At 43.7% G+C, this 72,089-nt stretch overlaps 1 protein-coding gene across 1 annotated transcript; it reads left to right on the plus strand.

Annotated features, from left to right (window-relative positions):
* Positions 1–4,907: 4,907 nt before the first annotated feature.
* On the plus strand, positions 4,908–43,931 carry LOC311138380 (myoD family inhibitor-like; the record flags this gene model as incomplete). Its single annotated transcript, XM_084173048.1, has 4 exons — positions 4,908–5,046; positions 33,310–33,447; positions 43,094–43,420; positions 43,675–43,931. 4 exons carry the CDS (start codon positions 4,908–4,910, stop codon positions 43,929–43,931), a joined length of 861 nt encoding a protein of 286 aa, XP_084029174.1.
* Positions 43,932–72,089: the final 28,158 nt, after the last annotated feature.

A 72,089-nucleotide genomic window follows, 5' to 3' on the forward strand; every position in this document is an offset into this window, starting at 1 on the left:
TCTGTGGACAGGTGTCTTTTATAGAGTGTGCTCCTAATCTCAGCTCGTTACCTGTATAAAAGACACCTGGGAGCCAGAAATCTTTCTGATTGAGAGGGGGTCAAATACTTATTTCCCTCATTAAAATGCAAATCAATTTAAAACATTTTTGACATGCGTTTTTCTCGATTTTTGTTTTGTTATTCTGTCTCTCACTGTTCAAATAAACCTACCATTAAAATTATAGACTGATCATTTCTTTGTCAGTGGGCAAACGTACAAAATCAGCAGGGGATCAAATACTTTTTTCCGTCACTGTACTACCTGGCCCTCACTACATATTCGTTGCCAAACCCACTGGCTCCAGGTCATCTATAAATCACTTCTAGGCAAATCCCTGCCTTATCTTATATCATTGGTCACCATAGCAACACCCACCCGTAGTATGCGTTCCAGCAGGGATATCTCACTGGTCATCCCCAAAGCCAACACCTCCTTTGGCCGCCATTCCTTCCAGTTCTCTGCTGCAAATGACTGGAACGAACTGCAAAGATCTCTGAAGCTGGAGACACTTATCTCCCTCACTAACTTTAAGCATCAGTTGTCAGAGCAGCTTACCGATCACTGCACCTATACACAGCCCATCTGTAATTAGCCCACCCAACTACCTCATCCCCATATTGTTATTTACATTGTTATTTATTTTGCTCATTTGCACCCCAGTATCTCTATTTGCACATCATCTTCTGCACATCTATCACTCCAGTGTTAATACTAAATTGTAATTATTTTGCACTATGGCCTATTTATTGCCTTAACTCCATAACTTACTACATTTGCACACACTGTTTATAGATTTTATATTGTGTTAGTGACTGTACTTTTTGTTTATTCCATATGCAACTCTGTGTTGTTGTTTTTATCGCACAGCTTTGCTTTATCTTGACCAGGTCGCAGTTGTAAATGAGAACTTGTTCTCAACTGGCTTACCTGGTTAAATAAAGGTTAAATAAAAAAATAAAAATAATTTCGTATGATATGTTATGAATTACAATTTGTATGGTATCTTACAAATTGCCATTTGTACAATATGCTACGAATTGCAATTCGTACAATAGCCTATGTTACAAATTCGTAAAACGTACAATAGGCTATGTTACGAATTCGTGGCTAATGCTAACATTAGTTAGCTGCTTAACGTTAGCAAGGCTAGAGGTTAGGGTTAGGGGTTAGGGTTATACTGGGCAAAAAGGGTCCATAACAGCGAATATCTCTACATTACACTTTTTTCACATGAAGGTGACTTAAAAAGATGATTTTCTGCACCTGAACAGGTACAATTATTTGGGTGCTGGACATTGATCATGAGTTGGATTTAGCCCATTTTCGATCAGACAAATAAGGATGAATATTACATATCTGGTAAGGATATCTATTGAAATTATGTATTTTTTTTAGAAATACGGATACATAAATGATCAGGTAATGAATACAGATATGATACATTTCTGAAAATGTGTGGATTCGTTCATGCCTAAGTATAAAGGCTTAGATATGTCAGCATGTTGACATATACCCTTTCCGGAGTTAGAATATTGTATAAATATGTAATCTCACCCTAGATATCTCCCTGGACTAATACAGTAGCCAACCAACTACCCTCCTTTCGTTTTAGTCTTAAGTAACCTTCTGCTTTATGTAACCATACCAAACATAACATATCATACTACTTTGAGTGTCCTGGATTTACATTTACCGTGTTATGTCTAGTCTATGAGACCATGCTACTACCACACAGCAATAATGTATAGCTTACCCATACTGTCAAACATTTAAAGTAAACTACTTGTCTATTTGCTTTCGAGCATGCTTGGCTATTGAATGAGGGATGGATAAATATATGGCTAATATTTGTTGTACAGTGGGAATAAACCAGTCATGTCTGAAAAGGAGAGACATCCTGCAATATATGATTATGATGTAGGCCTATATAATAAAAGTAAAAATAAACATATTAGGCTACATGCTGCTATGCAATTTCCTTACCAATAGCAAATGCAACTGTTTTATCATTAGGCACATTATAGTCTCCTGAGTGGCGCAGTGGTCTAAGGCACTGCATCGCAGTGCTAACTGTGCCACTAGAGATCCTGGTTCGAATCCAGGCTCTGTCGCAGCCGGCCGCGACCGGGAGACTCATGGGCGGCGCACAATTGGCCCAGGGTAGGGGAGGGAATGGCCGGCAGGGATGTAGCTCAGTTGATGGAGTATGGCGTTTGCAACGCCAGGGTTGTGGGTTCGATTCCCACGGGGGGCCAGTATAAAAAAATATATGTATTCACTAACTGTAAGTCGCTCTGGATAAGAGCGTCTGCTAAATGACGTAAATGTAAATAATTCCCCTGCATCAAACGCCACCATTTCCCCATAAGAACAATATTTGCTTGCAATACAATTGATCAACCGCTATAAGTTGTGTTTACGCATGGTCTGAGCTGTACTTGGAGATGCATAGACTTTCCTGCGAGTTCAAAACTGATAAATACGAACCTTTGCGGGAAAACTGTCGAAGATTAGAGTAGTTTTTGTGCATGTGGCCCATGCACTGTGCGCGAGGCAGCGCGCACAGTGCATGATAATGACGTTTGTGGCTACACAATTAATTGTTTGTGTAGCCTACCTAAACGCACTTTGAACATGAACCATTTGTTAACATGTGAGCATCTGACACAAATAAAGTAGACTATTCGTATAAAAATGACTTTAAAAAATGATTCTTTATTATTATTAGACCTATTATTAGGCTTGTTTTATACATCATAATATAGGCTACTATATTTATGCATAGGCTAGTCCCAACGATTTCAAATTGTTATAATTTATAATTATTGCTTAATACTAGGCCTAGCTATATTATCCTACTATGGTGATAATAAAAATTGTTATCATAATCCTAATTATCACATCGAGGTATGCGTCTATATAATAATGTAGCTCATCTGAGATCCCATGTTAGTCAATCCGTGGCTCTAGTTTAGGGGTAATTCTAAATGTGTGCCTGGAGGAAGCGCGGTAATCAGTGCTGACTGTAGTTTATTTTCTAACAGACTGGAGCTTTCTCCAGACAAGCGTTTGAGGGAAGGAGAGACAGACAGGAGTGCGTGAAGTACGGGCAAGGCTGATGACATCCAAAGTTTCAACACTGAATCATCTACAACAGCAGGCAACTCGTGAGTTTGGAAAGTTATAAATAGTTTTTTTAGACTTTGTAAAGAGAGCGTTGTTGCCTAACTGTCAAACCTCTGTAATGGCTGGGAAAGTTGAACACGAGACAACGACTGTTCTGGGGACTGCCCATAGAGCTCGAACCCACATCTACACTGACCGGCTGAGGAACTGCACAGTCAGAAATAGAGTCCCCGAGGGGGTTTGAAATTAGAGAAACTTGTCGAACAAAATCCTAACAGTCCACTTCTGCATCAATAAATGTCCTAAAATTACGCATGAATGAGTTTATGGAGACGAGAAGAAGAGTTGTGGTGACAACGAGAGGGGAAATTTGAGGAGAGTAGAGCAGAAGAGTGGAGAGCACGGGAAAGTCAGAGGAGAGGAGAATCTAGTCTACCTGTGAAAGGGGTCAGAGAATGAATTAGCGAACAACGAGTGCCCTGTGTCGCAACCAACAGTAAGGTAAGTGGTTTTGAGGAGTTCTACCTATGTTGTTGTCTAACTCCTCGCCTTTTGCTTCAATATAAATCGAGTTTGAACAGGACCCACAGGATTGAGTCGGGCTGGCTCGGGGTGAGCGTGCATGGACTCGTTAGGAGAAAGAAACCAGGGCAGGCATGTAATACAAGGTAAATATAATGAGATGGGGAAAACCTATATGGACACTCCTGACCTGGAACCTATATTTAATTTCAGAATTGGTTAAAATTAGGTTAAGGTTAGGGTCAGGGTTGAACCAGTACCTCTTCTCCTCAAGCCCAGGTACTGGTTCAGGTCAGGGTTAAGGTACTGGTTCAGGTCAGGGTTAAGGTAAGGATCAGATGCTTTTAGTTGTGATGAAGGATCAACACAGCTGTTTAGTTGAGGACTTTGCCAACTTCATAAAGTTTTCTAACATCATTAAATGTTTTAAAATAAGTCATTCAAAGTTTGATACCATTTAGATTTTATTATCATCTTTGTATAGAGAAAGCACATATTTCAGACACAATATTGTGACATTGAGATACTAGGCTACTGTAAGTGTTTAGTGTAGGCTACAGTCAGTTTAGATGACTAAAAGTGCCAAAAGTGTAGAAGCCCATTTAATAAAAGGTTAGCCAATTATCTCGACCAGAGCGAAATAGATTCTAGCCCAGAAGGTTCTAGAATGCGTCCAGGCAGTCATGAGAAGGAAGAAGTGGAGATTTGTTTTCTGAAATAAATGTAATGTCCCATGTGAGCACAATACATGAAATATGAACATGTCAATGGCTGGCTGGTTGTGCTACATACTGAGCTGTGACAGAGGCCTTGCAGTGTGTGTTGCGTGAGGAGCATAAGCAGGCCAGAGCACAGCTGTCCCTCAGAGGTGGTCACGCACATGCTCTCTAATCCCTCCATGTTGGCCAATTTCGGCGTACTCTGTTAGGATTATGAAACTTTTCTGAAACATTCTGAGGAAAGGGTCAAGATACAAACACTGTATGGTAGTTTGATTTTATTGTTTGTTTGGTAGATTTTCTCCTTTTTCTGTTTCCATGCTGGGGTGCTCTGCTGATTGGTGTTATAAGCATGATCAAATCTCTCTCTCTCTCTCGTAACATTTGAGAGAGACAAAAAGTACCATGTGAGAGTGGATGAGTGTTGCCTGACAGGGTTCTCTGTGTCTCTATCTCAGGCTTGACACCTGTTCCCCCACCCCCTAGTGAGCCACACCCATGGATGAGGAGAAGAGCCCCCCTGTCAGCTCATCTGAGCCCCCTGATGATGGGGACCCACGTCCCCCCACTCCGCACCCCAATCCCCCCACAGACACCCCAGCCTCCACCCCTAGTCCAACCCCCACACCCACCACAGGTGAGTGAACTGTTGTGGCATTGACAGTACTGAAGGTCTAGGGCACATGTGTCAAACTCATTTCACAGAGGGCCGAGTGAGAGCAAGTTTTCGCTCCACCCTTGTACTTGATTGGTGAATTAAGGTCACTAATTAGTAAGGAACTGTCTAAGTCTTAACTGAAAGGAAAAACCAAAAACCTGCAGAAACTCAGCCCTCCTTGGAATGAGTTTGACACCCTGGTCTAGGGGAAGGTAATGTCACTACATGACAAGTGCCATCCTGTACATAAAGAGAGGACAGAAAGGAAGGAGGCCCTATTCAAATACTATAAACATGTATCCTTCCCCTCCATCCCATCCTTGGAGTCTGAAAGAGGAGGAGAGGAGGACGACACATCAGATAACTCTGATGCATTGTCAATTGTGTTAATGTGTGCAGGTGCAGTGTGTGTTTGTGATGGGTTGGAACATGCCTGTCTCAGTGAATGGGGGAAGTGATTACCATCAACAGGGATTGTCTGGATGTTTTTGGAGTGTGTTTGTGTATGAGCGTAACTAAGTTAGGGAGATGAGCAGTGTGTGAGTGTATGGTTATGTTTTCGTGTGCACATGTGTATGTGTGCGTGTATGCTTGTGCATGTGTGCATACATGCATACATTCAGGAGAGAGAGAGAGAGAGAGACTGTACACACATGGACAGTGGCTGAGTGTTGAAAGGGACCGGTGTGTGTATACTGTGTGTGTATGTCTGTATTACGTGTGTGTGTGTTACCCTAAACAAGCCCTGAACAATGTGTTTGTGCTCCCAGTGGAGTAGACATAGTGGGAGTCTGTACAGTCCAGTAGGTCATAATGAAGACCAGATCTGTCTCTGTACTCTCTTCCTACCAGGACACCTAACTCAGCTCACTGTCAAAGCAACAGTATGAAGTATAGTAAGGAGACTGTGTGTGTGTGCAGTGTAACAAAGAGCCTGAATGAATGACGACCTTTGGTGCTTGTAGGGACAGCTCAGGGCTTCGTGCCCTCTTCTATCCCTCTTTTTGGTTTCCGGTTGAGGTTTGGAATTGGGCAACAAAGAGTCAACATAAAGCCTGATTGGTCATGGTGAGATTTATTGGTGGAGAGATTTATTGGAAGTCCAGGAAGTCCTGGTAAGAGTACAGCGCTGTTTAAGATAGAATAGAGGGAGCCGGGGTTAGGGAAGTCTGGTTCCCATGTCAAGCGATTTGTTGCCATGGGAACCAGCCACAAAAATCCTCCATGGTGGGAGGAGTCTTCTATAGGGCAAGTCTCAACCCAGAACACTAGGATCTATATTATAGAAGAAAAAAAGTAGAAAAATGTATGCACTCTAACTCTAAGTCGCTCTGGATTAGAGCGTCTGCTAAATGACTAAAATGTAAATGTAAACACAATAACATAGGAACATGTGGATGCATGTGTGTCTATTGCCTACCACACATATACCCCCCTCAACACACACATACACACACACCTTTGAGGCTAACCATCAGAAATGTAAGTAGGCCATCAGATAATGAGTCATATATTATTTAAGGTCATTAAGTTGTGTTGTTTTTAGTTTCAGTCTTCACAGAGGTTGTTGTCCAAATATGCAGTTCTCCTTAAAAGTTACCCTTAACCATCTAAGAAGGGGTGATAAGGGGGTGAGTTGATTTGGGAGGACAGATATGAGTTTATGTGGGTGAAGAAAAGGAGGGGATGGGGGGGAGGAATGAGGACTGGCTTCACTTCCATAGAGGGCAACAAGGACCTGCTTTCATCACTTACCAGCTCCCCACACCACACCACCACCCCTAACTTCACCATCCCAGACCAGCACTGGGCCCCACATGCATCAGACGAGGAGAAAACACACACACACACACACACACACAGAAGGCCCATTGATTTCTGCTAGCTGGGCTGGTACCACAGGGATGTGTGTGGAAAGTGGTCCTGACTTATTTGGTCTATCTGTGCTGTGCTCTGCCCAGAAAGTCTGCTACTACCCTGGTTTCATATGGCAATGTAACTGTCTTCTCTTTCCGTCTACGGCATCTGCCTAGAGGTCTTATAGCACAGGTGCTTTCCCTGTACAGTTAACTGCAGGACTGCTGATTCAAGCCTTGCTGCCCAGGTGTTGCCCTCTATAACTACATTATCTCTCTCTCTCTCTCTCTCTCTCTCTCTCTCTCTCTCTCTCTCTCTCTCTCTCTCTCTCTCTCTCTCTCTCTCTCTCTCTCTCTCTCTCTCTCTCTCTCTCTCTCTCTCTCTCTCTCTCTCTCTCTCTCTCTCTCTCTCTCTCTCTCTCTCTCTCAAAATTCAATTTCAATGTAAGGGCTTTATAGGCATGGGAAACGTATGTTAACATTGCCAAAGCAAGTGAAGTAGATAGTAAACAGAAGTGAAATAAACAATAAATATTAACAGTAAACATTACACTCAGAAGTTCCAAAAGAATAAAGACTTTTCAAATGTCATATTATGTATATATACAGTGTTGTAACAATGTGCAAATAGTTAAAGTACAAATGGGAAAATAAATAAACATAAATATGGGTTGTATTTACAATGGTGTTTGTTCTTCACTGGTTGCCCTTTTCTTGTGGCAACAGGTCACAAATCTTGCAGCTGTGATGGCACACTATGGTTTTTCACCCAGTAGATAAGGGAGTTTATCAAAATTGGGTTTGTTTTCACATTCTTTGTGGATCGCTGTAATCTGAGGGAAATATGTGTCTCTAATATGGTCATTCATTTGGCAGGAGGTTAGGAAGTGCAGCTCAGTTTCCACTTCATTTTGTGGGCAGTGTGCACATAGCCTGTCTTCTCTTGTGAGCCAGGTCTGCCTACGGCGGCCTTTCTCAATAGCAAGGCTATGCTCACTGAGTCTGTACATAGTCAAAGCTTTCCTTAAGTTTGGGTCTCTCTCTCTCTCTCTGTATCTTCATGGCTGAGAGAGAGAGAAGGGATAAACTTGCTGGTATTTAGAATGATAGAAAGACTCCTATGTAAACAAGTTCACTGATTGCATCTTCATGGCCGAGAGAGAGAGAAAATCAGTGAACTTGTTTACATAGGAGTCTTTCTACCATTCTAAATACCACCAAGTTTATCCCTTCTCTCCCCCCATCTATATCTCTCTCACTCTCTCTTTTTCTCCTCTCTGTACCTCTTAAAACCCGGTGGGAGGCTGTGTGTTAGTGTGTGTTTTCTCTTCACATGTGTTAGTCTGTGTATGTTAGAGGCTGTGTGTTAGTGTGTGTGTGTTAGAGGCTGTGTGTTACTGTGTGTGTGTTAGAGGCTGTGTGTTAGTGTGTGTGTGTTAGAGACTGTGTGTTAGTGTGTGTGTGTTAGAGGCTGTGTGTTAGTGTGTGTGTGTTAGAGACTGTGTGTTAGTGTGTGTGTGTTAGAGGCTGTGTGTTAGTGTGTGTTAGTGTGTGTGTGTTAGAGGCTGTGTGTTAGAGGCTGTGTGTTAGTGTGTGTGTGTTAGAGGCTGTGTGTGTAATTTGCTTTCTCTCACTGATGGAAATAAACCTGGTGCAGTTTGAGGCATTTTTACGACATAGTTGAACTATGAAAAAGCATGAGAGTTTGTTTTCCCAACCTCTCCAACTCTGACACACATTTGGCCCTCGCTGAACTGGCCTACTGTAGCTGCTGCTCTAGAGAATGCAGGAAAGCAGTGATGCAGAGGCTGTACTGCTCCTCAACCATAACGGGTCCTTGGAGTGGAGAGAATCTAGACATAGTTCTCCCCCTACTGAAGGCACAGAGCAGCCCTGAGATGGTGTTTCACATGGTTGCATAGGAAAGGTGGCTATAAAGAAGATGAGGAAGGATAGCCAGTCAATGCCGTAGCAATGATGACCTTTAAACCCTCGTTAGCAAAGATTTGCTGTTGATTTCGTTGACCAAACAAAGATGTGTGATCTCTCAAACGTGTTTTTTGTTTCTACACATCAAAGAGAACCCGACCTGTCATGACCTCTGTGTGTGTTTAGATGCATGCTACAAAAAGAGACGCTAACTAAACACTAGCTTGAGTTTTTCCCAGAAGAAGAGTCTTTGAGACAAAGTAACACAATTAAATTCCTCTTAGGCCTGTTAAACAGCAGACAGTTTCAGTCTTTAATGAGCTTACACTGCTTCATTCTCTCTAAGCAACAATAATCTGGCTTTCTGGATTCCATCCAGCACTCCTCTCAGAAAGCGCTTTTCTCTCAAGTGTGTCTTTGACTCCTGGCTGGGTTTCAGGGCAGATTAGGCTATGCTGTGTGTGTGTGTGTGCGTGTGTATGTGTGGGTTCATTGAGGAGATGCCACAGAGGACATGAGTGTATCTCCATGACTAATTGTTTTCCTTTTTTGTTTTATTAATTTCTTAATTACCACACACACACACACACCGTTAAAGATTCCTGAGGAATTTTTGTGGGAAATCTTGCTGTATTGTTTGACAGGGTGTGGGGTTGCGTGTGTGTGTGTGTGTGTTTGGTTTTACTATCCTTGTGGGGACTAGAAGTCCTCACAAGGATAGTAAAACAAGGAAAATGTTGACAAGTGGGAACATTTCACCGGTCCCCACTAGGAAAAATACTATTTTAGGCTTACGGGTTAGGTTTTGGGTTAGGGTTACAATTAGGGTTAGGGTTAGGGAAAATAGGATTTTGAATGGGAATCAATTGTTTGGTCCCCACAAGGATAGTAAAACAAACTGTGTGTGTGTGATGAATATAAACTCAGCAAAAAAAGAAACGTCCTTTTTCAGGACCATGTCTTTCAAAGATAATTCGTAAAAATCCAAATAACTTCACAGATCTTCATTGTAAAGGGTTTAAACACTGTTGCTTGTTCAATGAACCATAAACAATTAATGAACATGCACCTGTGGAACAGTCATTAAGACACTAACAGCTTACAGAAGGTAGGCAATTAAGGTCACATTTATGAAAACTTAGGACACTAAAGAGGCATTTCTACTGACTCTGAAAAACACCAAAAGAAAGATGCCCAGGGTCCCTGCTCATCTGCGTGAACGTGGCTTAGGCATGCTGCAAGGAGGCATGAGGACTGCAGATGTGGCCAGGGCAATAAATTGCAATGTCCGTACTGTGAGACGCCTAAGACAGCGCTACAGGGAGACAGGACGGACAGCTGATCGTCCTCGCAGTGGAAGACCACGTGTAACAACACCTGCACAGGATCAGTACATCCGAACATCACACCTGCGGGACAGGTACAGGATGGCAACAACAACTGCCCGAGTTACACCAGGAACGCACAATCCCTCCATCAGTGCTCAGACTGTCCGCAATAGGCTGAGAGAGGCTGGACTCAGGGCTTGTAGGCCTGTTGTAAGGCAGGTCCTCACCAGACATCACCCGCAACAACGTCGCCTATGGGCACAAACTCACCGTCGCTGGACCAGACAGGACTGGCAAAAAGTGCTCTTCACTGATGAGTCGCGGTTTTGTCTCACCAGGGGTGATGGTCTGATTCGTGTTTATCGTCGAAGGAATGAGCATTACACTGAGGCCTGTACTCTGGAGCGGGATCGATTTGGAGGTGGAGGGTCCGTCATGGTCTGGGGCGGTGTGTCACAGCATCATCGGACTGAGCTTGTTGTCATTGCAGCCAATCTCAACACTGTGCGTTACAGGGAAGACATCCTCCTCCCTCGTGGTACCCTTCCTGCAGGCTCATCCTGACATGACCCTCCAGCATGACAATGCCACCAGCCATACTGCTCGTTCTGTGCGTGTGTCAGTGTTCTGCCATGGCCAGCGACGAGCCCGGATCACGTCTGGGACCGGTTGGATCGGAGGGTGAGGGCTACGGCCGTTCCCCCCAGAAATGTCCGGGAACTTGCAGGTGCCTTGGTGGAAGAGTGGGTTAACATCTCACAGCAAGAACTGGCAAATCTGGTGCAGTCCATGAGGAGGAGATGCACTGCAGTACTTAATACAGCTGGTGGCCACACCAGAGACTGACTGTTACTTTTGATTTTGACCCCCCTTTTGTTCAGGGACACATTATTCAATTTCTGTTAGTCACATGTCTGTGGAACTTGTTCAGTTGTTGAATCTTGTTATGTTCATACAAATATTTACACATGTTAAGTTTGCTGAAAATAAACGCAGTTGACAGTGAAAGGACGTTTCTTTTTTTGCTGAGTTTATTTGCTGGTGGTGTCTTTAATCCATGAGATGTGTTTGGCTAAGCAACACCACCTGTTTACCATCCCACATGCCGTGACCAACAACATTAGAGACATACAGCTACGGTCTGTGTGTCTGAGTGTGTGTCTCTTTGTGTGTGTGTGTGTGTGTGTGTGCACTGTTTGTGTGTGTGTGTGTGTGTGTGTGTGTGTGTGTGTGTGTGTGTGTGTGTGTGTGTGTGTGTGTATGCTTGCATGCGTTTGTGTGTGTAATTATTATGGGAGCGTATTGTTTTTCAGGGATGGATGTAACGTTATATGACAAAGCTTAATTGACTGGAGGCATTTGGATTGATCATTGAATGTATGGATGGGTTGAGAGGCCATATGTGTGAGTGATCTCTGCTCTGCGTGTCTATGGTATGGATGGCTGCTGGCTCGGGAACAGAGTAGGGCTGCACGATATATCGTTTCAGCATCGACATTGCGATGTATGCATCCGCAATAGTCACATCGCAGAACCTGCGATTTAGTAAGGTAACATATATCAGTCTACAATATATATATATTTTTTATGTTAAACTAGCATTATATCTGTCTGATATAACATAATTTACTCAGATGTATGGGTTATTGGATACACAGTTTATTATTATTATTATTATTATTTTTATTATTTTAAACACTTAGTTCGTTGCTGCATGTGGTTGACATGCAGGCTTTGCTTGCGCGTGATGAAATGATGAGCGAGGAACAGGCAAAAAAGACCGAAATTTAGAATTTGGTTGCAAAAAGAAATGCATCGTCAATTATATGGAAATATTTCGGCTACAGACAGGATGATGTTGACCAAAAACAGGTACTTTGTCGAGAGTGCCTTGCAATTGTTGCCACAACACGAGGCAACACGACCAATTTGTTCGATCATTTAAGGCGGCACCACAAATCTTTGTATGACGAGTGCAAAGCATCTCAATGCCCTCCAAAGCAAAAATCTATTTCGGATGCCTTTGCCAGTATTACACCATACGAGAAAGGATCCAAACGGCAGAGAGAAATCACAGATTCAATAACATTTCACGTCGCCAAAGACATGGTACCAATTAACACGGTTACCAAAGAGGGTTTTAAAAACATGTTCCGGTCGCTTGACGAGCGGTATGTAATGCCATCACGCAACTATTTTTCTCAAGTTGCAATCCCAGAGTTGTACGAGAAATGCAAGGCACAAGTTGAAACAGAGCTGTCACAAGTGGAATATTATACAGCAACAACGGACTTGTGGTCCAGCCGGACAACGGAGCCCTACATAAGTCTGACGTACACTTTATTAATGAGGACTTCCACCTGAAAAGTCGCAGTTTGCAAACTGCATTTTTCCCAGAGGATCATACATACATCCTGTATTTTTTCATATCACAATATATATCGCAGAAAAACAAAATATCACAATGTCAGTTATTTCCAATATCGTGCAACCCTAGAACAGAGATACAGATGTTTGGATAATGATCTGTGCTCACTCACTCCCTGAGCTTGAATGATGACAGGACTTATCATGGGCACTGGCTATAGTGTAGAGCCACTTCAGAGGTGCATTAGTAAAGGCTGTATGACAGGGACAGAGGATTTAGGGAGTTTTAAAGACTCCAGGTAAAGCCTCAGTGACTCTTTTCTCTTACCACACTCTCTCTCTCTGTCAAGTGCTAATACCAGGCTCCAATCCCAGTCTCTTTCATGCTGTGCTCTCTGTCTTCCAGTAAATATAGAACACTCAGATTACGAGAGAGAGAGAGAGATGTGAGGAGAGGAAAGCTGTGGCTAAGATGGCCCGCCAAGGTGAAAGAGTTTAGCCCACTGTAGACTTTAGCTAATGCAAAATACAACTAAACAGTCTCCAGTCTCTTTCTATAGACGGGTTGGTTGACAACGTCACGTAAATTATGTGCGTGCATTGATGGGGCCGGAAGCCGTGTATTGTAATGTTCTGAACGGTCTGTTAACTAGCAACAATGACAAGAAGCTGCGATGTGGGGAATCGTAGGTGGTTCGTTTCAGCTAATTGTATCTTGTTCTTAAAACCATGTCTTATTTTGAGGTGTTTTGACTGATTTCATGTCAATGCTAATATGGCAAAACATTTGCTAGCTAGCTAACCAACAACTGTAATGATGTATTTGAGAGACAACAAGTACTCATTGTGCGAATGTATTTATGTTTTCAATAAACATTTGGAGACAAAATATAGTTTACATGTTGTCAACAATCTAAGCCAACCCCGTCTGTATTGCCCCATAGTTGCGCACACGTCGGTTTTGTTGCTAAACAACCAACCGGTCTAATTTATTTTACCTTTATTTAACTAGGCAAGTCAGTTAAGAACAAATTCTTATTTACAATGACGCCTACACCGGCCAAACCCGGACGACGCTGGGCCAATTGTACGCCGCCCTATGGGACTCCCAATCACGGCCGGTTGTGATGCAGCCTGGAAACGAAGCAGGGGGTCTGTAGTGACGCCGCAAGCACTGAGATGCAGTGCCTTAGACCGCTGTGCCACTCGGGAGCCCACTCGGGAGTGACGTGTTACATTTGGCCGAAGGGGAGAGAGCCGCTATTACTCTGACACCATGAGGGGTCTATAGATCCCTCATGGTGTCAGAATAATAGTGTCACTCTCCCCTTCGGCCAAATGTAACATGTCACAGAGTTTGCTAGCTCATTATAACAGCTCATATGCTGATGTTTCTATCATCCGTATCTTCCAGCTGTATTGTGATAAGGTGACCTTCCTGTGTATAGCCCCTCATAGGTGTAGTTTATAACGCCGTTTTGGGGGGAGAGCTTTAACCTTCAGACGACACAGCAGGAACTTACAGTTGACGTCGGAAGTTTACATGCACTTAGGTTGCAGTCATTTTTCAACCACTCCACAAATTTCTTGTTAACAAACTATAGTTTTGGCAAGTCGGTTAGGACATCTACCACGTTCATCTGTACAAACAATAATACGCAAGTATAAACACCACAGGACCACGCAGCCGTCATACCGCTCAGGAAGGAGACGCGTTCTGTCTCCTAGAGATGAACGCACTTTGGTGCGAAAAGTGCAAATCAATCCCAGAACCACAGCAAAGGACCTTGTGAAGATTCTGTCGGAAACCAGTACAAAAGTATCTATATCCACAGTAAAATGAGTCCTATATCGACATAACCTGAAAGGCCGCTCAGCAAGGAAGAAGCCACTGCTCCAAAACCGCCATAAAAAAGCCAGACTACGGTTTGCAACTGCACATGGGGACAAAGGTTGTACTTTTTGGAGAAATGTCCTCTGGTCTGATGAAACAAAAATAGAACTGTTTGGCCATAATGAACATCGTTATGTTTGGAGGAAAAAGGGTGTCGCTTGGAAGCCGAATAACACCATCCCAAACGTGAAGCATGGGGTGGCAGCATCATGCTGTGGGGGTGCTTTGCTGCAGAAGGGACTGGTGCCCTTCACAAAATAGATGGCATCATGAGGAAGGAAAATTATGTGTATATATTGAAGCAACATCTCAAGACATCAGTCAGGAAGTTAAAGCTTGGTCGCAAAGCGGTTTCCAAATGGACAATGACCCCAAGCATACTTCCAAAGTTGTGTCAAAATGGCTTAAGGACAACAAAGCCCTGACCTCAATCCTATAGAAAATTAGTGGGCAGAACTGAAAAAGCGTGTGTGAGCAAGTAGGCCTAAAAACCTGACTCAGTTACACCAGCTCTGTCAGGAGGAATGGGCCAAAATTCACCCAACTTATTGTGGGAAGCTTGTGGAAGGCTACCCGAAATGTTTGACCCAAGTTAAACAATGTAAAGGAAATGCTACCAAATACTAATTGAGTGTATGTAAACTTCTGACCCACTGGGAATGTGATGAAAGAAATAAAAGCTGAAATAAATAATTATCTCTACTATTATTCTGACATTTCACATTCTTAAAATAAAGTGGTGATCCTAACTGACCTAAAACAGGGAATTTTTACTAGGATTAAATGTCAGGAATTGTGAAAAACTGAGTTTAAATGTATTTGGCTAAGGTGTATGTAAACTTCCGACTTCAACTGTATAGATAGGCATTGTCTTTCCTTATTGGAATGCAGCCTTAGAGGAACTCCATATATGGGCACAGACTGTCAAATTGGAATGTGGTGCTGAAGCAGGAACTCCATATATGGGCCCAGACACCCATATTGGAATGCGGCCTATTAGCAAGGAACTCCATACAGTATATGGACATAGAGCCATGACCATGCCAATTTGCTTTAGAGAACGACCAATATGGATTTTTTAGGGCTGATGTGGATACAGATTTTTGGGGGTCCATATTTTGGATGGCCAATATTTTATGCCGTTATTCAATATCATTAAATTTGAAAATGTTGATGACAAAATTTCCCGCCATGTATGCATAAATGAATATATTTTAAAATCAAACAATAAATCTGACTTTGTTTTTACCAATCTAACAACATAAGTTTCTAAGTTTATTCGCCACGTGCACAGGATACAACAGGTGTAAAACAGTACAGGGAAATTCTTACCTTGAGAGCTCTTTCGCAGCAATGCATTAATAATTAAGATAATAATAGAAAATATAATAAAATAAAAGCACACAATAATTACGATGTAAGTTAAAACATAACAACATAATGGTAATGATTGTATTTGAATGGTAAATCTCTGCATAAATAAAGCAGCCAGGTCACCCGTGATACAAGTCAGTATTCGACTCCATCCATGTCTGAGGATGTCGGGAGATGATGTGGAAACTGGCCACTAGGGGCAACAGTGGGCGCTGTTACGGTTTTGCTAGGGCGTTGCGGACAGGGATGGTGGATTGCAAGTTCGAATCCAGCGATAGAAAGTTATTTTTTATATTTTTGTTTTAAGCCTATCCCAAACCTTAACCGTTACCTTAACCATTCGGAGTTAATGCCTAACCTTAAGAATTTTGAGTTAATACCTGAACTTAACCCTAACCTAAAAAATTCAGAGTTAATGCCTAAACTTAACCTTAAAAACTTCAACATTTTACGTTTCGAACAACTTGACGTTTGAGAAACATGGCTGAACTAATTTTGACATGAGACTGTAAGAGCTGGTAGAAATCAAGATGGCATAGACCTACTCACAATACAGGGGAATGCATATTCAATAGGAGTGTGTGCATGCATTGAGGTATTGAGCTTGTTTTGGTTGATTTCAGTGGAATCTATGGTGCTACAGATAACAATCTGTTTCCCTTCCATTTGGGACTTATATTAGCCTATTATATTTGCCTATATTTGCCTCAACAACATTTGCATAGAAGCAGCCTAATCTACATTTTCATAAAAAGCTGTGCTGTCATTTTAAGTCTGTCTCAGACCAGTCACTCTCAAGACACTCCTCTCTTACATGCAACAGTTCGTCAAGAAAGAGAAAGCTAGTAATTTAACCCTGTGAACGTTTTTGGAGACAATCGGCTTGCTATGCGTTATGGTTTGCATATTATAACAAATAAAGTTAGGGTAGTTGAACTGACCTTAGCTTCAGCTGTAAGCTAGCTAGCAAAGTTAGCGTTCTGTGACTGAATGTAACCTATTTTGCAAGCTACCTGGCTAGCTAGCTAGCAAGCTACCGGTATCTTGTTTTATAATGTGCTGTAGCCTGTATATGGACTTCAGGGGTTGGAACCGCAATCATTTTTTCAATAGTTTAGTTCTGAACAGAACCACAATTTTTTTGTTTCGTTCCACTATTCCGACCAGCAAAATAAAGTTCTGAACCGGTTCTAACCCCCAAAAAGTACTGGTTTCTATTGTTCCTTTCTATTTCTTTTTTAACCTGTGAAATCAACTGTTCTTTACATTTTAGCTCATTTAATTACTTCACCAATCAGTGCGACTAGAGCAGGCAAGCTAGTTGTTTACATGCGTGATGGACAGACAAGTGTAGCCTATGTTGTGACTGAAATTTTGCACGTGGCGAGAGAGCGAGAGAGGGTTTAAGAGGAGGATTGAGGCACTGGGCATCTAGTTATGACACGTATTATATGAATTAGTTACACAGAATTATACCTAGGATGAGTGGCTTCTATGGAGGATCTTTGAATGTCCTTTGAGCTAGCTAGCTAACAAGCAGAGTGGCACCAAAATTGAAAATACATCTTACCTTTTTGTAGTTAATATATCCTACGTGAAACGTGATTTTTATTTATTTATTTAACCTTTATTTAACTAGGTAAGTCAGTTAAGAACAAATTCGGCACAGGCAAAGATTTTCAGCTTGCAGGCAGACACTGTAATACGTTTCTGAGTGACAGAGTGAGGGCTTTGCATAGGCGTTTTGTTGTTGGACTAGAAAAAAATGCCTGGAATGTAAAATAACATTACTAACCGGTTCCCATGCTTTTAAAATAACGGTTCTGAGGCCTCCCGAGTGGTGCAGGGGTCTAAGGCACTGCATCGCAGTGCTTGAGGTGTCACTACAGCCCAGGGTTCGATCCCAGGCTGTGTCACAGCCGGCTGTGACCGTGAGACCCATGAGGCGGCGCACAATTGGCCCAGCATCGTCCGGGTTAGGGGAGGGTTTGGCCGTCTGGGATTTCCTTGTCCCATGGCGCTCTAGCGACTCCTTGTGGCGGGCCGGGCACCTGCAAGCTGACCTCGGTCGCCAGTATGGTATTTCCTTCGACACATTGGTGCGGCTGGCTTCTAGGTGAAGCGAACAGTGTATCAAGAAGCAGTGTGGCTTGGCAGGGTCATGTTTCAGAGGACGCATGGCTCTTGACCTTCGCCTCTCCCGAGTCCGTACGGGAGTTGCAGCAAATACCAATTGGATATCACGAAATTGGGGAGAAAAAGGGGTAAAAAAAATTAAATAAACTATTCTGTTCCAGAACAGTAGGGATCACTGGTCCTTGAAAAATGTTATTCTATTACAGTTTTCGGTTCTGTTCCTTGAACCGGTTCCAACCCCTGATGTACATTGTTTTGCCAAACAGTAAAATAATGAACTCTTTCAATATGTCTACATGCCGTGTGTCATCAATCAAGTGTGCTTAACCTCAAATACAATGGGGAGAACAAGTATTTGATACACTGCCGAATTTGCAGGTTTTCCTACTTACAAAGCATGTAGAGGTCTGTAATTTTTATCATAGGTACACTTCAACTGTGAGAGACGGAATCTAAATCCAGAAAATCACATTGTATGATTTTTAAGTAAATAATTTGCATTTTATTGCATGACATACAGTGGGGAAAAAATGTATTTAGTCAGCCACCAATTGTGCAAGTTCTCCCACTTAAAAAGATGAGAGAGGCCTGTAATTTTCATCATAGGTACACGTCAACTATGACAGACAAAATGAGAAAAAAAAATCCAGAAAATCACATTGTAGGATTTTTAATTAATTTATTTGCAAATTATGGTGGAAAATAAGTATTTGGTCAATAACAAAAGTTTCTCAATACTTTGTTATATACCCTTTGTTGGCAATGACACAGGTCAAACGTTTTCTGTAAGTCTTCACAAGGTTTTCACACACTGTTGCTGGTATTTTGGCCCATTCCTCCATGCAGATCTCCTCTAGAGCAGTGATTTTTTGGGGCTCTCGCTGGGCAACACAGACTTTCAACTCCCTCCAAAGATTTTCTATGGGGTTGAGATCTGGAGACTGGCTAGGCCACTCCAGGACCTTGAAATGCTTATTACGAAGCCACTCCTTCGTTGCCCGGGTGGTGTGTTTGGGATCATTGTCATGCTGAAAGACCCAGCCACGTTTCATCTTCAATGCCCTTGCTGATGGAAGGAGGTTTTCACTCAAAATCTCACGATACATGGCCCCATTCATTCTTTCCTTTACACGGATCAGTCGTCCTGGTCCCTTTGCAGAAAAACAGCCCCAAAGCATGATGTTTCCACCCCCATGCTTCACAGTAAGTATGGTGTTCTTTGGATGCAACTCAGCATTCTTTGTCCTCCAAACACGACGAGTTGAGTTTTTACCAAAAAGTTCTATTTTGGTTTCATCTGACCATATGACATTCTCCCAATCCTCTTCTGGATCATCCAAATGCACTCTAGCAAACTTCAGACGGGCCTGGACATGTACTGGCTTAAGCAGGGGGACATGTCTTGCACTGCAGGATTTGAGTCCCTGGCGGCGTAGTGTGTTACTGATGGTAGGCTTTGTTACTTTGGTCCCAGCTCTCTGCAGGTCATTCACTAGGTCCCACCGTATGGTTCTGGGATTTTTGCTCACCGTTCTTGTGATCATTTTGACCCCACGGGGTGAGATCTTGCGTGGAGCCCCAGATCGAGGGAGATTATCAGTGGTCTTGTATGTCTTCCATTTCCTAATAATTGCTCCCACAGTTGATTTCTTCAAACCAAGCTGCTTACCTATTGCAGATTCAGTCTTCCCAGCCTGGTGCAGGTCTACAATTTTGTTTCTGGTGTCCTTTGACAGCTCTTTGGTCTTGGCCATAGTGGAGTTTGGAGTGTGACTGTTTGAGGTTGTGGACAGGTGTCTTTTATACTGATAACAAGTTCAAACAGGTGCCATTAATACAGGTAACGAGTGGAGGACAGAGGAGCCTCTTAAAGAAGAAGTTACAGGTCTGTGAGAGCCAGAAATCTTGCTTGTTTGTAGGTGACCAAATACTTATTTTCCACCCTAATTTGCAAATAAATTCATAAAAAATCCTACAATGTGATTTTCTGGATTTTTTTTCCACAATTTGTCTGTCATAGTTGACGTGTACCTATGATGAAAATGACAGGCCTCTCTCATCTTTTAAGTGGGAGAACTTGCACAATTGGTGGCTGACTAAATACTTTTTTCCCCCACTGTAAGTATTTGATCACCTACCAACCAGTAAGAATTCCGGCTCTCACAGACCTGTTAGTTTTTCTTTAAGAAGCCCTCCTGTTCTCCACTCATTACCTGTATTAACTGCACCTGTTTGAACTTGTTACCTGTATAAAAGACACCTGTCCACACACTCAATCAAACAGACACCAACCTTTCCACAATGGCCAACACCAGAGAGCTGTGTAAGGACATCAGGGATAAAATTGTAGACCTGTACAACGCTGGGATGGGCTACAGGACAATAGGCAAGCAGCTTGGTGAGAAGGCAACAACTGTTGGCGCAATTATTAGAAAATGGAAGAAGTTCAAGATGACGGTCAATCACCCTCGGTCTGGGGCTCCATGCAAGATCTCACCTCGTGGGGCATCAATGATCATGAGGAAGGTGAGGGATCAGCCCAGAACTACATGGCAGGATCTGGTCAATGACCTGAATAGAGCTGGGACCACAGTCTCAAAGAAAACCATTAGTAACACACTACGCCGTCATGGATTAAAATCCTGCAGCGCACGCAAGTTCCCCCTGCTCAAACCAGCGCATGTCCAGGCCCGTCTGAAGTTTGCCAATGACCATCTGGATAATCCAGAGGAGGAATGGGAGAAGGTCATGTGGTCTGATGAGACAAAAATTGAGCTTTTTGGTCTAAACTCCACTCGCCGTGTTTGGAGGAAGAAGAAGGATGAGTACAACCACCCCAAGAACACCATCCCAACCGTGAAGCATGGAGGTGGAAACATCATTCTTTGGGGATGCTTTTCTGCAAAGGGGACAGGACCGTATTGAGGGGAGGATGGATGGGGCCATGTATCGCGAGATCTTGGCCAACAACCTCCTTCCCTCAGTAAGAGCATTGAAGATGGGTCGTGGCTGGGTCTTCCAGCATGACAACGACCCAAAACACACAGCCAGGGCAACTAAGGAGTGGCTCCGTAAGAAGCATCTCAAGGTCCTGGAGTGGCCTAGCCAGTCTCCAGACCTGAACCCAATAGAAAATCTTTGGAGGGAGCTGAAAGTCTGTATTGCCCAGAGACAGCCCCGAAACCTGAAGGATCTGGAGAAGATCTGTATGGAGGAGTGGGCCAAAATCCCTGCTGCAGTGTGTGCAAACCTGGTCAAGACCTACAGGAAACGTATGATCTCTGTAATTGCAAACAAAGGTTTCTGTACCAAATATTAAGTTCTGCTTTTCCGATGTATCAAATACTTATGTCATGCAATAAAATGCAAATGAATTACTTAAAAATCATACAATGTGATTTTCTGGATTTTTGTTTTAGATTCCGTCTCTCACAGTTGAAGTGTACCTATGATGAAATTACAGACCTCTACATGCTTTGTAAGTAGTAAAACATGCAAAATCGGCAGTGTATCAAATACTTGTTCTCCCCACTGTATATCCAGCATGAGTGGGTAGCTAACAAGATGCAGTCCAGACATATTTTCCTCACTGGTTTGCAACAGTTTGACACAAGGGACAAGTGTGCTCGTGCTACATAGGGGACATCGGCAGGTAACCGAGTGGCGCAGTGGTCTAAGGCACTGCATCGCAGTGCTAGCTGTGCCACTAGAGATCCTGGTTCAAGTCCAGGCTCTGTCGCAGCCGGCCACGACCGGGAGACCCATGGGCAGCGCACAATTGGTCCAGCGTCGTCCAAGGTAGGGGAGGGTTTGGCCGGCAGGGATGTGGGTTCGTTTCCCACGGGGGGCCAGTATGAAAAAAACGTTTTTAAAAATTGGTATGCATTCACTAACTGTAAGTCGCTCTGGATAAGAGCGTCTGCTAAATGACTAAAATGTAATGTAAATCGGCTGCGCCGATAGTCAAGGAAAGGCTAATATCGGCAAAATATATCGGCCCAACCGATTTTATAGGTCATTCTCTAATTTGCTCACCTGCATCCAATCACTCTTGATTAATCAACCACCCTCATAGTATTTAAATGGCATCAATCTTCAGTCCTTTGCTTAACAAACAGTCCGTACTTCAAGTTTGTCCTGATGCAATGACCCATCACCAGCCTGTCCTCCTACCCATCGAGTCAAAAATAATATCCCGATATGTACACTACCAGTCAAAAGTTTGGACACACCAACTCATTCAAGGGTTTTGATTTATTTTTACTATTTTCTACATTGTAGAATAATAGTGAAGACATCAAAACTATGAAATAACACATCGAATCATGTAGTAACCAAAAAAGTGTTAAACTAATCAAAATATATTTTATATTTGAGATTCTTCCAATAGCCACCCTTTGCCTTGATGACAGCTTTGCACACTCTTGGCATTCTCTCAACCAGCTTCATGAGGTAGTCACCTGGAATGCATTTCAATTAACAGGTGTGCCTTCTTAAAAGTTAATTTGTGGAATTTCTTTCCTTCTTAATGCGTTTGAGCCAATCAGTTGTGTTGTGACAAGGTAGGGGGGTATACAGAAGATAGCCCTATTTGGTAAAAAACCAAGTCCATATTATGGCAAGAACAGCTCAAATAAGCAAAGAGAAACGACAGTCCATCATTACTTTAAGACATGAAGGTCAGTCAAGAACTTTGAAAGTTTCTTGAAGTGCAGTCGCAAAAACTATCATGCACTATGATGAAACTGGCTCTCATGAGGACCGCCACAGGAATGGAAGATTAAGTTCATTAGAGTTACCAGCCACAGAAATTGCAGTTTGTGTTCAAGTCACAGACACATCTCAACATCAACTGTTCAGAGGGGACTGTGTGAATCGGGCCTTCATGGTCAAATTGCTGCAAAGAAACCACTACTAAAGGACACCAATAAGAAGAAGAGAGCTGCTTGGGCCAAGAAACACGAGCAATGGACATTAGACCGGTGGAAATTTGAGAGTCCAAATTTGAGATTTTTGGTTCCAACCGCCTTGTCTTTGTGAGACGCGGTGTGGGTGAACGGATGATCTCCACATGTGTATTTCCCACCGTAAGCATGGAGGAGGTGTTATGGTGTGGGGGTGCTTTGCTGGTGATTTATTTTGAATTCAAGGCACACTTAACCAGCATGGCTACCACAGCATTTTGCAGCGATACGCCATCCCATCTGGTTTGGGCTTAGTGGGACTATCATTTTTTTTTTCAACAGGACAATGACCCAACACACCTCCAGGCTGTGTAAGGGCTATTTGACCAAGAAGGAGAGTGCTGGAGTGCTGCATCAGATGACCTGGCCTCCACAATCCCCCGACCTCAAACCAATTGAGATAGTTTGGGATGAGTAGGACGGCAGAGTGAAGGAAAAGCAGCCAACAAGTGCTCAGCATATGTGGGAACTCCTTCAAGACTTTTGGAAAAGCATTCCAGGTGAAGCTGGTTGAGAGAATGCCAAGAGTGTGCAAAGCTGTCCTCAAGGCAAAGGGTGGCTATTTGAAGAATCTCAAATATATTTTGATTTGTTTAACACTTTTTTGGTTACTAAATGATTCCATGTGTTATTTCCTAGTTTTGATGTCTTCACTATTATTCTACAATGAATACAATTTTAAAAATAAAGCTAAACCCTTGAATGCGTAGGTGTCCAAACATTTGACTGGTACTGTATCTGTATAGATAATTTTTCCCCATCACTAATGCACGCACTCACACTCACACAGACACACACACACACACACACAGACAGACAAAGACACACACACACACATACACATTCACACACCAACAAACTCACCAACATGTGTGTATACACAGCCAGCTCCAGCATTGCTTGATTACTTTGGTCTGATTTGAATTAGAGACTCATCATTCTTAGATCTCGGAAATCGCTCCACAGTTTGGTGGTTTGGGGGTTTGGCATGAGTGCCGGCATAGAATTGGCTCTAGTCACATTTGATATTGGGTTCAGATTTATTTTGGTCCAATGGTGGTTGTTTACTAAGGGCAGACAAGGGTTTGGCGGCACAATCCTCTTGGTTTGGTGTTTAACCCTCACATGTCTATTACAAACCATAAGAACTGTGCAAGTTACAGGATAGATAGAAAGAACGATAGAACAAGAGATTGAACGATAGATAGAATGATAGATATACTGAACAAACATATAAATGCAACATGCAACAATTTCAACGATTTTACTGAGATACAGTTCATATAAGGAAATCAGTCAATTGAAATAAAATCATTAGGCCCTAATCTTTGGATTTCACATGACTGGGCAGGGGCGCAGCCATGGGGGGCCTGGGAGGGCATAGGCCTACCCACTTGGAAGCCAGGCCAACCCACTGGGGAGCCAGGCCCAGCCAATCAGAATGATTTATTACAGACAGAAATACACCTCAATTTCATCAGCTGTTCGGGTGGGAGGTCCTGGGCTGGCGTGGTTACACGTTGTCTGTGGTTGTGAGGCCGGTTGGACGTACTGCCAAATCCTCTAAAATGACGTTGGATGTGGCTTATGCTAGAGAAATGAACATTACATTCTCTGGCAACAGCTCTGGGGGACATTCCTGCAGTCAGCATGCCAATTGCACGCTCCCTCACAACTTGAGACATCTGTGGCATTGTGTTGTGAGACAAAACTGCATATTTTAGAGTGGCCTTTATTGTCACCAGCACAAGGTGCACCTGTATAATGATCATGCTGTTTAATCAGCTTCTTGATATTCCACACCTGTCAGGTGGATGGATTATCTTGGCAAAAGAGAAATGCTTACTAACAGAGATGTAAACAAATGTGTGTGCAAAATTTGAGCGAAATACGCTTTTTGTGCATATGGAACATTTCTGGCATCTTTTATTTCAGCTCATGAACCGTGGGACCAACACTTTACATGTTGCGTTTATATTTTTGTTCAGTATAGATTGACTGATTGATAGGTAGTAAGACAGAAAGAATGATACAACAATAGATTGAGCAATAGATGCCCGTGATTTTCACACACACATACCTCAGAACCACACACACACAGAGAACAGTCGGTGTATTGACGGCGGCTCCTCTGGCTAGTGCTTTTATATCTGGTTCAGGCTCTGATTGACTATAATGGAAGCAACATGGCGGCCACTGCCTTTGAAATGTCTTCCACGTGGGGAGGAGAGACACAGGGAGTGTGTGTGTGTGTGTGTGTGTGTGTATGAGGCAGTGTGTGAGCGGGGGGAGTAGAGGAAGCATTTCCCCTCTTCTATGATCCTGCTTACATCCAGGTCAACACTCGCAGTGAGAACACACACACACACACAGACAGACAGAGTTTATTCATCAGAGCAAGACCGCTTTTCCTGTTTACCCTAGCATGTTGTTTTGATGGCTTTGATATTTTCCATTAGAGATGAAGAGTATGTTAATATTAATAATAATGATGATCATACGTTTTTCTGTGTAAACATCTATACTTCTACAATGTTGTTTGATGGTTTTTGATGTCTCAACAGTCAAATATGGATTTTAGATGAGTGTGTTGGATTTTGCTCACTAAAATAAAGAGGAAAGAACAGTGCAGGCATTCTCACCTTGAAAATGGCTACGGTGTTTTAGTTCACGTGTACTGTTTGTAAGAAGCTTTTTTTAGCAAAGTTAACACACAACGGGAGTGTCGTGATACGTTTGTTTTTGCAACAACACAGTTGAAGAATATACTGCAACCTGTGGTTATGGACAAAGGCACCAATCTTTTCCGTAAAAGAAGACGTTTACAGTAGTTTTAAAGATGGCTTTTAAAGTTCTCTCAACAGCAGTTTAAGGGAGTTTTAAATAAGCTGTTAAAGTTTAAAATACAAGCGAGCGCGGCACCTTGGGTTTTTATAAACCACTGAGAAACAACATGCCGTCTGTAGTAGAGCGTCTGCTCAGAACTCTCTCCTGGACCTTCTGGCTGTTTAAAGATACAGCTCTCTGTCCGCTCTACCAACAAACACTTACTCTGAATACCTGTTTTAACAGGATCTGTCTCACTCTATAATGTAGTCCAATGTGTTTTCACCTTCCCTGTGTGTTTCTGATGAGAGTAGGAGTCTTAGGGTCCAGATGGGAGGGAGAGAGAGAGAAAGCAAGAGAAGGGGGGGGGGGGAATCTAAAGACGGAATCTAAAACAAAAATCCAGAATATCACATTGTATGATTTTTAAGTAATTCATTTGCATTTTAATGCATGACATAAGTATTTCATCACCTACCAACCAGTAAGAATTCCGGCTCTCACAGACCTGTTAGTTTTTCTTTAAGAAGCCCCCCTGTTCTCCACTCATTACCTGTATTAACTGCACCTGTTTGAACTCGTTACCTGTATAAAAGACACCTGTCCACACACTCAATCAAACAGACTCCAACCTCTCCACAATAGCCAAGACCAGAGAGCTGTGTAAGGACATCAGGGATAAAATTGTAGACCTGCACAAGGCTGGGATGGGCTACAGGACAATAGGCAAGCAGCTTGGTGAGAAGGCAACAACTGTTGGCGCAATTATTAGAAAATGGAAGAAGTTCAAGATGACGGTCAATCATCCTCGGTCTGGGGCTCCATGCAAGATCTCACCTCATGGGGCATCAATGATCATGAGGAAGGTGAGGGATCAGCCCAGAACTACACGGCAGGACCTGGTCAATGACCTGAAGAGAGCTGGGACCACAGTCTCAAAGAAAACCATTAGTAACACACTACGCCGTCATGGATTAAAATCCTGCAGCGCACACAAGGTCCCCCTGCTCAAGCCAGCGCATGTCCAGGCCCATCTGAAGTTTGCCCATGACCATCTGGATGATCCAGAGGAGGAATGGGAGAAGGTCATGTGGTCTGATGAGACAGAAATAGAGCTTTTTGGTCTAAACTCCACTCGCCGTGTTTGGAGGAAGGAGAAGGATGAGTACAACCCCAAGAACACCATCCCAACCGGAAGCATGGAGGTGGAAACATCATTCTTTGGGGATGCTTTTCTGCAAAGGGGACAGGACGACTGCACTGTATTGAGGGGAGGATGGATGGGGCCATGTATCGCGAGATCTTGGCCAATAACCTCCTTCCCTCAGTAAGAGCATTGAAGATGGGTCGTGGCTGGGTCTTCCAGCATGACAATGACCCGAAACACACAGCCAGGGCAACTAAGGAGTTGCTCCGTAAGAAGCATCTCAAGGTCCTGGAGTGGCCTAGCCAGTCTCCAGACCTGAACCCAATAGAAAATCTTTGGAGGGAGCTGAAAGTCTGTATTGCCCAGCGACAGCCCCGAAACCTGAAGTATCTGGAGAAGATCTGTATGGAGGAGTGGGCCAAAATCCCTGCTGCAGTGTGTGCAAACCTGGTCAAGACCTACAGGAAACATATGATCTCTGTAATTGCAAACAAAGGTTTCCTTCCAAATATTAAGTTCTGCTTTTCTGATGTATCAAATACTTATGTCATGCAATAAAATGCAAATTAATTACTTACAAATCATACAATGTGATTTTCTGGATTTTTGTTTTAGATTCCGTCTCTCACAGTTTAAGTGTACCTATGATAAAAATTACAGACCTCTACATGCTTTGTAAGTAGGAAAACCTGCAAAATCGGCAGTGTATCAAATACTTGTTCTCCCCACTGTATGACAGACAAAATGAGAAAAAAAATCCAGAAAATTACATTGTAGGATTTTTAAGTAATTCATTTGCATTTTAATGCATGACATAAGTATTTCATCACCTACCAACCAGTAAGAATTCCGGCTCTCACAGACCTGTTAGTTTTTTTTTAAGAAGCCCCCCTGTTCTCCACTCATGACACAGGTCAAACGTTTTCTGTAAGTCTTCACAAGGTTTTCACACACTGTTGCTGGTATTTTGGCCCATTCCTCCATGCAGATCTCCTCTAGAGCAGTGATGTTTTGGGGCTGTCACTGGGCAACACGGACTTTCAACTCCCTCCAAAGATTTTCTATGGGGTTGAGATCTGGAGACTGGCTAGGCCACTCCAGGACCTTGAAATGCTTCTTACGAAGCCACTCCTTCGTTGCCCGGGCGGTGTGTTTGGGATCATTGTCATGCTGAAAGACCCAGCCACGTTTCATCTTCAATGCCCTTGCTGATGGAAGGAGGTTTTCGCTCAAAATCTCACGATACATGGCCCCATTCATTCTTTCCTTTACACGGATCAGTCGTCCTGGTCCCTTTGCAGAAAAACAGCCCCAAAGCATGATGTTTCCACCCCCATGCTTCACAGTAGGTATGGTGTTCTTTGGATGCAACTCAGCATTCTTTGTCCTCCAAACACGACGAGTTGAGTTTTTACCAAAAAGTTCTATTTTGGTTTCATCTGACCATATGACATTCTCCCAATCCTCTTCTGGATCATCCAAATGCACTCTAGCAAACTTCAGACGGGCCTGGACATGTACTGGCTTAAGCAGGGGGACACGTCTGGCACTGCAGGATTTGAGTCCCTAGCAGGGTAGTGTGTTACTGATGGTAGGCTTTGTTACTTTGGTCCCTGCTCTCTGCAGGTCATTCACTAGGTCCCCCTGTGTGGTTCTGGGATTTTTGCTCACCGTTCTTGTGATCATTTTGACCCCACGGGGTGAGATCTTGCGTGGAGCCCCAGATCGAGGGAGATTATCAGTGGTCTTGTATGTCTTCCATTTCCTAATAATTGCTCCCACAGTTGATTTCTTCAAACCAAGCTGCTTACCTATTGCAGATTCAGTCTACCCAGCTTGGTGCAGGTCTACAATTTTGTTTCTGGTGTCCTTTGACAGCTCTTTGGTCTTGGCCATAGTGGAGTTTGGAGTGTGACTGTTTGAGGTTGTGGACAGGTGTCTTTTATACTGATAACAAGTTCAAACAGGTGCCATTAATACAGGTAACAAGTGGAGGACAGAGGAGCCTCTTAAAGAAGTTACAGGTCTGTGAGAGGCAGAAATCTTGCTTGTTTGTAGGTGACCAAATACTTATTTTCCACCATAATTTGCAAATAAATTCATTAAAAATCCTACAATGTGATTTTCTGGATTTTTTTTTTTCAATTTGTCTGTCATAGTTGACGTGTACCTATGATGAAAATTACAGGCCTCTCTCATCTTTTTAAGTGGGAGAACTTGCACAATTGGTGGCTGACTAAATACTTTTTTTCCCCACTGTATGTGAGCACTAACAGTGTATGGGGGTGATGAATAGTGAATAGAGCTACATTGGATCAGTTCTGCTGCTGTGTTGTGTTCACTGTTAGCAGGCAGCGTCTGACTGGTTAGGAAAGTCAATGTATACCTACTGGACCACGATGGGAGAGAGAGTGGGAAGGGAGAAGAAGAAAGATAGGGGAAAGATGGAGTGGTAAGATGGAGGGAATAGAGGGAAAGGCGTTGAGGACAGAAGAGTGAGAGAGTGAGAAACAGAAGGGAGAAGGAGGGGAGGAAGAGACAGAAGAGAAGAGGGGGAGAGAGTAGAGTAAATAAACAGGGCTGGGGTGGTTGAGGCCTTCCGCAGGAGGTGTGTGTCTCTGTCTGTCTGTCTGTCTGTCTGTCTCTCTCTCCCCTCTCTCTGATGGCAGATCAAACCCAGCTGGCTCCCATTTGCCCAGGAATGAGTCTGCACCTCTGAGGCCCTCAACCTGTGTGTGTGTAGCCCTGCATAATTACAGCTTCATTATGGACCGCCTGGCTCCAGAAGGCACAAATAAAACATGTATACTCACATGCATTTAATGTAGTACAGTGAGGGAAAAAAGTATTTGATCCCCTTCTGATTTTGTACGTTTGCCCACTGACAAAGACATGATCAGTCTATAATGTTAATGGTAGGTTTATTTTAACAGTGAGAGACAGAATAACAACAACAAAATCCAGAAAGACGCATGTCAAAAATGTTATAAATTGATTTGCATTTTAATGAGGGAAATAAGTATTTGACCCCTCTGCAAAACATGACTTAGTACTTGGTGGCAAAACCCTTGTTGGCAATCACAGAGGTCAGACATTTCTTGTAGTTGGCCACCAGGTTTGCACACATCTCAGGAGGGATTTTGTTCCACTCCTCTTTGCAGATCTTCTCCAAGTCATTAAGGTTTCGAGGCTGATGTTTGGCAACTCGAACCTTCAGCTCCCTCCACAGAGGTTCTATGGGATTAAGGTCTGGAGACTGGCTAGGCCACTCCAGGACCTTAATGTGCTTCTTCTTGAGCCACTCCTTTGTTGCCTTGGCCGTGTGTTTTGGGTCATTGTCATGCTGGAATACCCATCCACGACCCATTTTCAATGCCCTGGCTGAGGGAAGGAGATTCTCACCCAAGATTTGACGGTACATGGCCCCGTCCATCGTCCCTTTGATGCTGTGAAGTTGTCCTGTCCCCTTAGCAGAAAAAGACCCCCAAAGCGTAATGTTTCCACCTCCATGTTTGATGGTGGGGATGGTGTTTTTGGGGTCATAGGCAGCATTCCTCCTCCTCCAAACACGGCGAGTTCAGTTGATGCAAAGGAGCTCGATTTTGGTCTCATCTGACCACACCACTTTCTCCCAGTTCTCCTCTGAATCATTCAGATGTTCATTGGAAAACTTCAGACGGGCCTGTATATGTGCTTTCTTGAGCAGGGGGACCTTGCGGGCGCTGCAGGATTTCAGTCCTTCACGGCGTAGTGTGTTACCAATTGTTTTCTTGGTGACTATGGTCCCAGCTGCCTTGAGATCATTGATAAGATCCTCCCGTGTAGTTCTGGGCTGATTCCTCACCGTTCTCATGATCATTGCAACTCCACGAGGTGAGATCTTGCATGGAGCCCCAGGCCGAGGGAGATTGACAGTTATTTTGTGTTTCTTCCATTTGCGAATAATCGCACCAACTGTTGTCACCTTCTCACCAAGCTGCTTGGCTATGGTCTTGTAGCCCATTCCAGCCTTGTGTAGGTCTACAATCTTGTCCCTGACATCCTTGGAGAGCTTTTTGGTCTTGGCCATGGTGGAGAGTTTGGAATCTGATTGATTGATTGCTTCTGTGGACAGGTGTCTTTTATACAGGTAACAAACTGAGATTAGGAGCACTCCCTTTAAGAGTATGCTCCTAATCTCAGCTCGTTACCTGTATAAAAGACACCCGGGAGCCAGAAATCTTTCTGATTGAGAGGGGGTCAAATACTTATTTCCCTCATTAAAATGCGAATCAATTTATAACATTTTTGACATGCGTTTTTCTGGATTTTGATGTTGTTATTCTGTCTCTCACTGTTCAAATAAACCTACCATTAAAATTATAGACTGATCATTTCTTTGTCAGTGGGCAAACGTACAAAATCAGCAGGGGATGAAATACTTTTTTCCCTCACTGTATATATGTTCTCACATACACAAACACACTGAAGGTTTCACAGGCATACACATACACCCCTAAACAGTCACAAGGGGTTGGATTTTACTGTCTCCAGATGCACACACACACACAAACATCACACACACTCATACACTCCCTCACACAATTATGCTCTCACTCACTCTCTCTTTGAGCCAGCTGAGTAATTCTACAGTCTGTGTTCCATCCAGTGAAAGGCTTGTAGGTTGGAAATGACTAGAAGTAGACGTTCACTGGCAGAAGGGATATGTTCTGTTAGTGGAAACTACAATATGAAAGGGAGTGTATGTGTGTGTGTTTTCGGTCCATGTGTATGTGTGTTATGTGGTAGTCTTAGAGTACATTGGCAACTCTATCAAAGACAAAACAAAGCAGCTACAGTGATAAAATATTGCTGTTTCAGTTGTTCTCAGCAACTTGTCTGAAGGAAGAGGAGACATTCAATAACTTCAGAAGAATTCAAGTGTCACGCTCCTTGATTGAAGGCTCGGACCAAGGTGCAGCGTGGTAGGCGAACATATTAATTTATTAATTGAACACAGACAAAACAACAAAATACACACGAACGTAAAGTTCTGCAGGCTACAAAGAAACCATACAAAAACAAGATCCCACAAACTAAGGTGGGAAAAAGGCTGCCTAAGTATGGTCCCCAATCAGAGACAATGATAGACAGCTGCCTCTGATTGGAAACCATACCCAGCCAACAAAGAAATAGAAAAACTAGAATGCCCACCCAAATCACACCCTGACCTAACCAAATAGAGAATAAAAGGGATATCTAAGGTCAGGGCTTGACATCAAGTTTAACAGTTTATAGCTTTTTTAAGTAGCCTACATAAAGGCTTTGTGAATGTGTATTTCTCTCCTCTCGCTCTCTCTCTCTGTTACCTCCAGATGAATGTGTGTCCTGTCCCAGTCTCTTTTCTCTCGCTCTCTCTCTCTGTTACCTTCAGATGAATGTGTGTGTCCTGTCTAATGTTCCCTCAAATGTTTTTCATCACTGAGCAAATTTCAGGTCTGCTGAGCACAAACTTGAACATTGTGAAAATTCTGTGCAACTTCCAGCACGTGTTTACTGTGAACACTGAGGCTGTAGCCGCTTTAAATGAGTTTTAACAGTGGTCAAGTAGGCTACTGTGGCTATTTGATCATAATGTAGGCCTACCAGAGTGGCCTACCATCAAAAACAATGGAGAAAATGCATCCCATAACATTTTAACATGGAAATAGCTGTTCCATCGTTCAACCTACAGTAGCAGCCAATGTGTGGTGTTCAATGTAGGCCTACATTCCATGAGACTTTTTAAAAAAACATGCAGGGCTTGACATTAACCTGTTTATCCACTTGTCCTTCAGACAAGGAGGTGACTGAAAATGTTGTTGTGTTGTTTGATGGTTTGACGCAAGAAACCACTTTACAAAATAAAATGCATTATTATTCCCATACCGTTATTACAGAGAATCAGACTAATTATGCTACCCTCTGCCTATTGGCTACTTAGCTTATTCAAGCCTGTCTCAAAATACAACACTGCCCCCTTTAAGACAAAAAAAAAGCTATTTAACTGACTGGCTGTTCAAAGATGTCGAGAAATGCACACGTTTTGTGCTCTTGTAGGAAGCAATCACTCCCCCATTGCTGACTACAAATTATCTATAACTGGGCTAATAACTCACTAACTAGCAACGGATATTAACAAATGTACGGTATGTTGCATTAAAAGTGGCTAATATTGCATTGATTTGATCACAATTCCCACAGTAAAGGGAAATGTTGATAGTGTTAACTAACGGGGAAAAGTCTAGAAAGTTGAGTGATGTTCAATCTCGTGCTTCTCTGCGCGCTGATATTTCTTCTGTGTGGCAGTCTGAGGAGAGCTGCGCGCCCGTGCAGCTTAGAGGGAACATTGGTCCTGTCCCTCTGTCTCAGTCTCTCCTCGCTCTCTCTCTGTTACCTCCAGATTTGGACAGGAGCATGGAGCCCCTCATCGAGAGGCCAAAGGTCAAACCAGATGGGTTGCTAGGAGACACGGAGAACGGCAACAACAACAACAGTCTCTCACAGCCGGACCTGACGGCACCTAGCAAGAGCATTACCTGTGAGTCACACACACACACCATATGCACACACACACACACACACACACACACCACACGCACCTACCTACACAAGCATACGCACACAAATGTACACACACACGTCTGTCTGCACGTATACACATGAGTACACACTCACACATACACACACACACAAACGTATGTCCGCACATAGGCACATGCGTACACACTGTTTCACACACACACACCATAAATGGCTCTGAATGTTTGGTTTCCATTACTGAGCCTCGGTGTTGTGAGTCACACCGTCTTGACCCTGAATGAACAGAAATAGGTCAGATACACACTCACGCCTCTGAATTGAATTGTCAACAGAGGGAATTAAGTGGGATAGTTTCCGAATTGCTAAAGCACACGTCTACACGCACCACGTCACATGCTACGGCCAAATGAAACACCTCTCCTCTCCTCCATTTGACTATTTTCTCTCTGTTTGGTGGTAACTGTGATTGTTGGGAGTTGCTATGACTACTGTATCTAGGTGACTCTGGCTGTATAGTTTTTGGCCATGTCCGTCTCTCCCCCTTATTCTCTTGGGCATCTTTATGATGTATGAAACAGAATTATCGTCATAGTTAATGTGAAATATAGACCATTACCTGGGCTTACAGTTTATTGTCAGACCTTTTGGATTATGGGGGTCACAATTCAAGGCCTGGTTCTGGCAAGAAACACTGGTTTGTTTCATTGATGGATCACAAGAAGTCCAACCGGTAAAGGTGGATCACAGAGCTGAACAAATGTTCTTCACTGACCCCTTGACACCATATGGTCCCCAATACAGTACTGCCTTCACTTCCTGCTGGAAAAGCAGCCCTGGCATCAACAACATACACATACTGTACACAAACATACTGACACACACATACATTCCTGTCTCCCCCCTAAATCCCTAACCACACACACATAATCCCACTGTAGTCCGGCCAGGGGTCCTCTGCTCCATCTCAGTGCGTAAGGGAAAAGCAACGTGAGCCACTTCCTGACGGTTACTGAGTTACCGCAAAGTAATTCCAGGAGCTGTAATGATGGTGTGTTTGAGAGGCTGTGTCAGAGAGAGAGATTGGGTAATACTAGGAGAGGGACTGGGTTTAGGGTTATGGGGGAATTGGGCCAGGTAATGTTGAAATATTTATGAAACAGGTTTCTGTGGGATTGTAGTGTGTGTGTGTGTGTGTGTGTGTGTGTGTGTGTGTGTGTGTGTGTATCCGACATTCTTCTCTCTTTTATTTTATGTCCTCCATAAAACCAGCTCCATACCCTGTGCTGCTGCTGCAAGAGTTACGCAACTATGGACAAAGCCCCATCTCACACCTCCCTCCATCCCGCTAAACCTCCCTCCTTCCATCCCCCTATACCTCCCCCTATATCTCCCTCCTTCCATCCCCCTATACCTCCCCCTATATCTCCCTCCTTCCATCCCCCTATACCTCCCCCTATACCTCCGTCCTTCCATCCCCCTATATCTCCCTCCCTCCATCCCCCTATATCTCCCTCCCTACATCCCCCTATACCTCCCTCCGTCCATCCCCTATACCTCCCTCATCTCCCTATACCTCCCTCCATTCCACTATATCTCCTTCCTTCCATCCCCCTATACCACCCCTATACCTCCCCTATACCCCCCCATCCCTTATACCCTATACCTCCCTCCTTCCATCCCCCTATACCTCCCTCCATCCCCATAGACCTCCCTGCTTCCATTCCCCTATACCTCCCTCTCCCCACCTATATCGATCTCCATCCCCCATACCTCCCTCCCTCCCTCTATACCTCCCTCATCCCCCTAAACCTCCCTCCATTCCACTATACCTCCCCCATCCCCTATAACTCCCCTATACCCCCCCATCCCTAGTACCTCCCTCCTTCCATCCCCTGTACCTCCCTCCCTCATTCCCCTATACCTCCTTCCCTCCATCCCCCTATACCTCCCTCCTTCCATCCCCTATACATCCTTCTTTCCATCCTCTACACCTCCTTTCAAACCCTCCCCCCACTCTAGTTAGTTTCCTGTATGTACATATCTAGGATCAGCTTTCCCTTCCCCAAGCCTAACCTTAACCATTAGGGGAAGAAAACTGACCTTAGATCAGCATCTACAAGCAACGTCATCTCTGTTACATCTGGTTTTCTCTGCTGATGCAGATAGCTTGTGTGTGTCATTCTGGGGGCTCGTATTGTGTGTTCATGTGTGTGTGTGACTGTGTTCATGTGTGTGTGTGACTGTGTTCATGTGTGTGTGTGACTGTGTTCATGTGTGTGTTTGTGCGTGCGTGCGTGCGTGTGTGTGAGTCTGGAAGTCGTAAAGTTGAACACTATTGTATCATCAGCAACACTGTGACTAACTTTATAGATCCTCTTACTCTGCTACAACCACAGCCATAAAGAGAGGGAGAGAGAGAGTTTGGCCTGTATACTGATTATATGAACTATGAACTAGTGGCTCCTGCTGCTACTAGATGTCTAGATGTCTATGGTCTGTGTGTGCGTGCGGCAATGTCATCATGTAAATGACGTGTGTGTGGAGGAAAACAGAAGCGAGATTGCATTCTGCAATCTGTCTCGCAGTGATGACATCATGGGTGTAGCATGTATCTGGCGCTAGGCCTCTGACAAGCTGTCTGAGACTAATGTGCAGAGAGAGCTGTTAACAGGTGTGTGTTAATGTGGCGTGTGTGTGCGTGCACGAGTGCGTAGGTGCGTGCACGTGTTTGTGTGTGCTGTGCCTGCGTGTGTGTGTGTGTGTGTGTGTATGCTGGTCTCTTTAGTAGTTGAGTAGTGTGTTTCTGTGTCTCTAGCACATTGATTCAATACAGCATCATTAAAGCTCATACGTCATTGTCACTGTCAGTGGCCTAAGCCTATGGCACAGTCCTATACAGACTGCCAGTAAGTAGCTCTGAGTAAGTGAGTGTTGCTTACACTTCTGACTCATGATCGATCTCTCTTTTGGGCTCTCCTATTTTTCTGGGAGTCTTAAAATAACCTGGGTTAGTAATGTGTCTGTTCTGAGTAAGAGAAGGATGCTAGAGAGAGATGGGGGAGAGGGGGTGTGTTTTGGGGGGTTGGTGACTGGGTGAAAAGCTGTCTGACTCATGACTGAGCTCTGCTTTGGGGGTACTCTTGTATGTTTTGAACTGTTTTCATCCAAACCTCAGGTCTGCTCCTACTGCTACACTGACCACCACCACCACTGCTCTGTCAGACCCCTCACTCACACTCCCTCTCTCACTCACTTTCTCTGTCTGGCACTACAATGGAACACAGAGAGTTAAGGACCCACTGGGATTCATCAGTCCTCATGACTCATTTGTACAACTTAAGTCAGAAAACACTCTATACAGACAAGTTAATAACAGCTGAAATTGAGCAATATTTAGTTAACTTTTTAGTTTTTAGCTTTGTAAGGCGTAAAATCACACACATAACAGTGAAGTGGAAAGGCTGAGTTGACATCTTGGTGAGGTCAGTATGATGATGGGCTCATTAAACGGGATGTGGACTAGGTTAGTGTCGCCGGTGTAAAATGGAACAGGATCGTGACACAGTACCTTTAATTACACACCAGTCTGTGATGAATCTCTCCTCTTCCTCTTTCTTCTCACACAAACACAAACACAAACACAAACACGCACACACAAACACAGCCTGGAAAGAGTGACACTGAACTCCAACTTGACCTCTGACCCATTCTTTCCCTTCCCCTTCCCCCTCTCCTCTGTCTTATCTTTCCCCTTTCCTCTCTCCTCCTTCCTTCTCTCCCTATTTCCACCCCATTCTCCCAGTTAAGTAGAGCTTTTATCCTACATCAGTGTTAATCCTGCCTCCCTCAGCCCCCATTACCCACTCTGCATAGGGAAATAAGATACACTTCCATTGGAATACCACCCTTTAGAAATACCACACTCTGCTATTCTGAGATTAGATTCCCCATCCCTGTGGATTGTTATTGAAATGAGCTGAAGCAGCCAGGGGCTTATGAGGTCACAGTGTTTTTGAGGGGTCATCCATTTTAACACCCTCCACCTCCCAGTCCTCATCAAGTCCCATTGGTGGTGAATGAGGTGACAGTGGAAGGAAAAGGTGACAGTACTTACCATGTAAAGCACTTTGTTCTGATTAGCTGTGATCTCTGGTAACGGTGCTGGGTGTCACTCAGGTGTTTCTGTTCTATATGTAGGGAGGGAAAACAGTGGTCCAGCAGGTCCCACACAGCTCTGACCTAGTTCAGCTGGCCTGGTCTGAGCAGATGAGCTGCCATAAACAGCACTCTGTTTACTGTCTACTGGTCAGACAGCTGAGTCACTGGGGGAGGGAGGGAGGGAGGAAAAGGGGAAAGAGAGAGGTAGGAGAAGAGGAGGGAGGTTGGAAAGGTAGAGAGGTGCAGTGATCAGTAGTAATCATAGCCTCAAGTCTAGAGTGGTGGGAGCGGGGTAAACAAAGGGGAGGTGGTGGGAGGAGAGGGATTTGGAGAGAGAGAGGGGGGAGGAGGTGAGGAGGAGGGAGGTTGGCTGTCTAGAGGGTAATGGGAGGTGAGTGGATGGAGGGATTTGGGGAGAGAGGGAAGGGTTAGGGGATGCTGAGGGGAGGTAGAGGTGAGCAGTCAGCCGACTGTGATTCACACTCTCTCAAGCCAGACATACCACACCCCTATTGCTGCAGGCAACAGGCTGGGCCTAGCTGGGCCTCTCTCTCTCTCTCGCTCTCTCTCTCTGTCTGTCTGTCTTTTGCACATATTCTTGCATTCTCAGGCCAAGGCTACACTATTGCACAGACTCTCCCCCTCCTTCCCTCTCTGTGTTTCTCCCCTCCTCTCCTTCAGTCTGTGGTGGGCCAGTCTCATCATGTTAAGCCCACAGTCATTAGGCTTTTATTTGTTCTTATGTGTAACTATGTGCTGCTGAATCCTTGTGTTTATGTGTGGCCTGCCCATACATCGCTCCTGACCCAAAATAGACAAGACAGCCAAAGCTTATGGGTGTATATCTGCAGAACGGATCTTTCACACACACACTGACGTCTGTTTCTCTATCTCACAAACACACACACACACACACACACACACACACACTCTATCGCAGTCTGTGTTGCACAAAGAGCTCTTTCTCTCTCTGTGCCTGTGCGTTCGAGTGTGTGTGTGTGTGTGTGTGTGTGTGTGTGTGTGTGTGTGTGTGTGTGTGTGCCAGCCTTGTTGTTTGTCCTCAGGCTTTGTATGGAGACAGTCATGACTCCTCTGAAACCTAGTCAGTCTGTCTGTCTGGCTGCTAGATGCCCAAGAGACCCGCCTGTTTACTGCACACACACACAACCACCCCCACCGACACCCACACGCAGGGGGAGAGGGGTGAATGAACTCTCATACCACTCGAAATAATATCCAGACACCATTTTAACTCTCTCTGTCCAGTTAGAAGGAAGTTACCCCTCGCTCCATTTCCAGCAGTCCTTTTTTAAAGACTCCAATGGCATTTACTAAACAAACAATATTGTATTCCTGCTGATGTTGTCTTTACCAACCATAGGAATGTACTGTTAACCAGACATGGACTTAATTTCACTATGCCACATAGAGAATGACTAGCAGAGAGATGTGGGGTAAAGGCATCGCTCTGTGTGGTTTCACTAAAACTGACTCTGATTAGGGTTGGTGGCTGCAATTATGTCTCTGTGTGTGTGTGTGTGTGTGTGTGCATGCATGCGTGTATGTGTGTGCATGTGTGTGTGCATGTTTTCTAGTGATGTGAAAAGCTGAGACAGGGTTTTTAGGGTAGATCCTCTCTCTCTGGGGTCCAGGGTTTGGATGGGTCTGACTGTTCTTCCTTACCAATCATATGGAGAACATCTACCCACCATCCCTCGCTCTCTCTTCTCCTCCTCTCGACAGAACCAAACCCTTATGCTGTAATGTACTACACAGCATTGTACTGTCTTTGAAAATGTGAGAATGGTTAAAGTGAAAGACCGGATGATAGAGAGAGGGTGAGACAAAGAGAGAGGGGGGGGGGAGAGAGAAAGAGAGAGGGGGAGAGAGAAAGAGAGAGGGGGAGAGACAAAGAGAGAGGGGGAGAGAGAAAGGGAGAGACCAAGAGAGAGGGGGAGAGAGAAAGGGAGAGATAAAGAGAGAGGGGGAGAGATAAAGAGAGAGGGGGAGAGAGAAAGAGAGAGGGGGAGAGAGAAAGGGAGAGACCAAGAGAGAGGGGGAGAGAGAAAGAGAGAGGGGGAGAGAGAAAGAGAGAGGGGGAGAGAGAAAGGGAGAGGGGGAGAGAGAAAGAGAGATCGGGAGAGAGAAAGAGAGAGGGGGAGAGACCAAGAGAGAGGGGGAGAGAGAAAGAGAGAGGGGGAGAGAGAGAGAAAGGGGGAGAGGGGGAGAGAGAGAGGGGGAGAGAGAAAGAGAGGGGGAGAGAGAAAGGGAGAGGGGGAGAGAGAAAGAGAGAGGGGAAGAGAGAGGGAGAGGGGAGAGAGAAAGGGAGAGGGGGAGAGACAAAGAGAGAGGGGGAGAGACAAAGAGAGAGGGGGAGAGACAAAGAGAGAGGGGTAGAGAGAAAGAGAGAGGGGGAGAGACAAAGAGAGAGGGGGAGAGACAAAGAGAGAGGGGGAGAGACAGAGAGAGGGGGAGAGACAAAGAGAGAGGGGGAGAGACAAAGAGAGAGGGGGAGAGAGAAAGAAGGAGATATACCAGCTGAGCAGCAGGTATTGACTTTATGAGATACTTCAGAAGACACAATATTTTTCCCCACACACACACACACACACACACACTACCCTGTGTGGGTTGCCAGACATCTGGAGTGGGGTTAGAAAACGCTGAATGAAAGAAACTTTAATCACACTCGATTGGTTGTGTGACCCCGGCCGTGGGCCAATCAAAACAGCCCTAGCAGTGTTATCTGTCTCTGAATGATTGTCTAACGGACTGTTTTACTGCCCGCTAGGCTTCACTGCATCTCAGCCCCCGTTGTCTGTGTGTGTGTCTGTGTGTGTGTCTGTGTGTGTGTCTGTGTGTGTGTGTGTGTGTGTGTGTGTGTGTGTGTGTGTGTGTGTGTGTGTGTGTGTGTGTGTGTGTGTGTGTGTGTGTGTGTGTGTGTGTGTGTGTGCATACGTGTGTGCTTCTCTCTGGACATCCGGCAGTGGTTTTCTAACCTGTGAAGTCACACCTCTCTCCATCTGTGTGTTCAGGTCAAGAAAATATTTAGGGCCTCGAAAGGATGGTATTAAATAGTATCATAATATATCATATCTTTTTCAAGGTGTTTGTTTTGACAGAGGAGGTGTGCTTTCAAACCTCAGGGTAATTAGTATTGGTGGCACTGCTCAGAGTAAAATATACGGAGAGATGCATGTTGGACAGCCAAGATCAACCCTGGTCTGAGTTCAAGGAGGAACAGTAGAGGGTTTGTAGGCTGTAAACACACCAGGACAGGGCTGAGGCTGTGTGTGTGTGTGTTTGTGTTTGTGTGTGTGTGTGCGCGTGGTTGTGTGTAAATGTGCGTGTCTGTAGCCTACATTTGAGACTGTGAGGAGTGAGAACCAGGCCATTTCAGCCCCTCTGTCCACATAAATCAAAACCCTAAAACTTGCAACCATATACAGTGGGGGAAAAAAGTATTTAGTCAGCCACCAATTGTGCAAGTTCTCCCACTTAAAAAGATGAGAGAGGCCTGTAATTTTCATCATAGGTACACGTCAACTATGACAGACAAAATGAGAAAAAAAATCCAGAAAATCACATTGTAGGATTTTTAATGATTTTATTTGCAAATTGTGGTGGAAAATAAGTATTTGGTCAATAACAAAAGTTTCTCAATACTTTGTTATATACCCTTTGTTGGCAATGACACAGGTCAAAAGTTTTCTGTAAGTTTTCACAAGGTTTTCACACACTGTTGCTGGTATTTTGGCCAATTCCTCCATGCAGATCTCCTCTAGAGCAGTGATGTTTTGGGGCTGTCGCTGGGCAACACGGACTTTCAACTCCCTCCAAAGATTTTCTATGGGGTTGAGCTCTGGAGACTGGCTAGGCCACTCCAGGACCTTGAAATGCTTCTTACGAAGCCACTCCTTCGTTGCCCGGGCGGTGTGTTTGGGATCATTGTCATGCTGAAAGACCCAGCCACGTTTCATCTTCAATGCCCTTGCTGATGGAAGGAGGTTTTCACTCAAAATCTCACGATACATGGCCCCATTCATTCTTTCCTTTACACGGATCAGTCGTCCTGGTCCCTTTGCAGAAAAACAGCCCCAAAGCATGATGTTTCCACCCCCATGCTTCACAGTAGGTATGGTGTTCTTTGGATGCAACTCAGCATTCTTTGTCCTCCAAACACGACGAGTTGAGTTTTTACCAAAAAGTTATATTTTGGTTTCATCTGACCATATGACATTCTCCCAATCCTCTTCTGGATCATCCAAATGCACTCTAGCAAACTTCAGACGGGCCTGGACATGTACTGGCTTAAGCAGGGGGACACGTCTGGCACTGCAGGATTTGAGTCCCTGGCGGCGTAGTGTGTTACTGATGGTAGGCTTTGTTACTTTGGTCCCAGCTCTCTGCAGGTCATTCACTAGGTCCCCCCGTGTGGTTCTGGGATTTTTGCTCACCGTTCTTGTGATCATTTTGACCCCACGGGGTGAGATCTTGCGTGGAGCCCCAGATCGAGGGAGATTATCAGTGGTCTTGTATGTCTTCCATTTCCTAATAATTGCTCCCACAGTTGATTTCTTCAAACCAAGCTGCTTACCTATTGCAGATTCAGTCTTCCCAGCCTGGTGCAGGTCTACAATTTTGTTTCTGGTGTCCTTTGACAGCTCTTTGGTCTTGGCCATAGTGGAGTTTGGAGTGTGACTGTTTGAGGTTGTGGACAGGTGTCTTTTATACTGATAACAAGTTCAAACAGGTGCCATTAATACAGGTAACGAGTGGAGGACAGAGGAGCCTCTTAAAGAAGAAGTTACAGGTCTGTGAGAGGCAGAAATCTTGCTTGTTTGTAGGTGACCAAATACTTATTTTCCACCATAATTTGCAAATAAATTCATTAAAAATCCTACAATGTGATTTTCTGGATTTTTTTTTTTCATTTTGTCTGTCATAGTTGACGTGTACCTATGATGAAAATTACAGGCCTCTCTCATCTTTTTAATTGGGAGAACTTGCACAATTGGTGGCTGACTAAATACTTTTTTCCCCACTGTATGCATCCCAGTCTGGCGGTGGTAGACCATGAAGTACCAATCATCCTTGGTAAATTATTTTAATAGATTCTTAATGTTCTGTGAATTTGACCTGGCCAGACTGGATTGAGTTAAGTCTATTTATTATGGGGATTATCTGTAATGATGTTGTGTCCAAGACAAGTTTCTCCCACCAACTTGTTCCTGTTTATCCATGGCAGTGAGAGGGGAGGACAGGTTGAGAAGAGAGGAGGACGGGACACGAGAGGAGAGTGTCTGTCTGTGGGTTGTTGTGTAAGCATCTCGAGCAGGGTCAGAAGTCATCTTAATACACATGGCCCTTCCCAGGAGCCATTGGGGCCTGCTGTATCAATGACTACGTTTCCCATGTGTCCCACGGTTACAACGATAGCAACTATTGTAACTGTTTTTATTTTCTTTCTTTGTTCCTTTCCTCAGGTCAGCCCCAGGCTCGATCCACCCACATAGACCCCACCCAACCCTGCCTAACACAACCCACCAGCCAGCCACGCGACGGAGCCAAGCCCCACAAACACGGCTCCAACTGCACGCACGCCCCTCACACCAACAGAGTGAGGAACGGAGGCACCTATGATCGGCCGGCCCCTGGCTCCCTCCCTAGGGCAGCCTCTTCCTCCTCCTCGTCTTCCTCGTCAGGGATGAAGAACTCCAAGAAGCTCCAGTCCAACCCCTCCATCACCTCTCAGAGGAGCAAGAGCTCCTCCAAGAGCAACAGCTCCCAGATACCTACAGAGGTACAGGATGGTGAGTTGCTACTTACTCCAGTCTATCTCAGGGTATCCTATACTTCCTCCCTCCTCCTGTGTCTCCTCTCCCTCCTCTCATCTCCTATTATTCTCAATCCCCTCTCCCGTCTGCCCCATCCTCTCCTTCATCTTCACTCAACCTTTCTGTCTTTCTCTTTCCGTAGCTCCCTCTTTTCCAAACAGTATGCATTCTCAACCAACTTAACAGGACAAATAAAGATGAATAACTCCCCTGTCTCTCCTCCCCCTCAGACTGTTGTGTTCACTGTATCCTGGCCTGTCTGTTCTGTGAGTTCCTGACTCTGTGTAACATCGTGTTGGACTGTGCCACCTGCGGTTCGTGTGCGGGGGACGACTCTGCGTGTTTCTGCTGCTGCTGCGCCTCGGAGGAGTGTGGCGACTGTGAACTGCCATGTGACATGGACTGTGGGATCATAGACGCGTGCTGCGAGTCTGCAGACTGCCTGGAGATCTGTATGGAGTGCTGCGGCCTCTGTTTCTCCTCCTGAGTCTCCCAAACTGCAGTGGGTGATATGTATATCTCACACACACACACATACAGCCCAGGCTCAATAGAGAGGGTAGTGGAGGGGCAGGATCATTGGCCAATATTGAGGACATATTGAGAGTTGCCCTTGGTCATGTAAGGACATATCATTGGCTTTGACCAAGGTCAAGTGCTGACATTGGTCAATGTTGTGGACAATCCATTGGAATTGACCAATCAAAGGACAGGGACTACTCTTTGGCTTGTCCTGCTCACCTCTCTTCTGTGTTGCCTGTCGGTTTGCTAAGGTGGACTATGGATATCTCCCTTGTTACGATCCATTGCTATGCAGATGTGTATAGTGTATGATAGCTGTGCTCCAGCGATGGTTCTGACCGGCTTCTCTCTCTGGACTGTTCCTTTGGACCCTCAGTGAGCTGTCTCTTATTACAGCAGAACCCCCTGTGTCTCCAGAGGCTCAGCAGCACAATGAATGGATCTCGCCATGCATGAAAATGACCTCGCAGGCAAATGAGAAAATGGCTCCATTTAATAGAATTTTAGTGTTTCTGTAGATAAGACAGCAGAGTAATAGGAAAATGGTCGCTCAGATCTGAGCAGAACCCTAGTTTGTCCTTGGCAAGGTTAAAGTCTTCCAGTTTTAGTGCTAATAGTTTCTCTCAGCGTGCACAGTTCGTGTGGAGGGTGTGTACTGCAGTGTAGATGGCTAGGACTGGGAGAAGGGGACTTGGCTACAAACCAATGGAAATGTGTCAACACTAACCACATTTCCATCCACAGTTTTTATGCGAGTGAAGTCATACCGTATAAACAAAAATCATGACAGCTGTGATGGAAATAGGACGTTTCGTTAAAAAGACGAACAATTCCGATATGGTGGGATCTTTTTGTGCCGGTGAAATTAATTATGCGAGAAATGGTGACATGATGATCGACGCTTGACTGCCATTTGACAAATACAAATATTCTCGCTCTTATCCATAATAATCGTATCATGTAGACTAGCCTACCTGCACAGTAACTGCGAGCGGTTGGCTAGAGCGCATCTGCCAAGACCAGAGTAGGCACATTTGCTATTTAACGCAACAGTTTTTGTGACAAAACTATTGGTAGAGTTGAAAATGCGATGGAAACACATTGAACTTTTGAGTTTTATTCGGTACATGAAAACTTTTTGTGTGCACTACTTTATCAGGCACTGACTTTTATGCACATTTTCTTTATGTGAATTCTAGAATATTCGCATGAAAATCAGTCGCTAATTGGATGGAAACCTAGCTACTGCTACAAACATTTTGTTCCATAGCCCAGCATTAGCACACATGATTCAGCTAATCAAGATTTTTATGTTTAGTTGAAGAGTTGAATAGTGCTGGGCTGAAACGAAAGTCTGCACAGTGTTTGTCCATGACTTGTAGGCACGTTGTAGACAGACCAAAAAATCGACACATCCTCCATCTAACTCAAACATGTGAAAGGAGAGCTCTTGCTCTTGTCTTTAATCTTTCTGTAATTTTATATATTTTTTGCTGTAAACTGATTTCAGATCGTTACTAACAGATAGACTGGAAGAGATCATTCAAACTCTCAATGCCTTTACCTGATCTCGGTCATTCTCTTGTACTGTATGTGAACTGAAGGCCTCTGCTTTACTCCAGGCCTGGATTGTCTCTCCTCGCAACAGAAATTCTATTAATCCATCTTATTTTGTGTAGATTTTAGTTTAGATATTTGCATTTCTCTTCCAATGTGAAAATGAAATTTCTATGTTATCAGTTCTAACCTCTCTTCCTGTATAGCAGTAGTTCTTCAAAATGTAATTTAATTCCCAGACTTAGAAATTCTGGGGCTATTATGCTAAGTATGATCCATATGCTAGCATTTTGAATGGTAAGTATATTAGTTTTATGACAATAGAATAGATCCTGCACACTCCAACACTCCAACACATACCCTTTTCTTCCCAGCAACTCATGAGAGATAATGTTTTTTTTCTACTAAGATTATGTTTGTATATTTTATACCCAGTGGGTCCTGATTGCCCTCAGCCAATACTGTGTTGGTCCTCTTATGACTTGGGGGTCTATTCAATCTATAACTCTGAAGCGTTACAGATTCCGCGCTATACATTTTAAGGTAATTTCCGATTGAGCCGACATATGCAGCGTTTACCGTGAATGCAGTCAATCATGCTGTAAAGCTGAACTTCCGCGATGCAGATTGAATAGGGCCCTTTGTCTCAGAAATACCAAAGAAAACCAAAGAGTTTGCTGTTTTAAAATCATTATCCTATATTCTGTGGAAGGTTTTAAGGATATGGTTGTAGGATATGGCTAATCAAACTAGCCTCTTGCTTGATTCCAGGGACTACAGACTTTACAGATAGGAAATCTGTATTGTATTACTGATGAAAGAGCTAACTGTACATCTACATGGAGATTAAAGTAAGATTGAAAAGCTGCATTAAGGTTTTATTCCTGATTACAAATGATGTAGAGAGAGGTGTCATATTGTACATCCAAGTCATTGTTGAGTAAAGCCCTGGAAATATGCCTAGTCCTAACAATATAGAGGTTTTTTCATGGAAAATAAAACTGGAAATCAGAAGTGGGAATTTGAGAGATATACGTATAATAATGTTTGTTGTTTTGGATGCACTCTGGATCAAACAGGAACAGTACCTAATGTAGTCAAGTTGTGGTGTTGACTCTTAAATAGGAGACAACTGGAATATAATCAACTTGATACTGCCCAAGTGAACAGTGACTTTTTGCATTCCCTGACAGTGCAAGGTTCCTCTCCACTGCAATCTCTCTCTTGTCTTGTCTCATGAAATGGGCCTTGAGACATCTCATGGGTGTCAAGATGAAATCTTAGCTTGCTCTGGTGAAAGCAGTCGATACAAGAATTATGTCCAATACATGTGTAGTGTTTACCCAGTGCCGTGTGTAATAAAATGACAGTGTTAGAAGTGAAATGGTGTCTATATTTTTGTCAACAGGTAGAGATGCAGACTGGTCTTTCCTCTATGTGTCTACCATTATGTCCATATTTACTTAAATGTCTCTTCTCTGAACAGACTATTCAATCTGTATTTCTGATTGCGCGATAGAAATGTAAATGTAATTTCCGATTGAGCCGACATATGCAGCTTTTACCGTAAATACAGTCTCCGCTAACGCTGGAACAAGTTTAAATTATGCTGTATTGAGTAACATTTTATTTTGATAGGCCCTAAATAGAGTATCTACAGTCATGAACGAAGTTATTGGCACCTTTGTTAAAGATGAGCAAAAAATACTGTATTCTGATGATGTATTGAATGCTAAAACGTTAATCTTTTAACCTTGCTTAAATAAAACAAATATATTTTTATGGTGAGCGAGTGTTGCGCCTTTTCCCTTTTTTTGGTTGCACCTCGACTCACGTTGGTTGAGCACCCTCCACGTCTTTCCAAAACAGACTATCAAATAAATAATACAAATAATGTAAAAAATAAAAATAAAAATGGAAATGATTTTATACTAATTCAATTGCACAGAGAAAGATGTTGTTTAACAAGTTTTAAAAAATAAAAAGTATCCTCAACAAGATAGGGGTCCAAATTATTGGCACCCCTGTTTTCAATACTCCGGTACCCTCCCCTTGCGAGGATAACAGCGCTGAGCCTTTTTGTAAAATGTTTTATGAGATTGGAGAACACATTGGGAGGGATCTTAGACCATTCCTCCATACAGAATCTTTCCAGATCCTTAATTTCCTTCGTCTGCACTTATGGCCCTCTTCAATTCTGTATGGAGGAATGGTCTAAGATTCCTCCTAATGTGTTCTCCAATCTCATAAAACTATTTTTTTTTAAAGGCCCAGTGCCGTTATCCTCGCAAGGGGAGGGTGACGGATTATTGAAAACAGGGGTGCCAATAATTTTGACCCCTATCTTGTTGAGAGAAAAAAAGGATCACTTCATTCTGTTTTCCCCATAATGTCTTTGCACTGTTCTGTTCACCTCCTCCCTCCCTCCTCCCCCTTCCTTGTCTTTGTGGAGAAAACAGAGCAACAACTGGGCTCATGCAGAACAGAGCACAGTCGTTGAGCAGGAATGCCTGTTTGGGCCAATGCATCAATATGTGGAGAAACGCTGGGACTTTTGTGTTTGTTTGAGATCTCCCCCCCTCGCTTTCTCTCATCTCCTCTTTTTTTAATCCCATCTCTCATGCTTCTCTCTACCTCCAACCTCCTCTCTCCCCCTCTCTGTATACTATACCCACATAGATACTCACAGACGTAAAGAGTCTTGTGTTGTGTGTGTACAGTATGCGTTGGCTGTGAGGTCAGTACCCCAGCCTGTCCATCCTACTGTCCCTGTGTAGAGGTCAGAGATAACTGGGCCTGTGTGTGAGTGTCTAGCCCCAGGGCCACAAGCAGCACTGGAGGCCAGCCCTACAGGTCTCACAGAGAGACCATTCATACTGGGCCTCAGATGGGGAGGAGAGAAAGAGAGAGAACATCTGCAACTGTTTTGGAGGAAGCCATTTCCCTTTCTTAGTACACAGGCACACACACACACACACACATACAGTTGCAGTCACACACACGCATACACACAGTCTTTCTCACACACACACACACACACATAGTCACACACATCATAAATGACATACACCCCCTCTAGAGATCTTCCATGCACACAGCAGGCGCAGGGGACAAGTGGCTATTGAATATTAACCATGAAATTACAGCGGCTGCATTCTAATAGAGGTGAGAGGGTCACAGACTGTGATGAAAATCATAAATTAATACCCCTGACATGCAGAGCGACTCGCCTTTGGCTTCTGTAAATTCAGCTCTCCCTTCTTCTCCAGGAGTCATGGAGACGCAGAGTGAAGGATATACTCTGTGTTTTATTAATGTGCAGGTCAATGGAATGCAACCATGGCCAGAGAGTGCACACATACAATACGGTTAGACACTGTGGTGATGCTGTGCTTTGTAGAAGAACACAGCACATGACCTTCATCTTGGTGTACATGTAGAGGGCTTAGTGTGAGGACCTTTATGGCAATCTAATCAGGTTAGGGTCAGTCGTGGAATGGTTTAATGTATTGAAATTATGTTTTTCATCAGACAAAGCTTTTATTCAGACCATTTCTCTGTATGCTGTATTTATATAGAAAGTAGACGGCATAGGAGCCAGCAGATCGTCTGCATTGTGTATCTATGTGTGTGTGAATCATACTGTACTTTCACAGTGAATACTTGTATAGAAGCTAGAGAGAGAATGTGTCTAAAAGCTAGAGGTGGGAATGTCAATGTACTTTTAAAAACAGGACATTTTCAGGATCTGCCAGCTTCACCCAATAAGACAGGGCTAAAACTAGTGGTTGAAGTGGGACAGTCTTGAGTGGTGCAGAGAACTGCCTAGAACCTGCATCTTTTCAAGAATACTGACTATAAAAATAGTCAAATTAAAGTGAGTACAGTCCCCTTTTTAATTCCACTTCAAGCACTGGCTGAAGCTGTTATAATATTAAACTTATACTTTCGATAAATGCCTTGACATTTCATCCGACTCTTAAAGTGCTTTTTTGTTCTCAAATTTGTGGGCATTTGCTGCTGTTCTTTTCACAACTACATTTGCTGCTGAATATTCTCTCTATAACTATTGGCTCTCTGAGACTGACACTATTACTGCTCTAAGCTTGTATCCAAACCATACCAGTATTATAGAACACACCATACCAGTATTATAGAACACACCATACCAGTATTATAGAACACACCATACCAGTATTATAGAACACACCATACCAGTATTATAGAACACACCATACCAGTATTATAGAACACACCATACCAGTATTATAGAACACACCATACCAGTATTATAGAACACACCATACCAGTATTATAGAACACACCATACCAGTATTATAGAACACACCATACCAGTATTATAGAACACACACATGCCAGTGGTGGTTTGTGCTGACAAGATTAGGGAGGCCGATTATTATAATTTTCTATGAGCATGGCCTTATTTCTTACAGCATATTGGATGACTGTCATTCATATTCCATTCACCCGGCTCAATGTAACATCGATAGGTTTAGGCTACTACATGATACTCACATTTTCCCATACCCATCATGTGGTTGCTACAACCTAACCTACAAATGAAAGTTTATAACGTAGGAGCACAGGTCGAGAGACAAATTGGAGTAATCAAGGTGACACATTCAATACCACCTTGCACACTACTGCCTGCATCTAGCTGATCTGGGGTGTAATCATTAGTCCAAACAGTTGCAAAATTTGCAAAATGTTCAATTTTGCAACTAAAACAAGTTTATATTGGAAAAACTCAGATAGGTCCCTCCCTGTTTTGTTCCTTTTGCTTCCGTTTAAGAAAATCTTTGCAACAGAATCGGAGGAATGAATACACCCCTTATCACCCGCATACACAGTTCACTTTCATAGCAGCCACAGCATCATAACTTTGCTTGTTGTATATTTCCTTCTTGCATCTACGCACTCTCCTCCTCTCACCTTTCCCCTTCGCTTGTGGACTTCAGTGCACAACACAATAGCTGTCTGTGACAAGGCGCAACACCTGTCCAAGCCAAACCTTCATACCATTACCGCCAACTGATATATACAGCCTACATCGTTGTCACCAAATTAACATTATAGTCAACAAACTAGAACTTATAACGTGTTAGTAAACCCACAATCCAATCCATGTGTACAATCATGCAGTACAGTGTACAGCAAGCAGTTTAGCAGTTACACCGGCAGGCCCTGGTGGCAATACATTAATAAAACCAAACGGTTACTTTGACTTGGAAGAGTTGCAGTGTTGGATAGCCTTAGCCAGCTACCTAACATAAATTGTGTTCCTCTCTGTTTGAGTCAGGTTGTTGAGTAGGCTAAATAATCTGCATTAGCTAGTAGCCTAAGTGAAAGGTAAACTAAGAAGAAAACAAATAAAACTAAATATAGCTGTCTCTCTTTCTGTCTCGCTGCTTCTCCTTCATACTTTTTTTTGTTGCTGTTCAACTATTGTCTTTCTCTTTGAGTCAACTACTCACCACACTTTCTGCACTGCAGTGCTAGCTAGCTGTAGCTTATGCTTTCAGTACTAGATTCATTCTCTGATCCTTTGATTGGATGGACAAGATGTTAGTTCATGCTGTAAGAGCTCCGATAGGGTGGAGGACGTCCTCCAAAAGTTGTCATAATTACTGTGTAAGTCTATGGAAGGGGGTGAGAACCACGAGCCTCCTAGGTTTTATATTGAAGTCAATGTACCCAGAGGAGGACGGAAAATAGCTGTCCTCTGGCTACACCATGGTGCTACGCTAAAGGGTGCTGTTGAGGCTACTGTAGACCATCATTGCAAAACAGTGTGTTTTAATCAGTTATTTGGTGGGGTGAATATATTTAGTATAGTTTTATCTAAAAAGCATAACTTTCTAAATGTTTCACTTTAGATTTTTCTGAAATTCACTGAGTAGGATGGTCCTCCCCTTCCTCCTCTGATGAGCCTCCACTGACACATGCACACACACATACACATACACATACACACACACACACACACATGCACACAAAGCAAGAGGGAGATGGAGAGAGCAATAAAGAGAGTTCTGTGCATCAGTGCATGCCATACGGTACAGTATATGATGGTGTATAAGACTCACAAATGCATGTACACATTTACACACAAGAGTGGGATCAGATAAAGCATGTGTGTGGACTGAGAACAGACGATTGTTGGATGTTTGATGTAAACAACAGGAACTATGACTGCTGTGGAACCATGTGGACTCTATCTTTGATCCTCAGCCTAAGCTGTGCGTCTGCCTAGTTCTCCTCACAGGCTGCATACACACAGAAACCATTCAAATAGTCCAATATGCTTTCAAACCCATCCCACTGGGCACATAAGTCAATTCAACGTCTATTCCACGTTGGTTCAACGTAATTTTGTTAAAAAGACATGGAAACAATGTTGATTTAACCAGTGTGTGCCCAGTGGGATGACTCAACCTATGATAAACTAGGTGACGTTTAGAGACCCCTTTTCTGTTTTTAAAGTGTTTTTATTATTGTGTCATTATTTATAAGTACAGTTTAAGTTATTGGTATTACATTGTACTTACAGTGCATTCGGAAAGTATTCAGACCCCTTCCCTTTTTCCACATTTTGTTACATTACAGCATTATTCTAAAATGTATTAAATTATTATTTTCCCTCATCAATCTACACACAATACCTCATAACGACAATTTTTTGAAAACTGTGCAAATGTATTAAAAATAAAAAACAGATACGATAAGTATTCAGACCCTTTGCTATGAGACTCGAAATTGAGCTCAGGTGCATCCTGTTTCCATTTATCATCCTTGAGATGTTTCTACAACTTGATTGGAGTCCATCTGTGGTAAATTCAATTGATTGGACATGATTTGGAAAGGCACACACCTGTCTATATAAGGTCCCACAGTTGACAGTGCATGTCAGAGCAAAAACCAAGCCATGAGGTCGAAGGAATTTTCCGTAGAGCTCAGAGACAGGATTGTGTCGAGGCACAGATCTGGGGAAGGGTACCAAAACATTTCTGCAGCATTGAAGGTCCCCAAGAACACAGTGGCCTCCATCATTCTTAAATGGAAGAAGTTTGGAACCACCAAGACTCTTCCTAGAGCTGGCCACCCGGCCAAACTGAGCAATCGGGGCCTTGGTCAGGGAGGTGGCCAAGAACCCGATGAACACTAACAGAGCTCCTGAGATCCTATGTGTAGATGGGAGAACCTTCCAGAAGGACAACCATCTCTGCAGCACTCCACCAATCAGACCTTTATGGTAGAGTGGCCAGACAGAAGCCACTCCTCAGTAAAATGCACATGACAGCCCGCTTGGAGTTTGCCAAAAGGCACCTAAAGGACTTTAAGACCATGAGAAACAAGATTCTCTGGTCTGATGAAACCAAGATTGAACTCTTTGGCCTGAATGCCAAGCGTCTATTCTGGAGGAAACCTGGCACCATCCCTACGGTGAAGCATGGTGGTGGCAGCAGCATGCTGTGGGGATGTTTTTCAGCGGCAGGGACTGCTAGACTAGTCAGGATCAAGGGAAAGATGAACGGAGCAAAGTACAGAGAGATCCTTGATGAAAACCTGCTCCAGAGCACTCAGGACTTCAGACTGGGGCGGAGGTTCACCTTCCAACAGGACAACGACCCTAAGCACACAGCCAAGACAACGCAGGAGTGGCTTCGGGACCAGTCTCTGAATGTCCTTGAGTGGCCCAACCAGAGCCCGGACTTGAACCCGATCGAACATCTCCGGAGAGACCTGAAAATAGCTGTGCAACAACACTCCCCATCGAATCTGACCGAGCTTGAGAGGATCTGCAGAGAAGAAATGGGAGAAACTCCCCAAATACAGGTGTGCCAAGCTTGTAGCGTCATTCCCAAGAAGACTCAAGGCTGTAATCGCTGCCAAAGGTGCTTCAACAAAGTACTGAGTAAAGGGTCTGAATGCTTATGTAAATGTCATATCTAGGTTTTTTCTTTTTTATAATGTGCAAAAATGTCTTAAAACCTGTATGCTTTGTTGAGGGGGAAAAACAAACAATTTAATCCATTTTAGAATAAGGCTGTAAGGTAACAAAATGTGGAAAACGTCAAGGGGTCTGAATACTTTCCGAATGCACTGTACAACAGTAATCCTAATCCCAACCCTAACCCTAAAGTTAGCTTCATGTCCACACCCCGGCTCAACCCTAACCCTAGCCGTAACCCTAACCCTAATCATTAGGATTTGTTAAAAATACAACACTGATCCTATATCAGTTCCTAGGCCAGACCTTCTATGTGCTCCAGTCATGTGCTGCAGTGATAGTATTGTCACACCTCAGAACTGCAATTAAAAACTGGGCTGGAATCTATCTATTCGTTTATCAATAGATTGATTATGTGACAGTCCGTCTCACTCCAGGGACATTAGGATAGCTAGATTAATCTCACTGTCAGATGTCTATAAGGAAGATATATGATGATTACACACCACAGAACAGAGGGGGAATAACAGTGGAGGTGCAATGAGGTAATCACATAGAATTACAATTAGTAGAGCTGACATTCCCATCCAAACCAACGTTACGTGGCTGTAATGCTTTAAAATGATGGCTCATAATGCTGTGTCCTCAGAGTTACAAATACATAAGTGGCTAATTCTATTGCCCCACTATGTTAGATGGACCATGAAAAACATAGAGCTACACTTTTAGAAAAAAAGGGTTCCAAAAGGGTTCTTCGGCTGTCCCCATAGGATAAATCCTTTTTGGTTCCAGGTAGAACCCTTTTTGGTTCCAGGTAGAACTCTTTTGGGTTCCATGTAGAACCCTCTATGGAAAGGGTTCTACCTGGAACCAAGAGTTCTTCAAAGGGTTCTACTATGGGGACAGCCAAATAACTGTTTTAGGTTCTAGATAGCACCTTTTTGTGTAGCTTGTCTGTTCTAATAATTGCACTTCTATGCATAACCACCTCCACCAGTGGTATATGATGGTGTAGGGCCCACATGAGAATGTAAAATAAGGCTCCCTCCCATATGCCAGATGTAAGCTGCCTTCTATCCTGAACTTGGGCTCTTTCCCCCCCTAGTCCTGCTCCACCCACTCACTAGGGCCTATGGTGCTTCCGTGAGACCTGAGCAGAAACAAACGGCTGACTCATGCCAACTTCTTTTCTCCCTGCTACAGTAGAGAACAGGCCAAGGACGGGATCCTGCTGGGCTGTGGTCTCCTCAGTAGTCTTACTGGCACACAAAACAGGAACTGGATACACAGACATTTTTGTGCTGACTCCAAGCTTGTCTGCTTGCCATAATTTTGGATTAGTTAAACATGGATACATGTTGTAAAACAGTGCAGTGCATTGTTAGAGAGGAGAACATATAATGAACATACTGTGCAATGAGCATATTGTATAATGAACGATGGTGGTAGATTTCTGAATAACAGTTTTTCTATGCAGGTAACATACTGTATGTCATCGGCCTAAGGATAGGGTTAGCATTATGGGTAAGGTTTGGGATTTAGATCATACTCTTGGACTTTTTGAATGGGCTAGATATCGTAGCTTGAAAGAATATGGTTATGGTTGAGATTATTAGATAAGCTTATTATGAGTTAGATAAACTAATTGATAATTACAGGGTTAGGGTAATGGCTAGTGTTAGGGCTGAGCCGGGGTGTGGATATAGCCCCCACTATAGTATGGCATTGGTTGAAGCTCAACGTTAAATTCAAATCTCCCTACCATTGTTACACAATTCTATGTCATTACATATTAGCAGAATCATTTTTAATACCACAAAAACTACCAAAATTACAGGCTAAGAATGGACAGAGAAATAGGCCTATGTGTTCAGCTTATCATATTTCTCCAATGCCAAATCAGTGTGTCTTGTTTGCAACGAAACTGTCCCTGTTTGCAAATAATTTAATCTGAGATGTCATAAGGAATCTGAGCATTGTACTTTCAAAAGTTAGGCCTACCTTTCCACCCCAGAAAGTAGGCGTACCGACGCAGAAAAATTTAAGCTTTAACTGGCCCGCTAGCACACGCTAGCCGTGGCCTCTTACTCACTAAACTGAACTAGCTACTGAACTAGCTACTTGCTATTAGCCACAGCTAGCGGTGTTTCACCCAGAACATTGGATTTTTTTCCCGCGGGATTAATTTTAATCACTGGACATTGATCACCGGATATTCGGCCAGTCTGCACAGTGCGTTATCGACCCAGAACATATCAGTTTTTCCGCCGGAATCACTGAATCACTGGACCTTTAACTCCGGATTCATCGCTACCAGCTAGCTACCACCAGCCAGCTACAACAAAACGGACGCTGTGGTCTGGCTAATCATCCTGAGCTAGGCCCATCGCCCATCTCCCGGCTATCTACCTCTCTGTCAACCGGACGGGACCACCTAGTGTTGACACGGAGCCCCGCCGATCCTACACGACTGGTCTGCCGACGAAATCGTCTGATGTGGTTACGACGTTAACCACGAAGATTCCATCCATCTGCTAGCCCTGGCCCGCTAGCACACGCTAGCCGTGGCCTCTTACTAGTGCTTCACCACCGGACCTTATGATAACTCAGCTATACAGCTGATATCTGCTGGACTGTTCCTTTTTACGGTACTACATCCTGTTTATGTTTAGCCTCAGCCCAAACATGGTTAGTTTATTGTTGTTTCGGTTATTTCTAATTGTACTATATCACTGTAGACCCCCCAGCCTAGCTAAACCTGCCTTAGATAGCTCCTTTGCCCCTCCCCCTATACACGCGGAGACCGACTCAATTGATGACTCTAGCGATGCTATCTCTTTCATTGTTACCCAACGCTTAGGGTTACCTCCACTTTACTCATATCCTTCCATATCCTTGTCTGTACATAATGCCCTGAATCTTTTCTATAACACCCGGAAATCTGCCCCCTTTATAACATATAACTATAACATTTTCCGTCTAGATAGAACTGCCAAAGGGGGTGGAGTTGCAATCTACTGTAGAGATAGCCTGCAGAGCTCTATCATACTATCCAGGTCTGTGCCCAAACAGTTTGAGCTTCTACTTCTAAAAATCCACCTTTCCAGAAATAAGTCTCTCACTGTTGCCGCTTGCTACAGACCCCCCTCAGCCCCCAGCTGTGCCCTGGACACCATATGTGAATTGATTGCCCCCCATTTATCCTCAGAGTTTGTACTGCTTGGTGACCTAAATTGGGATATGCTTAATACCCCAGCCATCCTACAATCCAAGCTAGATGCCCTCAACCTCACGCAAATTATCAACGAACCTACCAGGTACAACCCTAAATCCGTAAACATGGGTACCCTCATAGATATCATCCTGACTAACATACCCTCTAAATACACCTCAGCTGTCTTCAACCAGGATCTCAGCGATCACTGCCTTATTGCCTGCGTCCGTAACGGGTCCGCGGTCAAACGACCACCCCTCATCACTGTCAAACGCTCCCTAAAACACTTTAGCGAGGAGGCCTTCCTAATTGACCTGGCCCAGGTATCCTGGATGGATATAGATCTCATTCCGTCAGTAGAGGATGCCTGGTTGTTCCTTAAAAGTAATTTCCTCTCAATCTTAAATAAACATGCCCCATTCAAAAAATACAGAACTAAGAACCGATATAGCCCCTGGTTCTCCTCAGACTTGACTGCCCTTGACCAGCACAAAAACATCCTGTGGCGTACAGCATTAGCATCAAATAGCCCCCGCGATATGCAACTTTTCAGGGAAGTTAGGAACCAATATACACAAGCAGTCAGGAAAGCAAAGGCTAACTTTTTCAAACAGAAATTTGCATCCTGTAGCACTAACTCCAAAAAGTTTTGGGACACTGTAAAGTCCATGGAGAATAAGAGCACTTCCTCCCAGCTGCCCACTGCACTGAGGCTAGGAAACACTATCACCACCGATAAATCTACAATAATCGAGAATTTCAACAAGCATTTTGCTACAGCTGGCCATGCTTTCCATCTGGCTACCACTAACCCGGCCACCAACTCTGCACCCTCTGCTGCAACTTGCCCATGCCCCCCCCGCTTCTCCTTCACACAAATTCAGACAGCTGATGTTTTGAAAGCACTGCAAAATCTGGACCCCTACAAATCAGCTAGGCTAGACAATCTGGACCCTTTCTTTCTAAAACTAGCCGCCGAAATTGTCGCTACCCCTATTACTAGTCTGTTCAACCTCTCTTTCATAACGTCTGAGATCCCCAGAGATTGGAAAGCTGCCGCGGTCATCCCCCTCTTCAAAGGGGGTGACACTCTAGATCCAAATTGCTACAGACCTATATCCATCCTGCCCTGCCTTTCGAAAGTATTCGAAAGCCAAGTTAACAAACAGATCATCGACCATTTCGAATACCACCGTACCTTCTCCGCTATGCAATCCGGTTTCCGAGCTGGTCACGGGTGCACTTCAGCCACGCTCAAGGTCCTAAACGATATTATAACCGCGATTGATAATAGACAGTACTGTGCAGCCGTCTTCATCGACCTGGCCAAGGCTTTCGACTCTGTCAACCACCGCATTCTTATTGGCAGACTAAATAGCCTTGGTTTCTCAAATGACTGCCTCGCCTGGTTCACCAACTACTTCTCAGATAGAGTTCAGTGTGTCAAATCGGAGGGCCTGTTGTCTGGACCTATGGCAGTCTCTATGGGGGTGCCACAGGGTTCAATTCTTGGGCCGACACTTTTCTCTGTGTATATCAATGATGTCGCTCTTGCTGCTGGTGACTCTCAGATCCACCTCTACGCAGACGACACCATTTTGTATACATCTGGCCCTTCATTGGACACTGTGTTAACAAACCTCCAAACGAGCTTCAATGCCATACAACAATCCTTCAGTAGCCTCCAACTGCTCTTAAACACTAGTAAAACTAAATGCATGCTTTTCAATCGAACGCTGCTGGCACCCGCCCACCCGACTAGAATCACCACTCTCGACGGGTCTGACCTAGAGTATGTGGACAACTACAAATACCTAGGTGTCTGGTTAGACTGTAAACTCAACTTCCAGACTCACATAAAGAATCTCCAATCCAAAGTTAAATCTAGAATCGGCTTCCTATTTCGCAACAAAGCCTCCTTCACTCATGCTGCCAAACATGCCCTCGTAAAACTGACTATCCTACCGATCCTTGACTTCGGCGATGTCATTTACAAAATAGCCTCCAACACTCTACTCAGCAAATTGGATGTAGTCTATCACAGTGCCATCCGTTTTGTCTCCAAAGCCCCATACACTACCCACCAATGTGACCTGTACGCTCTTGTTGGCTGGTCCTCACTACATGTTCGTCGTCAAACCCACTGGCTCCAGGCCATCTATAAATCACTGCTAGGCAAATCCCCGCCTTATCTTAGCTCATTGGTCACCATAGCAGCACCCACCCGTAGTCTGCGCTCCAGCAGGTATATCTCACTGGTCATTCCCAAAGCCAACACCTCCTTTGGCCGCCATTCCTTCCAGTTCTCTGCTGCCAATGACTGGAACGAATTGCAAAAATCTCTGAAGCTGGAGACTCTTATCTCCCTCAATAACTTTAAGCATCAGTTGTCAGAGCACCTTACCGATCACTGCACCTGTACACAGCCCATCTGAAATTAGCCCACCCAACTACCTCATCCCTATATTGTTATTTATTTTGCTCTTTTGCACCCCAGTATCTCTATTTGCACATAATCTCTTGCACATCTAGCATTCCAGTGTTAATACTATTGTAATTATTCTGCACTATAGCCTATTTATTGCCTTACCTCCATAACTTGCTACATTTGCACACACTGTATATATATTTTCTGTTGTATTTCTGACTTTATGTTTTTTACCCCATATGTAACTCTGTGTTGTTTTTTATTGCACTACTATGCTTTATCTTGGCCAGGTCGCAGTTGTAAATGAGAACCTGTTCTCAACTGGCTTACCTGGTTAAATAAAGGTGAAATAAAAAATAAAATAAAATTTAAAAAAAACTGCTGGCTACTCTTCCTCCGTGGCTTAACCCAATGAGAGAAGGTCACAAGTGTTTCCCTAAAAGCTGTCTGGGTTTAAACATCTTCTATTGTATAGAAAGTGAATAGCTTAATCATTTGATAGTGACAGAATTAGATTACTTCCAAAGCAAAGTAAATTTTTTGTCTCCTTGGCTATAGAGGGTTGTAGCTCAGCTTCTGAATGTCAAAGAAATGAAACCATGATATCCCACATGCATCGGAGTCACGTCTTTTCCGGGTATTTTACAGCTTGTTTCTAGCATAAACCACTGTGGACCAGTGCTGTTATAGATCACTTTATGTAATCAGATCTGTTTTATTTTCTTCAAAGTCTTAAGCTAACAAGGGGTAGGCCTGTGCTTTTTGCAATTTTCTTTGATAAAAGGTAGGCCTATGGCATACCTTCTCATACCCCCTTAATTCAATTCCTGGTTTTAACTTAGCCTACCTCAGTGTCAGTGAAGGGCTGTTATTTAAAGAGTGCATGGTGGGTGGAGGAATTGGCCGCCAAATCTATGTACTGTATATAGCAGCCTATAGCCTAATTTCTTAAATAGGAAGAAATAGGCTACAACACAATGCCCTCTTGTTGTTAGTAAAGTCTCTAATTAAAATGAAGACTTTAAATGAATTATGCCTACTCAAATTTGCCTACTTTCAGCACCATGAGCTGTCCATTTTCGCTTGATTGAGCCACGACTGCTGCTTCAAGTTTCAGCACCACAATGTAAGTTACTCGAATCTGGCTTATTGTGAGGTCAATAACTCTGATAAATGCATCATGGGCAAGAAACATATAGTTTTTATTCAAATCAATTATAGTAGTAGCAAGCTATCAAATTTGACTTCCGGTCCTCCTTCTCATCTTCGTGCTTTCCTTCTCAAACTGAACAGAACATAGGCTATGCAGGCTTAATAAATACAAAAATTGGAAGATTTCTTTGACTCTCCTCCTGAACTGCCACTTTAGGCCTACACAGCACAGAATTGGTTAGGCAACACAAAAAAAGGTTTTGATCGGTAAGAGCAGAGCAGGCCGGGGCTCCGGGTTGGAATATCCATTCCAGCCTAGTTTTATTTACACCATCCGAGCAGTTATCTTAGAAACATAACTTTGCTCTGTGCTTCTCCTAGCATGCACTTTGTAGCCTATAGGATATGGATAATTTGCGCGCCCAGCAGAGAATCAGAGATGAGGGGCGGCATCGGGCACACATCGATATATAGCCTAATACTGTATATATATATAGCCTAATACTGTATATATATATATATATAGCCTAATACTGTATATATATATAGCCTAATACTGTATATATATATAGCCTAATACTGTATATATATATAGCCTAATACTGTATATCGCCTATATAGCAACTCATTCTGAAACACTGAGAAATATTGAAATTTCATCAATTACATGACCCTCCCCTGGACTAGATTTTCTTTTAAAATACTAAACCCTCCCCTTGCCTGAAATTGAAAAAGCATGACCCTCCCCCATTTTCCTCCAGGTACCCATTCTGTACATTTGGATCCATCCCTTACAGGACTGATGACTCCCAGGCTGTGTGATGCAGACCAAGGACACAGGCTGAGCAATCAGCAATATTGTAATATTGACATAAAGTGAGGATGTGGATGGAATTGTTCAAAAAATATATCACAGATCCATCTTTTTTTCTGTTTATAATTCAATGCCTGCTCTGATCATGTTTACATAACCAACTACAATTACAAGCTGAGCAAACAATGGAATGGAAAATAAATTACAACAATGTACAGAAAGCCCACATGTTCATTATAGTCTACTTCTGCACTCAGGGTCCTATCACACATGGCCTTCTGAGGGTTCCCAATGTTACAATATGTTTGAGGGGGGCCACATTGACATTTCAATTGCTATGGGAGTCCTCATGAGCACCACTGAAGTTAGAACCTTGTCTGTGCTCTAACAAGCCACAATTTCCTCCTCTTGGCTATAACCTATATTACATTATAAACTGGGGGGTTCGAGCCCTGAATGCTGATTGGCTGACAGCCGTGGTTTATCAGACCATATACCACAAGTATGACAAAACATTTCTTTTTACTGCTCTAATTATTTATAAGGAGCCATACGAGGGTGGAACTAAACAAGCATTTCCACACTAGGAACAGGAATTAGGTCAAAATAGTGGGGCCAACTTCCTCTGGAGGTGGCTTTAGTGGGGTGGATGGGTGGGCATATAACACGAAAGTCTAGCAACCCAAAGGTTGTGTGTTCAAATCTCATCACAGACAACTTTTACATTTGAGCTAATTTGCTACTTTACAACTACTGGCAAGTTTTTAGCTACTTTGCAACTACTTAGCATGTTAGCAAACCTTAACCTTAACCCTTTAACCTGAATAATCTAAAATCTAAAATATATTTTGATTTGTTTAACACTTTTGTGGTTAGCACATGATTCCATATGTGTTATTTCATAGTGTTGATGTCTTCACTATTATTCTACAATGTAGAAAATAGTAAAAATAAAGAAAAACCCTTGAATGAGTAGGTGTGTATAAACTTTTATACATATTGCATCATTAACTTGTATGCAGTACAAATCACATTATTGTGGGAGCACATCCTTGTGAATTAGGCTGTTTGAGAAGGTTTGATTCCTAAGCAACCTGCCTACACATTGTTTGAAGTACAATAGACCAACATAGCTACTGGAAAACCTTGGTAGAGCATGGGTGGAGTCGGCATTGTGGTGCTCATGTGAATTTCCTTTATTTTTTGGCTTCAGACCATTGCCTATTTCTCACTAAAATGAATGAAAAAGTCCCACTCTATGGGCCACCACCATATTAGACTATTTTACCAGTAAACCAAACCTGACTATATATATTAACAACTAACCGTAGAACCTAAACCTAACCCAAATTCTCCAATGAGTAGCATTATCCGTTCATAATGTGTATCCTGTTGGGTAGAGTAAAGGGGAGGATGTGTGTGTGTGTGTGTGTGAGATGGGGGGGGGGGGGGTCTGTCTGTTGGTTGAGAGGCAGCATCAGTACAGGGTAATTAAATGCCCTATCCATCCCATCTGCTTTTACTTCATCAAACAAGAGATGGAGAGAAAATAATTAAAAGAGGTAAAATTGAAAGATAGAGGAGATATCCCAGTCCCTATTTATGATAATGAAATCATCATGCTTACATTCAGCACACACGCAAGCAAGCACGCACGCACGCACGCACGCACGCACGCACGCACGCACGCACGCACGCACGCGCGTGCGTGCGTGCGTGCGTGCGTGCGTGCGTGCGTGCGTGCACACACACACACACACACACACACACACACACACACACACACACACACACACACACACACACACACACACACACACACACACACACACACACACAGTCAAAACAGTGTAGTGTTGGCACTCAGGCCTCCCTCTCTCTCTCTCTCTCTCTCTCTGAGTTCCTGTTGCAGTCAGACAGGGGAGGTGCATAGAGCAGACAGTGCCACTTAAGGCTACACTTTGATCTAGCTGGGTGGGAGATGCCGGAAGCTTAACGTTGACTAAGGGCTCTATTCAATCCGTATCGCGGAAATTCAGCGTTACTGAAATTTAAAGGCAATGTTCCCACGTTAGTGGAAACTGCATTCATGGTAAATGCTGCAGATGTCGGCTCAATATGAAATACATTTAAGCTTCAGTGATACAGATTGAATAGAACCCTAAAAGTTGTTGGGATGTTGTCTCAACGTCTTTGCCTCCTGTTTAGCTACTGCTGTGACTGTCATTGAGAGAGAGAGAGAGAGAGAGAGAGAGAGAGAGCGAGAGACGCTGCACCCCTGCTGGTTTATGGGAGTCGTTACGCAACATCTGGCTCTCTTCCAGGCCCCTCCGGCAACGTGGCTCTGAGGGGAGAGGGGGGATGCTCAGACCCCCAACCCTTCATACATGTCTCCTACTGTACCCCCAAACCCCAACCACCCCTAACTCACCCCAGACTAACTTCTTACATCTCAGCCCTAGCTCACTCTTCTTACAACCCCTGCTCCAAGTAGCCCACCTGTCAGCCTTCAGCTAACCTCCCACCACCACCATCATCACATACATTTTTTTTAACCAGAGAAGTCACATTGAGATTTACATCTCTTTTTCAAGTGAACCTGGATTGAATCCAGGCCTAGGTCATCTTGGTCCATTCTCTTACCCCCTCCCCTTATGGAGCTCATAGTTCTACTGTAGCTGCTTTCAATCGGCCCAAGTCTGAAGAATAAAAATGGTAGTCTGGATTTAGTGCTGTGTTGAAAACACTAAAAATACATGAAGCAAGAAGACTGCTAATGCAGAGAGATGTTGACTTGTGTGCGTGTGTGTATGTGTGTGTGTGTGTTTGTGAGCTAAATGTCAGATGGGCGCTTGGCAGGCAAAAACAGGCTCGCTGACTCATGTCACCATAAGCAAACAGCGAGCACAGACCAAGGCCTTGTCGTCACACACACACACACACACAGGTCAACATCTCTTTGGTGTAAACAGCCTCTCAGGTTTCTGCCAGTCCTCCAGTTGGATCTCACACACAGAATCTCGTCCATTTCACTGTTTATTCTCTCCTGATTTCGAGAAATATGCTGCCATTTAAAATCGTCCATATAAAGATTGAGTTTGGCCACTTGGTGAGGAAATGCAGCATAAATGAGAGACGAACAAAAAAGTCAAATGAGACATTCAGCATTAAAAGTGATCACACAGACAAAGTCCCATTGTAGTGACATGTCTGATGAGAACAGCTCCTGGTAATGTGGTCTCTGAGTTCTGAGTGAAATAGATCCTCTAACAGACCACCTCCATCCCCTAGCTTTGGTAGAGAGAAGGGAACCAAACTGAGGAGGAAGGAGGGAGGTGAAGAGAGAGGAGGGGATGAGGGATGAGTACAGCAAGACCAGAGAAGAGAGAGGAAGCAGAGAAATGAGACAGGGACCAAAGGATAGAGACGGAATAGGCAAGGGGGATCCCAGAGTATAGAGAGAGAATAAGCCAGTTGTGGAGTGGGGAAGGCAAAAGCAAGCGCACACAATGAGAACCCAGACCAGAGGGAGCCCTTAGGGTGCGCAAAGGAAGAGGCGCCTCGTCCGCACAAACACTCATTTCCTGCCATGAGTGTGTGAGCATGTGTGGGTTTGCATGTGTATGTGTGAGCTCTGGCCAAGTGTGTGAACGTGTGATGGCAGCCGCTCAAACGGATTTGGTCCAGTTGACCTGGACACACAACGCACACCCCAGGGAGGGAGAGGGGGAGAGGTGGGGGTGTAATAGGGGTGAGGAGAAGGCAGGGGAGAGGGGGGGGGGGAGAAGTAAGCCCTGCACTGTTTGGGTCATAACGCACTGATCACCGTGGAAACGTCAGAACCCTGTTCCTTAGCAACTGTTGCTCCTGCGTTGTTGCCCACCTGCTGTCACTCTTCCAGTTCAGCAAAACAGAAAAATGTCAAACAGAGTAAAAGTGAGAAACATCACAAGTCTCCATCAAAAGGCCAAAATCACAGCACACTGTTTTTTTCATCACATCTCTCTCTCATTTTAAAACCACAATGAAAGAGCAACATCGATTTAGACAGTTTATTTTCAGAGCTTTCTGTAAAGCTATGAACTTTCACCATTAGTTTAATTCACGCCTCGCTCCTTACTGTAAAATAACGAAAAATAACAATCCTGAAACATAAAGCCTACTGTAGGTTGCTGTCCAACAGTTTCATACATGTGCTTTATATTAAAAGAGGACTTTAATGTTCCATAAATCCACACCTTGGTATGTTGCAGTCCTGTGTTAGTAACAGAACAGAGAAGTTAACAAAATGGTGGTCCAACTAAAACGTTCTTAGATTTGACTGTGAAGTGTGCATAATTCGAAATCCATGCCAATGTAGTGATTTCTAAACATTGTACATGACATAAATATTCTCCATTGGATAGCCTACAATTCATTCCTTGTAGTTTTGCAGCTCAATGGCAAGCAATGCACTCCAAATGTGTCTCTTTTGGACCAATTGAAGTACTTATTATCAGTGATTATGTTGAGACACATACAGTTGAAGTCGGAAGTTTACATACACCTTAGCCAAATACATTTAAACTCAATTTTTCACAATTCCTGACATTTAATCCTAGTAAAAATTCCCTGTCTTAGGTCAGTTAGGATCACCACTTTATTTTAAGAATGTGAAATGTCAGAATAATATTAGAGAGAATTATTTATTTCAGCTTTTATTTATTTCATCACATTCCCAGTGGGTCATAAGTTTACATACACTCAATTAGTATTTGGTAGCATTGCCTATAAATTGTTTAACTTGGGTCAAACGTTTCGGGTAGCCTTCCACAAGCTTCCAACAATAAGTTGGGTGAATTTTGGCCCATTCCTCCTGACAGAGCTGGTGTAACTGAGTCAGGTTTGTAGGCCTCCTTGCTCGCACATGCTTTTTCAGTTCTGCCCACAAATGTTCTATAGGATTGAGGTCAGGGCTTTGTGATGGCCACTCCAATACCTTGACTTTGTTGTCCTTAAGCCATTTTGCCACAACTTTGGAAGTATGCTTGGGGTCATTGTCCATTTGGAAGACCCATTTGATGCCATCTATTTTGTGAAGTGCACCAGTCCCTCCTGCAGCAAAGCACCCCCACAGCATGATGCTGCCACCCCCGTGCTTCACGGTTGGGATGGTGTTATTCGGCTTCCAAGCGACCCCCTTTTTCCTCCAAACATAACGATGGTCATTATGGCCAAACAGTTCTATTTTTGTTTCATCAGACCAGAGGACATTTCTCCTAAAAGTATGATCTTTGTCCCCATGTGCAGTTGCAAACCATAGTCTGGCTTTTTTATGGCGGTTTTGGAGCAGTGGCTTCTTCCTTGTTGAGCGGCCTTTCAGGTTATGTCGATATAGGACTCGTTTTACTGTGGATATAGATACTTTTGTACCTGTTTCCTCCAGCATCTTCACAGGGTCCTTTGCTTTTGTTCTGGGATTGATTTGCACTTTTCGCACCAAAGGACCTTCATCTCTAGGAGACAGAACGCGTCTCGTTCATGAACGGTATGACGGCTGCGTGGTCCCATGGTGTTTATACTTGCGTACTATTGTTTGTACAGATGAATGTGGTACCTTCAGGCATTTGGAAATTGCTCCCAAGGATGAACCAGACTTGTGGAGGTCTACAATTGGCTGATTTCTTTTGATTTTCCCATGATGTCAAGCAAAGAGACACTGAGTTTGAAGGTAGGCCTTGAAATACATCCACAGGTACACCTCCAATTGACTCAAATGATGTCAATTAGCCTATCAGAAGCTTCTAAAGCCATGACATCATTTTCTGGAATTTTCCAAGCTGTTTAAAGGCACAGTCAACTTAGTGTATGTAAACTTCTGACCCACTGGAATTGTGATACAGTGAATTACAAGTGAAATAATCTGTCTGTAAACAATTGTTAGAAACATTACTTGTGTCATGCACAAAGTAGATGTCCTAACCGACTTGCCAAAACTATAGTTTGTTAACAAGAAATTTGTGGAGTGGTTGAAAAACGAGTTTTAATGTCTCCAACCTAAGTGTACGTAAACTTCTGACTTCAACTGTACATACACAACATCCCCACCTGGTTGTCCCACCTGTATTCATAGCTGTTCCACAGCTCCCTTTCCTCTGTGCCTAGTCAGTTGTCGGAGGAGGAGGAAATGGCTGACTGGCCGGAGTTGTGCTCCAGAGCAGAATATCATTTCACTGTATTATATATGATATTCAGTTATAATGGGGCACCAGTGAAACCCAGAACCTTGTAAAGTGGAGGAAAAGTCCCCTCAGTGACGAGGTCTGGGTAAGAAGGTTCGATGGTTTGCAGCCAGCAGCAGTGGTGGCGTGGTTAGAAAAGCCTCTGTGTAGGGACACACAGACTAATGCTGGCCACTCCTGCTGGAGCACAACACCCGCCATTCTGTGAATTACTGCACATACGTGTATCCAGCCAGGAAGCACCTTCATAAAATATATACTCATGATTTTATATAGTTATATTTTCTTTTGGCATGTTATTTGGAAGTTACTTTAATAACGTGCTCCTTTTCCAATGGCACTATGAACCCAGACCAGTCCTCCCCAAACAGAATGAAGTACAGACTGTAGACACCTTCATGCCCAATCTCTACCTGTCAGATGGTAATCAGTCTGTTCTATCTCTACCCCCCTCCATTATCTCCATCTCACTCTCTTCTTTCCATCTCACTCTCGCTCTCTCTCTTTCTCTCCATTTTCTCCATCTCTCTCAGCCATAGCGTTTTAGATGTGAGAGTGAGATAACACAGCTCGTCTGCTCTGCTGTCAGTTCCTAATGATGTCCTCTCACACCCAGAGCTCTGACTCAAATGGCCTCAGAGTTAGAATGAGTAGAACAGATAGTCCATCAGTCTACGGAGCACTGCTTTGGATGGGGATGTTCATTCTACTCCTTCTGATTCTATGCTTCAGCCACACAGCCAGGCTAATGCTAGCAACGTGTAGAGCTCATATCATATCAGTCTTCTGCTGCCAATACACACCAGAGAATCATTGAGCTGGTGTTAGGAAGAGGTCATAATGACACTTTTATGTCACTTTTAGAAGTTTAGAATGGTCATTTTCAAACTGTCTTTACAATGTCTATGTCTAAGAGGTTGGGTTTGGAGCTTGCAAGAAAGGCATTTCACTGTACTTGTGCACGTGACATTAAAACTTGAAACCTGAAACTTGAAAGCATGACTAAATAGATTGACACATCTTGGATAATTCTCTGGAAAGATGTTTATTCACTATTGCATTTTTAATCACTATTCAGTTTATTCATTATTAGTCACATGGCAGAACAGAGTAGCCTACAAATGAAAAACTCTCATGGAGTAGCCTACAAATGAAAAACTCTCATGGAGTAGCCTACAAATGAAAAACTCTCATATGAAAAGCATGAAACCATTTCCTTTCATCAGTTCATAGTCAATCTTAAAAGTTGTGCAGATACAGCTTTTCCACAAATCAATTAGCAGAACTTCTAATGATGTTCTACTATGCACACTCTCATAGTAAAATTGTAGTCACTTTTCAATACGATAAATGTGGTGAATTTTCTACATGGTTTCTGTCCAGATTAGATCTCCCAGCTAATATTGTCATCTCCATAAGAGATAGTGAGCATTGTAGTGCTGGTGTCAGCTGTTTCATGGATGAGGGCGTCACTGAGGCCTGGTGACCACTGCAGCTCAATTAGCCAACATAGGTACACTACAGTACCCCTCTGCTTCTAATGAGATGGTGTGTGTGAGCACAGACACTTGAAGTGCCACACACACACACATTTCCCCTGCCCCCTCCCATCCCCCTACCATCCTTGCCTCCGGTCCTCAGTTCAGCCTGAGTGCCTCAGTGACGTGTCTGTGTGTGCTACAGAGATATCCCTCTGTCTGGCCCTGCAGTGGACAGAGCTGACCCCAGTGGAGAACAGGAACGATGAGAAAAGGCAATTAAAGGAGGTGACTTATGCGTCTCCAGGAGGGCCTCTCACTGTTAACCTTTCCAGAGCGAGAGGGAGGGAAATTAGGGAGGAACGGAGCAAACCCAGCGAGGGAGACGATTCATTCAGACTAAAGCACTTCCTTGTTTTTAAAGAGCTAATATCGTTCTTTTTCAAATGCTTCCAATCTTAATTGTAACTTTGTGTGGACGGTTCATATAATAGTAAGTTGGGCCCAGATGTATTCGTGTGGCAAACGACCTGCACACACCAAACCACTATTAATCATCTGATACAACCTGGCAGTATTTTAGGAAATAAATTATTGTGTCTTATACTGTCAGAAACACATGCATGTCTGAGCGTCCTGAACAATTATGTGTCTGATAGTCATGTGTTCCAGGTGTGTTTGGGCCTGGAGGATAGTGTGCAGGTGGATGGTAGTGTATGGGGTCTATCAGCAGTAGGTGAGAGAGAGAGAGAGAGAGACAGAGACAGAGACAGAGAGAGAGAGAGAGAGAGAGAGATTTCTCTGAAGTAGGTGAGGGATCTGGTTGCTTTCTGCTGTACAGCAGAATTACCCTGCTCAGAGATGAAAGGTAGAAAATGACAGAGTATTGGCCCGGAGTAGTGGCCCAGAATAGTGCATGTGTGGGTGTGTGTGCACACGTGTGTTTATTTTCAGCGAGATAGAAGGATGAATCAGAAACAGGAAGTCAAAACAGCAGCACAGAGGATCATCAACACCACTTGATTACAGAGCAGGCAGCTAAAATGTGTGTCTGCACATGCGTACTTAAGTGTGCATGCGTGCTTGCATGTGTGTGTGTAAGTGTGTGTGAATATGAGTGTGTGTACTATGTGTGTGTGTGTGTGTTTTTGAATGCAGATGAGTGGTATCTACTCCATGCCATCCATCAGCAGGAGTCAAGACAACATACATTGAGGATTAATGTGATGCAGTTCTGCCTCTGTGTGTGTGTTAGTTTGTGTGTGTGTGAGCATAAATTGGGGTTATATTAATGCGATACAGAGCTGTCTCTGTGCTCTGACCCTCATCAGGTAGAGATGAGCTGTGTGTCTCGATTAACCCTGACACAACATGTTGCCAACACTGAGACACAGACAGAAAAATACTGAGACACTACCTGGCACATCACCCAGCCTGCGTAGACCAACTCATAGACAAAAGACATCAACACTGTTTTGGTTCATGCGAAGCAGATCTCGAGCATCAACCAAGCAACATAGCCAACATGGAACTGGCATGGAGCTCTACCACCCCCAGATTCCACTGGGCAGGCTCCACCACATATACTGTAGAACCACATACTGGCGATATAAAACTAAGGGCCAAGTATGAACATGGAATATGTGTGTTTAGCATTGGAGTAAAACCAGGACCAGTGGCCACACACACCCTGTAGGAGACACACACCCCCCACATTGTGGGAGATACACACATAGTAGGATAGCGTGACTGGAGAGAGGGAGAAGGCCCAATTATGTTCAACCCCCCCCCCGCCGCTACACTATCCTGTGTTAATTGTATGCATGGAGTGTGGATCCCTGCAGTGCTGCTGCCAGCACGACACACAGAGCTGCTCAGGATGATTGCAATTAAAGGGAATCCCTCCCTCTTTCCCTCCATTCCCTCCTCCTCTCTTTCCCCCATCCCTCTGTTCATGGTGCTGCAGGTATGAAGGATCGCCACTGGACTGGAGTGGTGTTCGCGGTGCTGCGAAATAATCCCACCTTCAGGTACTGTTCATGTGTGAATGATGGGAGAGGAAAAGAACATAGGGCTCCACTGAAAAGGGAAGTGCTGTATTCTCTCAGGTCATATAATAATATAATATAATACTTTATTGTCCATTAAAACAGTGATATTGTATGGATATCCTTATAGAGTATATGTTGGTAGTGTATACAGTGCACTGCTATTCTCCTAGTGGTGTTATTGGGACAATGTAAAAGGTTGACCGTTAGTTCCTACACTGAAATCAACCTGCTCTTGTGTCTAGCAGCGTACACACTGCTCCCCCTGATGGGATACACTGGCATTACAGAACAGAGGGTGACAGAATGCAAAGAAAAAGATAAAGGGAGAGAGGGAGGGAGGGAGGGAGGGAGGGAGGGAGGGAGGGAGGGAGGGAGGGAGGGATGGATGGAGAATAAGATAAATGGATGGTAAGAGAGGGATAATGGAGGGATAGAAGGAGAGACAGCGACAGCTGGAGAGAGAGAGAGATGCCACCCTCTCTCTCTCCCCCAGATGTTTCCTAATTAACACTGGTGTTAAAGATGCTTTTCATCTGGGCTGATTAAATAATCAAATAATTAATGAATTAACCACAGGCTTACATAGCCTCCTATGATCTGGGAGGAAGAGGGGGGGGGAGAGAAATAGGCTAGAGAGAGAGGGGGAGAGACCCAAAACTCAACCATCAACCCACCGTCTGGGCTAAGGGCTTGACTATGTTGGTTCTACTCATTATTTTTCTGTAACACCCTTATGGAACCTGTGGAGTTAAGACCTGGTTCTGCTGTATGGCTTAAACCTGTGCATGGTTCAATTTCATTTCATTTCAATGCAGACAATTCAAGACATTAATCACAATTCCACTTCAAGAAATGAAAAGTGTATTTTATTTTCAAAAGGCGGGTTTTCTCTTCCTGAATTGGACTTTCAATTCTCTTCCTGAATTGCAATGAATTTGGCCCCAACCCTGGCGCATATGGTCTTGAGTGAGCAGGATGAGTGGACAAGTCTATTTAACATCCAACCGCTGTAGAACAGAGTACAAGCACCAATGACTCAATGGGTTTTCAATCCTTAATAAGCTCTGTAAGGACAAAATGGCTTCAAGTGAAAGCGCTAAAATGAAAACTGGACAGATTTATACTAGATAAGCAATAAAGCAGGGCTGGTGGTGGCTGCTTGAAATGGCTGCCAGACTGTGAGGCGTGTGTGCGTGCATGTGTGTTTGAGTGAGGGGCATGGGATATGGCATGGCC

The sequence above is a fragment of the Coregonus lavaretus genome (genome assembly GCF_964263955.1).
Source record: "Coregonus lavaretus genome assembly, chromosome: 12".
NCBI lineage: Eukaryota > Metazoa > Chordata > Actinopteri > Salmoniformes > Salmonidae > Coregonus > Coregonus lavaretus.